Here is a 72,089-nt window from a genome sequence, read left to right on the forward strand (position 1 = left end):
AATCGCATCATCTTTGTTTCAATTGTGTCTTGTGTAGTTACATAAGATCTCATAGCAATTAAACAACTCTTAACTAGTTCATATTGAGCCAATTGAACTAGTTATGGTGAAGAAGAACATGATTAATATGAGATGCTCATATGGTTGACCTTTTGGGTTATCATGTTGAACCAACATACGTGTACTCGTTTGGGCATGGTTTTTCGGCATGGTTTTTCTCAAACCCAATAAACGTGTACCCAAGTGTGTGTGACAAGCTATGTCTTTCGATCTAACGGTTGAGAGATATTAGCTTGAATCTAAATCAGATTTTCATCTAACGGTAGATTACTTTATGCATAATCCATAATTGAGAGAGATGGAAATATCAAACATGTCTAGCGCAAAAATCTTTTAATTTTATGAATGTGAACTTTTGCAGAGGGATTAAAACAGAGGAAGTGCCCTATTATCTCTGGAAGCGCTATTTGTCCTCTCCAAAAAAGAGTACTCATCATAATTCAATAGCTGGCAGGTGTGAACACATAAAAACAATATGAAAACTCCCCAGAACTATAGATAATACCCAATATGAAGAAACCAAATTTACTCTCTTACTCACATACCCAAAATCAAAATTACAAATAATACCCAGGTCGGAGAATCCATACTGTAGCTTCTGCCAAAATCAAAATCACTTCATCTTTTTCTAACTTGAAACACGCATTTAGGAGACTGGATCGCACTCATGAATCTGTGCAGCAACCATTTGAAAGCCGCAACTCAACCTTCGGATTGGTACAAAAAAAAATTAGAATAGCATATACACAATTAACTAGTCTCATTTACACAATTAACTACAGTCTCATTTGTTCTTAAATAATTAATCAAACATATTGCCAATATAGGTGGAATACTGAAAGGACGGGTTTCTTCTGGCACTTTTCATAAATATTGAAATGTGTAATATCGTCAGTGATAGGTTGTTACCTTGGGAAGATGGGTTTGATCCTTGCTCTGCCAATACCAAAAAATCCAAAAAAAAAACAAAATTAGGAAAATGTTTGAGAATGAAAATAAAAAATCACTCTAAGAAACTAACATAAAACCTATAAAAATTCCAAAACAACCTTCAAGAGAAGACTCTGTATGAGAATCCAGTGCGTTCCCCTTTAGTAGCAACTGATCCATCTTGAACAGTAGCATCATAATGATTTCATCCTAAGCAACTCTTTGAATACCTAATTTTTCTTCAAACCCTCATTAAATTATATGTGAACTGCTATGCATTGCCAATTTGAATACCGAATGAAAGATACGGAAAAGACTATATGTTAAAACCCAAGGGAGGAAAACTTAGTTAACAAAAGGAATGTATAGCAGTAGCACGCACAACTACACTGATAAAACATAATATATAAATAAAATTTCTATAATTTTTAGGAAAGCTAAGCCACTCCTCATACAGTGGCATCAAGAGCAGTTGAAGTGGCTGATAATTTTCTACTATGCGATGCTCGGTCATCAAAAACTCACAATTTCATTTAGTATGCGTCTGAGAAGACTATACTGGTGCATTAGACAAATTCAAGGGGTGGGTGGTAATAGATTAATAAGAAAAGAGAAAGTGAATATAACCAAATAATCATGACAGAAACTCTATCTTATCCTCAAGGGCTGTCAAGAAGGCAAACTTGCAAAAAAAAATAAAAAAAAAGGGAATAAACCAAACTGCAATATTTTCTCATTCTATTTTGTTTGCTATAACCATTATACCACATTGATATATGCATCCAAAGTACAAAAGAAATGAGCAACACAACTTTATAAATGTAATCAATTTCAGAGGATGTAAGTTACGTTTTATCTAAACCCATAGCCTTCTGAATCCAGACATAACCGTCACTTTTGCGTTATCCTGTCAAGGGTAGTTAAAGGATGGTAAGCTTAGCATCATGTAGTTCAAGGATTCTACGCTTAGTTAAAGGAGTAAGCTTAGTAGTAGATGGATCATAAAACTACCAAAACGGAAAACATTGAGCTAGACAGTTATACCTCTGATCTGCCTATAAGCTCAGCTGCAGTTAGACAGACCAATTTTTGGACCTCGATATCCAGTGCCACGAAAACTGTGGTGCCAGTGTGATCTTCCACTTAAACCGGAGCATGTACCTGTAATCCACAAAGGACCCATCGACCGGCACATTGGTTTATGGAAGAAAAGGTATCGGATAATGAAAATTAAGTTTTTCGGTGATTACCTTGCGATGGGCATATCAACTTTGACCTCGCATTTAGTGCACCAAAGGTCACCATTATCATCAAGGACCTTTTTGCTACAACGAGGGCATGCAAGATAGTGCCAGCCACTTTCGATCATCACATTGGTGGCAGTGACGTTACAAATGATGACATTAGCTTCCTGCATACAAAGAGATAACATACATGGATTGTTCGATGGATGAGAAAGTGTTAACTGCATATCATTGAATTGGTAGGTATCTGAAATGCGTAGATATATATGCCTAAAAGTGATGCACAACCAACTAAAACCACTGAAATGTTGAATTGGGAGGCAAGATGGATCACATTTGGCTGTGAGGACAGGATCGAATATATGGATCGCTGGACGTCCTCACAGCCTATAGGCTATCTTTCACGCTTCTTGTTCTGGAAGACCAACAACTAAAGTTTAAAATTTGGCACCAATGTTATTCAGGGTTTAGAAAGTTGCAACAAAAGCTAATAAACCTTTATATGGAAGCAAATAAGATATGGTACTGCAAGGATCGCTTGCATTTAGTTAGGAAATGTACAGACATGTCTAATGAAGTCCATGACACTGATATCGTGATGGAGACGGTAGGTAGGTCACAGATGTATGAGGAGAGGCTTTCTCAAATTTAATGCATTAAAAATTTGAGTCAATTCTGCTGGTATTGGAGTTTACCGATCTTCTCCTAGGCTCCTAGCTACTTTGATTTCCCACAAAAAAAAAAAAAAAAAAAAAAAACACACAGTCCATGCAATATAAGCATGTAATTAGCTAGGCCCGTCTATAGTAAGTTGCATTTAATGATATATTAGAGAGTTCTATGCATAAGGAGATGGGAACAACAACTCTGTGATATAGTGAATGAAAATTGGCAGACTTAATTTCTTAGTGAAATATGGTTCCATTTTAAATACTTTATCAGCTACTTTCATATATAACCTAACTCTAACTCTTTTTTATTATTTTGAAATTCTATAGTGAAGCCTTTTTTTTTCCCACTGACAAAAGGATGAAAAAGATATGGTCTTACCAGTAGGAATCGTGTGTTTCCTTGAAATAAAAAAGTAAATGGTTGACACTATTTCCTTAGTAGAGGACTATATAAAACATGGAAGTTCAAGAAATCATGTCAGTGATTACTGTCCAAAAGAGTATTCATTTTGTAAACCAATTTCCAAATCTCTAAACTAAGTATCTCAGTAAATATCATCCCAATATTAACAATATAATGAACTGCACTGTATGTATCAGAACATACATGAGCAAAAATCAGTGAGCTGTAAGCTGTATGTTCGAAACATCCCAATATTAACGATATAATGAACTGCACTGTATTTATTCGCAACATATGCGGAAAGAAATACCTGTAAGCTGTATGTTCTGAAGATTCGATTCGAGTGCCTCAAACTCAGTGAAGCTGAAATTATGGGGAATCATCGACATGGAGTAAGCATCCAGTGCGGAGAGAGATTTGTTCCACCGAAAGTAACCTCTTTTTTCACTTTTTGCTGGCCAGAACTTGGGTTTTCCAGCAGTCAAGTGCAATTTCTCAGTAGTGTACAAACCACCCTCTCTAATCTTATTATCAAACTTCCAAATAAGATTTTTGGGAATGATGGCATGTAGCTCTTCACCCTGTATCAGCGACAATAATCATGTCGACGCTGCTAACGTCGTTGGTGGACATAAAATCCAAATCTTCCCATTTCCTTCAACTTGTCCTGGGTAGCTTAAGATGGTACCTGCTGTGATGTGATATTGACTTGAGATGCCATTACGTCTGTTTTTTAGGCCTAAACTGAAAAGTGGAGAAGAGATTCATCAGAAACATAATTCACACATAGCAAAGATCCATTCCAGTGCGAACATCAGAATGGGTTAGGATAATGAACAACATGTAAATCAATATTAAAAATAAATGTGTATAAGGAGGAAAAGAATATGTATATTGCTGAAAACCAAGTAGCGTTATACAAAACTCCACACATACACTAACTAAAAATTGACCACATTCCAATTTGCACAATCAGTGTACCAAATCATGGGAATAAGAACCAACTGATTATGTATGAAAATGAATCAATAAGAGAATCAAAACCGAGATTGGTACTAAACAATAATAACTATATATAGGAGTCCCGTTGAAAGGGATTTTCACGGCAAAGACCTAATGAACAATTTTAAAACAATTGGAAAATTAAAATTAGGAATGGCAAAGCAATAACCACAACACCAACTTCTAACAGGATTGGAGATTGATAATTCTAGCAATTTTGGATGAACAAAACAAAAAATAATCAGCGTAGCGAAAGTAGCTGTAAACCAAATTGAATCTAGGGAAAAAATACTCACATGTTCGACTGGAACTGATGCTGATTTTGATTAGCCATTTTATAGACCTGATCCAAGGATTAGCGTTTTTTTGTAGTAGAAAATTAGGGAAAGAGAAAAGGATTTCATTCAAGTATCATTTATATACATGTAAAGAAAAACCCTTAGGCTTCTAGTTAGGCCACACACTCATGGACCTTAGGCCCTACAACACTTCCCCTTGTGTGGTCCAATAGAATTATGTTTGTAGTGCTTCACGTATGATGCTTCGAATGTAGGTCTTCAAATGTCTCCCTCTTCTTGATGACTTGTGCCGAAATTAACTCATTAAAACTTTGACAAGAAAAAACCCAGTGGGATAAAACCTTGGTAAAACTCTTCACATATAGTACTTTACATGTTGTCTCGTACTTTACATGTAGTTCATCACATGCAATACGATCTTCAAAGATCGACGAGTCTAAGTTAATTGCCTAGCTAAAACTTCGTCAGCAAAACCCAGAGGGACAAAATATGAACTAAAGAAAAAGAGTACAATATTAAGCAAACTTAGAACATAGTTGAGCTCGAAAATGTTGAAACGTATTGTTTCTCCATCAAAGTCGATATTTAGTGTTCCCTTATCCACATCAATAATAGTATTCGTCGTTTTCATGAAGGGACGCCAAGTAGCAATGGAAGAGACGAGTCCGATGAACCTTCATTCATCTCTAACACACAAAAGTCAGCTGAAAATACAAGTTGATTAACCTGCACAAGAACATCCTCAACAATACCCATTGGGTAGACATTAGAACGATCGGCTAATTGCAATACAATTCCAGCCTTTTTAAGAGGACCAAGATCAAGTGAGTTATACATAGATGCAGGCATAACATTTACGGATGCACCTAAATCCAACATTGCTTTGTCAAAGGTAGTGTTACCATTTGTGACTGGAATGTCAAAGCTACCGGGATCCTTACATTTCAGTGGGAGTTTGTGTTGCAAGATTGCTGAAGCATTCTCCCCCACACTTAGCACTTCATTACCTTTGAGACTTTGCTTATTGGTACACAAGTCCTTCAACACCTTTGCATACTTGGGAACTTGCTTGATCGCATCAATGAGTGGTATGTTCACATGGATCTTTTTTAGAACGTCTAAAATCTTCTTTGCTAGTTCCGCCTTCTTGGAACTTGCAAATCTGCGAGGGAAAGGTAAAGGAGGAACATAAGTAGAAACCGGAGTTTTAGAGTTAGGAATAGGTACCTCAGAAGTTTGGGGAGAATCATCATTTTTCTCCTCTAGAACAGGTTCCTTTGGTGTTTCCACTTTGCCTGAATCAGTAACTTCGGGTTGCACAAGTTGTGTACCACTTCTCAACATAATAGCATTGACGTCCCCTTTTGGGTTGATAGGTTGAGAAGGGAGTTTCCCACCATTTTGTGCCTTAAATTGATTCAACTCAATAGCCATAAAACCAGCTTGAGTTTGTAAATCCTTAACCGTACTCTCCGTTCTTTGCATAAAAGATTTCAGCAACTCTTCCATATTGGACCCCATATTTTGAGGTTGTTGTTGTTGTTGTTTTGGAAATTGTTGTTGTTGTGGTTGAAATCCATTCGGACGGTTGAAGTTGGGTTGTTGAACCGCACCTTGCTTGTTGGCATAGCTGAAGTTGGGATTGAAAAAACGGGGGTCTAAAAGCACCACCCAATATTTCGTTTAACAATCTGTATGGACAAACTCGAATACACTTTGAAGAGAATCAACAAGACTCAATCAATTAAAAGTATATCGATGAGTTTATATCTCTATCCTTATTTGATTTCCTCAGACAACAACTGTAAGTACTAATTCATCATTGGGGATGACCCAAAAATAGGAATTCCCAACTCTCTCATGTAATGTGCATCAGTTTTAAAAGAAAAAATTCAGGCTTTGAGAGTGCTCCTCCAGCAGAAACTATGGCTTTCTCGAGAACACCCCACCATGGATTGGTATCATCGGTTGCAGTCATTAGAGGGCCCCCCATGTGGTCTTTGACGGTCCCATGCTTAGTCAACTGTGATAATAAAACAATATGTTCATTGTTCAAATATTTTATCAGGCTCAAGAAAGGCTGAAGCTTTGTACAAATCTTGGAAACCAGCTTTAGCTAGCATATGCTGTTAAAAGTGTCAGTTCTGCCCCAGAGTATGAGGAATCTCGCTCCTCTTTTATGTGTACGACATAAGGTGGTATCTCAGGCCATCAATATATATTATATTCCAACATATCGGTTTTTCACTACAACCATTTCACCCCCGACCAGTGACTCCTCTTAATCCACCCTTTTAAAGTATTCATATAAGCAGGCCGAGCCAAACAATAACTAAACGAAGGATTGGTGCACAGTAAATAGATCTTACTTGCCCAGTTGTGGCATAGAATGTCAAGTGGGTACAAGCATATCATTGCCAGATTAAGTTGCAATGGTCACTTCCCTTATCTTTGCCCTTGGCTTGCATTCGACAAAATTCTTTACTACATGGATAAAGTTTAAACATTAACCCATGGAAGTATATTTTGATGTGTGGAAACTAAAAGAAAATTCTTAAAAAACAAGGTTTTAGATGTGGAAAGTAAACCGACTCTCATTTTTAAAATATGGATTTATCTATTGATAATCACAGAAGTTAGCACCAACCAGTGAACTAATAAAAACTAGAAGTTAGTTTCAATGATTAGAGATGTTATGGGCATGTGTGATACACAAACTAATAGGCCATACCTTGTCGTACATATTCCTAGGACTGGAATTAACCGATTAAATTGTGGGCATGTAGTAGCAATTTTAGATGGCATTGATCAAAAAGAAATTCAAAAACTAAATAAAAGAAATTGCTATAAGTTTTTTCTCTACTACGAGCAAATTAAGGAGAAGAACGCACACGAACCTGTTACAAAAGGCTCCGCCTAATTGATCTTTAACAGATTCAATCTTGCATAATTAAACTATGACTGAGAAAATATAAGAGTTCCGAAAAGCTCACCTCATATGTCATGTTTTTATAATGTGGCGCCTATTTATTGACGGTTCTCTTTATCAACAATTCTGGGTCTACTGTAAGTGGAATCCCACTATCAGAAACCCGCTCCAGCCTCTAAAGGTCCCATATTCATTTGATAACCATGTACTTAAAATCACTCCTCATCAACCGAAATTCAAAAACAATCAATCATACAGTATAACATACTCCAAAACACACTATTTGGATATGACAAAACTCACTGTAGGCAAAGGAGTTCCAGCTTTCAAATGCACAAGATTCACCGACACAACTTCTGAATTCATGGACAATCTAGATTTAATCCAATCAAATTGTCCCTCTCTTCGTAAAATTCTCCATATCACTGTTATCGAACATCCTTTACCCATGTCCAGGAATACCCTAATGCCCTGCAACCAACTTCCAAGGTTATCTATAAGCATAAAAACATAATAAGACTAAGTAATGATGAAGGGATAACTTTCATGATTCAGAAAGCAACAAACATATCTGAATAGAGTGAGTTCTCTACCAGCTTGGAAGTAGAGAGTTCATATATGCAAATTTACAATCACTTCAAATAAATTTTGATGACAGTAGAAAGGACTATTCAAGGAAAACTAACTTCTGCTAATGTGATATGTTAAATGTCTAACCATGTTAATGTCTAGCATGTAACTTGTATTTGGCTTCGTCCTGTACCCTCTACCATAGAGTATACAAACGATCACATAAAGTACTCTAATACAAGAAAACTGACATATGAATAAGTGATGCTTTCCACAACATAACTAAATTCATGTAAAGTTCAATGCCTTACAAAACCCAAGTAAAATATCTCATTGCTAATCTATATCCATGATACTACACATGAAAAAAATTATGTGCAAAAAGCTAGAAATTCAACAAGTATACACAAGACCAAAATGAATTAATCCCTAATTTCCTACTAACATTTCGTGCAGGAGTCTGGGAGTTTACTTGTGAGAGTTTTTTCCTGCTTACATAGTTACATGTATCTAGTATGTTTTTAGCAGAATTTCAAGTTCGGTTACATCACCTCCATACTCAATTGCATAACTATTCTATGTTCCACAATCTCCCACAACCATTGCTTCCTAACCTCAACTACATTTCTGTCACCCCTGAAACACCCTAAACATACATCTTTACTTCAAACCATTCATGACTCGATAACATCATCAACTCCATCCCTGTCATGCAGCACATCCCTAGCTACAACTACAACTTCATTACATACCACCATATGGTCTTCAACTCTTCATTGACTCCTCCAATCGTCCCTTGTAATTCAACCCCTTCACCAAATTCAACTTGAACTCCCTCTAACTTCAATCGAAAGAAAACCCATCACTAACTCATCAATCTATAAATCAATTTCATACAAAAACAGACTTAATTAAAGAAACCCTAAATTCAACTTACCTTTCTTAAAACACTCCAGTAGGTCCTTAAAGCTCATCCTCTAGATCCTGCATAAAAAAAAAAATCCTTCTGCATAAAAAAGAAACAAGCAAAAAACCCTAGAAATTAAAAAAATGAAATCTTCTTTGAAGATTCGAGAAGAGATTAAAAGTAATATGGAGAACAGATTTATTAAAGGAACAACAGATCGAGAAGGGATGGACGAGATTATAACGAAAAATATATGGAGGAAATTGTATCTGAGAAGGCGAGAGAAGGTAACAGAGTAGAGAAGAGGCGAGAGCAAACCTAACTGTATCTGTTCTTCAGCATCGGAGAAAAAATGGAAAAGGATGAGAGAATAAACTGAATAAAGAGTAAAGACGAGATATTTTAGTAGATAAGCTCGGGAAAAAAAGAATAAAAAAGATTTTTTTTCTTTTTTTAATTTTGGTAAGAATCCGGTGAAAATAAGGGTGGGAGAGACCAAAAAAATGGAGCCAATTCTCAAACTATCTTTGACGGCTAAGAAACCGTGGCCATTAGACTGCTTGTACTTTTTTTACATTGTCGGAAACGTGAAATTGACAAAAAAAACTGATATTTTGACTAAACCTAGTATTTCCCACGGTTGGTCAAGAACCCTCACAAATAGTGACTATTTGTGACGCCCCTAAAAAAAAACCTCACTAATAGGACATGTTTTTATAGTGGTATCCATAACATCAATGGAGAAACAAGAGTGAACATCACTAGGATATCTCATCGTCTCGAAAATGTTGAAACGTATTGTTTCTCCATCAAACTCTATAGTTAGCGTTCCCTTGTCCACATCAATAATAGTTTTCGCCGTTTTCATGAAGGGACGCCCAAGTAACAATTGAAGAGACGAGTCCGGTGAACCTTCATTTATCTCTAACACACAAAAGTCAGCCGAAAATACAAGTTAATTAACCTGCACAAGAACATCCTCAACAATACCCATTGGATAGACATTAAAACGATCGGCTAATTGCAATACAATTCCATCCTTTTTAAGAGGACCAAGATCAAGTGAGTTATACATAGATGCAGGCATAACATTTACGGATGCACCTAAATCCAACATTGCTTTGTCAAAGGTAGTGTTACCATTTGTGACTGGAATGTCAAAGCTACCGGGATCCTTACATTTCAGTGGGAGTTTGTGTTGCAAGATTGCTGAAGCATTCTCCCCAACACTTAGCACTTCATTACCTTTGAGACTTAGCTTATTGGTACACAAGTCCTTCAAGACATTTGCATACTTGGGAACTTGCTTGATCGCATCAATGAGTGGTATGTTCACATGGATCTTTTTTAGAACGTCTAAAATCTCATTTGCTAGTTCCGCCTTCTTGGAACTTGCAAATCTGCGAGGGAAAGGTAAAGGAGGAACATAAGTAGAAACAGGAGTTTTAGAGTTAGGAATAGGTACCTCAGAAGTTTGGGGAGAATCATCATTTTTCTCCTCTAGAACAGGTTCCTTTGGTGTTTCCACTTTGCCTGAATCAGTAACTTCGGGTTGCACAAGTTGTGTACCACTTCTCAACATAATAGCATTGACGTCCCCTTTTGGGTTGATAGGTTGAGAAGGGAGTTTCCCACAATTTTGTGCCTGAAATTGATTCAACTCAATAGCCATAAAACCAGCTTGAGTTTGTAAATCCTTAACCGTACTCTCCGTTCTTTTCATAAAAGATTTCAGCAACTCTTCCATATTGGACCCCATATTTTGAGGTTGTTGTTGTTGTTTTGGAAATTGTTGTTGCTGAAATTGTTGTTGATGTGGTTGAAATCCATTCGGACGGTTGAAGTTGGGTTGTTGAACCGCACCTTGCTTGTTGGCATAGCTGAGGTTGGGATTGAAAAAACGGGGGTCTAACAGCACCACCCAATATTTCTCTTAGCAATTTGTATGGACAAACTCGAATACACTTTTAAGAGAATCAACAAGACTCAATCAATTAAAAGTATATCGATGAGTTTATATCTCTATCCTTATTTGATTTCCTCAGACATCAATTGTAAGTACTAATCAAATACAAGGAATAACTTGGACGGTACCAAAGACCAATGTCCAAGGATCAATCAATATCAATCAACAACCAAAGGTCGGATTTCCAATTGATTAGATCAAACGCACAACCTGTATTATTTCTATTATATAAACAAATATAATGCGGAAAAGAAATAACACAGACACCAGAAGTTTTGTTAACGAGGAAACCGCAAATGCAAAAAAACCCCGGGACCTAGTCCAGATTGAATACACACTGTATTAAGCCGCTACAGACACTAGCCTACCCCAAGCTAACTTCGGACTGGACTGTAGTTGAACCCCAATTAGTCTCCCATTGATCCAAGGTACAGTTGCACCCCTACGCCTCTGATCCCAGCAGGATACTACGCACTTGATTCCCTTATATGATCTCACCCACAACTAAGAGTTGCTACGACTCAAAATCGCAGGCTTTAACAATAAACAAATATGTCTCACAAAGACAAGTCTATCAAAGGATAAATCTGTCTCCCACAGAAAAACCCTAAAGTTTTTGTTTCGTCTTTTGATATGTAATCAAGGTGAACAGAAACCAATTGATAATCCGGTCTTATATTTCCGAAGAACATCCTAGATTAATCAATCACCTCACAACAATCTTAATCGTATGGTAGAGAAACAAGACGTCATGGAATCACAAACGATGAGACGAAGATGTTTGTGATTACTATTATATCTTTCCTATCGTAGAACTCTCACGATCTCAAGCCAATCAATATGATTGTACTCGTACGATAGAAGATGCAAGATCAGATCACACAACTACGATAAAAGTAGTATCGGTCTGGCTTCACAATCCTAATGAAGTCTTTAAGTCGGTAACCTAGTTTTAGAAGAAGAAAACCAAAGCTTAAAGGAGAATTGACTCTAGCTTACAAACTAGTATCACGCGGACGTGTGGGGATTATTTTGTAGAGTTGCTAGATGTCTCCTTATATAGTCTTTCAAATCAGGGTTTTGCCTTCCTCACAAAGAAAACACTATCCACCGTTAGATGAAAACCTGATTTAGATTCAAGCTAATATATCTCAACCGTTAGATCGAAATCTTAGCTTGTCATACACAAACGAAATGCACGCTTCTAGGTTTGACAACCGTAGCCAAACGTCTGCATAGTTGGTTCAATAATAGTCAACCAAAAGGTTAGCCATTTGAGCATTTCATACCAACCATTTTCTTCTTCACCATAACTAGTTCAAATGACTCACGTGAACTAGTTAAATAGTTGTTCAATTGCAAGGAAATCTCATGTACTATACAAGACATAATTGAAGCAAAGATGAGTCGATTCACATGAATCGGTTCATCAACTTTATAGCCACGGTTTGCAAAAGCATTCTTTAGTCTTTATGAGTTAAGTTCAGAAATCATATTTAGATATATAACCTATACAAGTTCGCAGACTAGGTTCACGGACTTGAAGTACTGGAAAGAGTTTTCAAACTCCAGCAGAAATTCTCGGGTCCGAGAGCTTCACTGGTTCACAGACTGGGTTCGCGGACTTGGATCACGCAACATAGTTTGATAACTCAGCAGAAATTCTCTGGTTTGAGAACTTCGACAGTTCGCGGACTGAGTTCATGGACTTGGCTACAAGCCGATTTCCAGCATGGGACTTATGCACATATGTGTTTTCACAACATACTTATGTCCACTATGGTTATGTAATCTAAACTCTCATTCCAATCATTGAAACATTCTTAGAGGACGTTATATAGTTGTTACACTATTTCTCATCAAACCAATTTTCAAGATGATCGAAACATACATGACTTGCGCCACTAGGTAAAGAAAAACATGGTCGAAGTGAAACGCTTACCAACACATATTTCGAGATATAGATAGGCGAGGTATACTCGGCTCTAAATACCAAATGTGTATAATCTAAGTCTATATATGTAACATACGAATTTTGTCTCAAGAAGTAGGAGATAAAATAGATAGACTTTTGAGTGATAGATAAGTTCAAGTCTTCACATACCTTTTTGTCGAGAAGTTCCACCGGTTCCTTGAGTAGTTCTTCCACTTGTATGATGAATCTCCATGAAGTCCTTGAGCTCAACTACACTTACTATCCTAGTCCGAGACTTAGCTATAATAGACTAGAAACCAAGAATTAAAGTTTTGATCACTAACATTGACAAACATGCTTGAGATAGCAACGCATGCGAGTTTGATCGAGCAATGCTCTAAACCCAACATTGCTTTGTCAAATGTAGTGTTACCAATTGTGACTGGAATGTCAAACCTACCGGGATCCTTACATTTCAGTGGGAGTTTGTGTTGTAAGATTGCTGAAGCATTCTCCCCCACACTTAGCACTTCATTACCTTTGAGCCTTTACTTATTGGTACACAAGTCCTTCAACACCTTTGCATACTTAAGAACTTGCTTGATCGCATCAATGAGTGGTATGTTCACATGGATCTTTTTTAGAACGTCTAAAATCTCATTTTCTAGTTCCGCCTTCTTGGAACTTGCGAATTTGCGAGGGAAAGGTAAAGGAGGAACATAAGTAGAAACCGGAGTTTTAGAGTTAGGAATAGGTACCTCAGAAATTTGGGAGAATCATCATTTTTCTCCTCTAGAACAGGTTCCTTTGGTGTTACCGCTTTGCCCGAATTAGTAACTTCGGGTTGCACAAGTTGTGTACCACTTCTCAACATAATAGCATTGACGTCCCCTTTTCGGTTGATAGGTTGAGAAGGGAGTTTCCCACCATTTTGTGCCTTCAATTGATTTAACTCAATAACCATAGAACCAACTTGAGTTTGCAAATCCTTAACCGTACTCTCGGTTCTTTGCATAAAATATTTCAACAACTCTTCCATATGGGACCCAATATTTTGAAGTTGTTGTTGTTGTGGAAATTGTTGTTGTTGTGGTTGAAATCCATTCGGACGGTTGAAGTTGGGTTGTTGAACCGCACCTTGCTTGTTGGCATAGCTGAAGTTGGGATGATCTCTCCATCCCGGATTGTAAGTGTTGGAGTAGGGATCATACCGTCTTTGCTGATTTGGAAAGACCGCACTAGCTTTCTCCAACTCTTCACCATGTGAAGGTAAAATAACTGTAGCTGCATATTTTCTGACTACTACATCCAAGTGAAATTAAAGACTAAAAACTACTTAAACATACAAGATTCAATATGAACAAGATGTCAATAGCATGAAATGTAAAGATTGACACAAGCATATAACGTGGTTCGGCCATGAAGACCTACGTCCACGGGGAAGAAGATGTTTTCTTATTGATTATAAGGTCTTACCCTTGAAAGTGTTACAGATCTCTTCTAGATTTCTCACTTTCTCTATATCTAAGTCACTCTCAGGAATTCTCTGTAGATAGACCATCTAGGATTACATTAGTTGTCCATCTCTTTGTACATGGACTGGTATTTATAGACGAAATAAACTCGTGGTGGCGCGGTCCTCTGAGTTGGGTAAGCTGTCTTCCATCGTCCTGGCTCTCTTGGACTAATTCTATACTGTCCCTCGTGATGGATTGTTTGGTTCCCCCTCCGATTTGTCTCGCTCTCCCTTGGATCGTGCTGCCCTTCTGTGGAGAACCTCGTGCTACATCGCCTCGGGGTCGTAGTATAGATCATCCGAGCCTTCCGTCACGATGCACAACTACCAGAGTCTTGTTTTTATCCTTCATTAAATGTGGTCTTGCTTTTTAGACTTGACCGTCTGAGCCGATTAGACCTTTACTTACACGCGTCATTCATGTGTCGCTTGTGTAGTTTCCTCGACTGAGACAAACTCTCCTTTATAAGGGTTGATTCGATGTCTCTATTACATCATTATATCATGTATTCATCTCTCGAGATGTTGACACGTGGCCGTCGGGTATTTTACCCACACATATTTCTCATTTTCTTTGTAACTTGTCGAGGGCATGACGGGAAGAAAACTATGTAACCGTCCCACCTTTTCCGCCACGTCCATGATTTCCACCATGTCTGCACTTTTAATGCGCTTTACTCGCTGGACTTAAGGCGCCGGTTGGTGGTCCTTTGGTTTCTTATAAAATCTTTTGGGAGGAGAGAATGTCGCCTTTAATATCTCTTTTCAGAGTTCAGAGCTTTTTCATCCTTTCTCTCCTTTATCTCTTACTGTTTCTTCTTAACTCCTTGTCTCCTATAAAGAGACTTACAATGTCTGGGAGGAACTCCCCATCTCACTTCTCAAGACGGTATGGTCCTTTTTTCTTTTTTCTTTTGTTTTCTCCGATGGTTTTCATCGTTCTTTTTGGGTTCTGTAATCATCTTGTCTGTTGGTGTCAATGATTCTTGTCATTGCTCCATTTATTTTTTTGGATTCTGTGATCATTATGGTCACTTTGACTGATGATCTTCCCAATTTTTTTCGGCCGTAAAGTTTTGCAGCCATTGTCGCCGGTGGTTCTTACCGGTGTATGTTTCTTTTAGCCTGGCCTTTATTTACTTTGTTAGCCACTGTGCTAACTTCCTTTCCTTTGTTTGCTTTTTTAGCAGACCTGGAAAAGCTCCGATGAGAAATCCCAGTTCTGAGCGTTCCTCCGGCCTGTCTGATGATCCGTTTTTATAATCGGCGAGGGTTAGGCATCGTCTTCAACGATTTCAAATTTCTTTTGCCACTCCTGAGGGGCAGTTTGGCGTTCTTTCAAAGGAACTTTTGGCACAAAACCCTTGTGGTCCTAATGAAAATATTGTCTCAGTGGGTCAACTTGACGCTGGTCTTCGTCTTCCTTTGTATTGCCCATTGAATCCTTTTCAGTACGAGGTGATGTGTAAGCTTCAACCCCAGCGATCCATATTTCAGCCCAATGGTAATTTCTATCGGATCGCCCGAGAGTGCAATCGCCGAAGTCAAGGTAAGGTTACCCAGCACGAGTTGAATAGGTTCGTCCCTGCTCATAGGGAGTTATACACTTCTGATACTTTTGTAGAGAACTATTGGTGTCATCAGTCCGACACCTATGATGGCTTTGGAGTTGGGATTTCTAGGTCTCGGAAGAGCGCCCGAGATTCTCAGTATATGTCTTATTTGGATCCTCATGTTGCTTGATCGCTGTCGTATGCGTCAAAAATAATATTACTTTCTCACAACTTAAAATATATAATATAGCAAGGGTAAGAAAGGATTGTTCTCACATAGAGGACTAGGTTGTCAATATGTTTTGGTTTCTTAAAAGTAACACGGGGGGTTTTCTAATTTTTATAATCTAAAATAAAATAAAAGCAAAACAATGAAAAGTAAACACACAAATCAAGGATGTGAAAGTATTGGTCAAGGATTTCGTTTTCATTCACTAACACGTTCTTGTCTTAATAACTAGAATTGATATTTAATCTCTCATTATCAAAAGCCCTAAGATACCTAGTCGAAAGAATATCCCGCAATTTCCTCTTATCATCACACATACATGTAAAACGCTGCAAGTATGAATTCTACCAAAAGAATAACCTAACGCCTTGCGCTAATCAAGTTCAATTCCCATGGAGCATTAAGATTTATGAAATTAGGCTAATCAATGCAATTTAAATACTTTGCGCAAACAATTCGAACAAAGTCCATGGTTCTCATATGATTACAAAGATATATCACTATAACCTACAATCATATTTTATGCTACTTGTGTTCAAGGATTATCGCTCGATGATTAATCCTAAACTAGCTATAGCTATGAATATGAGTTCTACCAATTTTCTACTTGACAAAACAAATACTCAAATCATGTTGTAATACGTCAATCATACAACTATATTTTCAGAGAATCATGAACGATAAATATGAGACAAAACTAATTCATTAAACCCAAAATCATGTTACGTGAAATCAACTTAATCCATAAACCAATAATAAGATTAAATACTCATGTTAATGGAGTTCATAACAAGAAGAAAAAGAAGAGTTTCCATGTCTAAACCCTAGAACAAAAGTAGTAGAAGAGATAAGATCTCTAGGTTTAGAGAAAGGCTTTTCTATTTATATGCTTCTCTCAATCCAAAAGGATACTCTTTCCAACTTTAGGTCTTCTCAAAACCCATCTCCAAGTGGTCCACCAAGCCCATGTGTGAGAAATATGTCTCTGGAATTTTGGGTCCAAAATTGGTCGCTGGATTGCTGACGTCATCGCCAGAATCTGACCGGAATAGGACCGCCGGTCACCTGAGAACTGCCGCCGGCTAGCTGAGTTCAGTCGACGTTGGCAGAATATTCAGTTAAATTCCGTTACAGTTAACCGCTGACCTAACGGTCTTCTGTTAGTCAACTGGGTCAAGAAAGATGGTGAGTTAGCCTCTAGTCAGCTTCTGAGGCAGGCTGATTCGGCTTACTCATTGAGTCATTTAGAAGGATCGGTCATCGACGGTTGACTCGTCGAAGTAGAAAAATGGACACAGTTTCCTCTGTTTCTGGCTGATTTCCGGCCATTTTTTAGGCTTATATTTGGTCTTCTCCTGTGTCAATCCTAACATACATCTATTGTAGCTTCATTACAGCATTTCATCTCAGCAACAGCAGCATACTTCAATTGTTTTTCGCTCACATCTGCAATTCTTCTTCAAGCAGTTACAACACTACCAATCCTGCTCTATCTCTGCTTCAATTCTCCGCAAGAATTCTTCTCAACTGAGTTTTGGTATTGAAATTCCATCTCAGACCCATACATTACACAACCACCAGCTATCCATCCTTAATCCATTAACAGGGTCATCACAAACCCGTTCTTAGATACGAGTTGTGACTCGTTTCAATTTCATCACCAGGAACTCAATTCTGCTCTGTGTCTAACACCGATAAACACCCATTCTCTGCATTTGAGATTCTTCTTGTCTCAATTTGACAGCAGCAACACAAAATCAATCTTCTCTGCAAAACCCTTAATATCTTCTCTCACAATCGACGACAACAGTCACTGTTTTCATCTCTTTCTCGCGGAATCAATTCAAACCCCATATGTATTTCATGTTCCGCCAACAGCACCATCAAACCCAACTCTAATTCAATCTACCACCATCTTCAGCGCTAATAACACAAATCCATCGTTACCAGATCCCCTTAAATCGAATCAGTCTTGAATCAGCTACAACCCTCTTCAATTTCATCTCTTAGTTTCTCAATTTGACGGAAAATCATCTTGAGCTTCCGTTAATGGATTCAGCCCATATCTCGGTGCGCAACTTTTCTTCTCTCAGATGTGTGATGAAATGAATGAGAAAGGAAATAAAACCCTCTTTTCTGAATTCTAGGGTTAAGTAATGATTGGGATGTATAAAGACACCCAACAATTTTAGATTAAAACCACCCAGATGGCAACCCCCTAACGTAAACTTTCCTGTCTTTAATACCTCTCCAAATCGAGTTGCCCCTTAACCTTGGGTTGGCTCCAGATAGTGTTTATTCTTTTATGACCATTGTGCCCTTTTGGCTTAAATTAGGATGCTTTCTTCTTCTTTTCTTCTGTGCAACTCCAGAGTAGCTATAAAACTCAAAACACTCGTAAAATACATAATTCACACGAAAAGTAACAAAGGAAGCATAAAACAATATATATATAATCAAGGTGTTTTAGACACCTATCATTGCTACCCAGCATACTCTTCGTAAGACTTACGATCCTAAGTGGCATGTTGCTCCTATCCGAGTTGTGGGGCCTTACATTTATGGTTGGGATGAGATTGGTAATACTCTTCCTTGTATTCCTGAGATGCATGCTCATCTGCCTGCCTATAGACCCTGGGAGCTTAGATGGGTTATCTCTCGTAGGCGTTTGTCTCAGTCTGCTCGGGCTACTGAGGATGCTAAGGTAAAAAATAATGTCTTAATGTTTTGACGTATATATATATATATATATATATATATATATATATATATATATATATATATATATATATATATATATATATATACACCTTGCTGCCCCTATTTTTTGCCTTAGAAACCAAAGTTTTGTGTTTTTGGCAGAGGAGGAGGTTGGCTGATGGTGTTGGGCCATCAAATGCTCCTGCTGGTGTGGTCGAACATACCATGGAAGTGGATGTTGATGCCTTATTTGTTGAGAATTAAGTGTTGGATGTCACTGATTCATTCTTTGAGGATCTTGATCAATCTCTGTTGGTTGATCCTACTGATCCTGGCGCTGCATTTGGATCGGAAATAACTCTGCCCCAGGCGAGGGATATCGCTGACAGGGGTGCAGGTGTTGGTGACGAGGAAGTAGGCGGTGATCTCGTTGCGACTCTGAGCGGCGGCGGTGGTGCTCCAAGTGTACCTAGTAACTTTGCTAGTGGGTTTCCTTCTGCTCCAGCGGGTCCGTCCGGTACTTCTTCCTCTATGCTCTGATTTAGTGGTGGATCTGAGTCAATGAAGATTATATGCTCGGATGGGTATGCTCGGCTGAGCGAGGACGAGCAAGCTCGTGTCTTGACTTCTCTGTATAGGTCTGCACAGCAACAGCTGGTGCTATCGATTAGTCCCTGTATTGGTAGTTATGGTCAAACTATTGGAGGATCAGTTAGATAATGCTGGTCATAGACATGCTAGAGAGTGCAGTGGTCTTAGACTCGATGTGAGTGCTCGTCAGTGCAAGATTGACTCCTTATAGCAAGAGAATGCAATGTTGCTGGAAGATGCTGAGGTACATCGTAAACGCATTGTGGAGATACATGATTTACTGGATAAGGCTAAGAAGGTATCTGTGGAGCGTTCGGATGAGATCAAGATGCTTCGAGCGCAGAAGGATGGGCTTATTATTTGGCAGTGCGATCATATGCCTATCTTAGCACAAGCCGAAGATGATAGGGAAGCACTGAGAAGACTCAAGCGGGATTATGTTGCCCTGGAGAGGGAGCGTGATTGGCATATGCTATCTTGTCCTCATGGTGATATGGCTGTAACTCCTGCAGAAGCAAGGCTTAGTACTCTAGATACCGAAAGGATTCGATTAGAACATAACTTAGCCGCTGTTTTACTTGAAAACGAAGGCTACTTATGCATCAGTTTGTGCATTGTTTCGCCGTGATATTTTTCGCAAGTTAATATTTTTTGCTTTGTTCTTGCAGAGGCTTGCAATCAAAAGGCTGAGTTGGAGCGGCAATTGGAGGAAGAGAGGGTGGCTAGGAGGGGCCTTGATCAGGAGCTTAATGAGTTGGTGAGCAGTCACGAGGAGGAATTAGTTTCTGCTCATGCAGAGAAGGATGATAAGTTAAATAACCTTCATGCGGAGTATAAGGTTTTGATGACAAAAGCTTGTAAAGATGTTGTCATTCAGGAGCGTCAACGAGTTGCTACCGCTGCTGCTGCGAACATCGTGGTCCCTCCAGCGATCGCCGAGACCGAGCCTGTGCAGAATGTTACTGACGTCGAGGATGAAATGGGTGACGATCAAGGGGCTCCTGATGGCGGAAAAACCTGAGCTGGCCCGTCTTTTTATGCAAGTGATATCTACTTATTTTGGCTTCATTCTCTTAGTTTCTCTTGTTGAACATAAGTCTGTAGGTTTATATGCTCCTTTGTCGAAACATTTTCGTCTTTGTTGGAAAGTCCTCAGTTGTGGGAGGCATGACTTTGCTGTTTATTTTGTAGTAAGTCCTCGTATGTGGGAGACGCTTTAACTTTGCTGCTGATTGCTTTTAACTGTGTCGTTTAGCGACTGCCTTCGTTTAATCCTATGATAGTTTATCATGATTTGGATGTGAAAGAGTTTCGACTGTACATTGTTGGTCCAACCTTGGATAACATATCCAAGGAGTGATCAGTTCCTTAATTGGACATGCTATCTCTTATGGTGTTAGACTTGGATTGTAGCAACTTTCGTTTAGCCTTTGTATATTTTGTTTAGTGCCAATTATAGGAGCACTTGTTCCTTGAGTTTTTTGCTGAAGCATGTAGTCAAGGGTGATACCTTGGTTGACCAATTCTTACTTTGGTGTAAGGTTGTCAAATCTGGGCATCTTCTGTTGTAGCAGGATATCGTCGTATATCATGATCGGGACGACGTTACCTTAGGTTTGTTTTCCAGGTAAGGTAACTTGGGGTGATTTACCCGCGTTGTTTTGTTGTAGAAATGGGCGGTGTGGCCAGCACCGTGCCATAGTTGTTGAACTTATTTGTGTATTTGTTAGAAGTGCAAGTATGATGCGACTAACCTAAATGCATATATAAAACGGAAAAGGAAAGTAAACACATGCGATGATAAGAGATTTAAATCTACGAAATAGAATCATAATATAAACAAGCAATACACAAAAGGAGTAGTTTTATTAATTTCAAAAGAGGGTGTGGACCCTTAGTACATTTCGAGGGAGATTTCATGTCCTGCTTACAAGTAGGGGATCGAAGCCCTAGCTTCTAGACATCAACCTTCTTGGGATGTGTATTACTCTTAGTAATAGATATGCTATAAGTGCGTTAATGCTTCTCACTAGTTTGGAGCAATGTTTTGGGCTTTGCTTCCGGCCCACTTTGTGAAGTAAGCTTGCTTAGTAGCCTGACTGGGCTTGGTAACATTTGTTGCCTTCTTGATGGATGGCCAAAGATTTAATGTATTGCTGGGGAATGTGGAGAGGGTGTGCTCTCGTCTGTGCATGTTGTGCCTGACTGAGGTGGGCATATTTGTCTGTTCAAGGTAGGTTTTAGACTGGAGATGGTTCTGCGTTCTAGGATTTCTAGTGCAGGGGTTATAACCCGAGTAACTATCCAACAAGGATAGTAAGACGCCTGTGGATGTGGCATCTATAATCCAATCAGCAACCAATTTTTGGGAACTGTTTCTGAAAGAGTTCCCCATGAGTTTTTGGGCGCCGATATAGGCTTGTTGATTCTTATGTCCTGTTGACGTCTTGTTTTCGTCAAATGCTGGTGGCTGTGGCATGATATGTCGCGAGCTTATTTGAGTGAGCCCCTTAGAAGTTGCCTGTTGGTTATATAGCAACATTGTCCATTCCAGGTTGATTCCTGTGTGGTATTCTCCATGACTTTCCTTAGGAGTGCCTTTGACCTTGTTATGAGAACGAGGTTCGATTTCTCCCTCATCGGGAAGGTTCTGTGATTGCTATGAGGACCGTGTGGTCGGTCCCGAGGTTATGGTGTTGCACGAGTCTGGAGCGTCAGGTAAGCGTGTTGGTGTGTCACTTATTTCCATGTAGTCATGGGCTTCGATCGAGTTATCGATACCTCTAGCCCTCCTTGCCTGCGTTTTTGAGGAATTTACTTTGTTTTCGCCATTTTGGACGTCCATCTTGTAGCAATATTTCTCTTCGCCAGAGTCTCCAATGATTTCTGCCACTCCATTAGGTGTGGGGAATCTTAGCCTTTGATGGTAATTCGAGACCACTCCTTTGATTCTGTGGACCCAGGATCGTCCTACAATGGCTGTGTAAGGAGATAGTACATCCACCACACAGAAAGTGGTCAGGGTAAGGATTCTTCCCACTCGGATTTCTAATGTTATCTCTCCTCTTGGACGGGTTGATGACCCGTTGAAGCCAAATATGTTGTAAGTAGAGGGTATGAGGCACTCGTTTTTGAGGCCCATTTGCTTGAACGTTTCATAGAATAAGATCTCGACAGAGCTGCCACCATCGATTAAGATTTTGGGCATCGCCCATGGTAGCGCTTTATTTTTTGCTTCCTCGCCCTCGTGCTCAGGGAGTGCGATGGCCATCGTGACCACTAGTCGTTATGGTTTTTTCCTTCTTCCGGTGCCTCCGAGGCTGAAAAGCTGATGGGTAATTTCATCCATTCCTCCGTTGGAGTCTCTCTGGTTACACTGAAAAGTTCATCGCCTTTGAAGTTTCGTTTGTGAATTCGTCCAGTAATATTTCTTTCTCGTATGGGGGTGGTAATCGCCGAGTGTGATATGGTATTGCAACCTAAGTACTGTGACTCGCTGGGGATCTCTACACGATGTATGGGTGCCCCGGTGGTGGGTGGGACTGTTGGTTGTGCAATGTATTCTTGGAGCTTTCCCTCGTTAATCATATCTTGCAGTACCTTCTCTAAATCCCTACACGAGTATGTCGTGTGGATGTGGAATTGGTGGAATTCACAGAAGTCAGTCCTATTTTTAGTTCGTTCTGGTTGCTGACCTCTGTTCCATGGGTAAGTGATTTTTATGTTGTCCGTCGATTTTCTTGAGGATATCGGATATGGGGGTGTTCAGATTTGTATAGAATGGGTCTATGAACTTGCCCTTCTTTTTTTGGGTCTAATCTCGTCCTTTCCATCCTCCAGTCTGATGTTTGTCAAACTGGGTTGACCCACTGTTGGACCGCCCTACTCCTTGGGCTTGGACTGGAGGGTTCTGTGGTTCTACCACATTTTCTCCTCTACTAGTTCCTTTTGCCATATTGTCATAAGTTCCATCCTGGAGTTCCTCCAAGGCTATGTAGTCCTCTTGGATTTCCCTTAGTTTGCCCAAACTTTTTGGCATGGCCTCAGACATGCGTACAAAGAGAGGGTTTGTCTTTCTAAGACTGTTCTTAAAACCTAAGATCGCATGGTCTTCAGGGAATTTTCCGATCTCAGTGCATAGTTTTCTCCATCGTGTCACCAGGGAACGAGGCGACTCATTTGGTCGTCTTGATTGGAACTACACATCAACTTATGGTCAGATTCGGTTGTTATGAATGTACGTTTCTAAGAACAGCTCGGATAGGTGAGCAAACGATTTGACTGAGCCCTTAGGAAGATTGTTGTACCATAATAGGGCTTCATCCTTTAGACTGGCGGGGAAAAATTTACACAACACCACATCATAATGATCCCATTGGGTCAGCGTCATACGATAAGTCCTAAGATGCTCAATTGCATCTCTTGTTCCTGTGAACGGGGGTGTGAACACCGGTAGGGAGCATTTCCTTGGAAATGGCAATCTCAGTAGATTTTCAGATAAGGGAGATTGTCCTGCTTCTTGCATGACTACTTCCAATTTATTGTTCTCCTGCTTTCCTGTAGCTTCTCTATACATTGCTTCGAGTCGGTTGACTCGGGCTTGCAGTTCGTTCTCATTTTGCCTTGTCTCGACCTTCTTTCTTCTTCCCAGAGCTCTCTCGAGTGAGAAAGATGGTTCATAGTGGCGATGCCTTGATCGCCCTGAGTCATCGTCTGATTGTTCAACGTATGAGACAATCTTGGAACGAGTTGATCTCGAGTTCTCGACTCGTTTTGGGTTTGTGGTTGCGAGGTTCTCGGCCTCGTAGTTAATTTTAACTTCATCAATTTGGTTCTTCTCTCGTCTATGTTTGGAATCAACATCTGATGACCCCTCGGATGGGCTATCCTCGTGATCGAGTACACCTTTGCTTCCCTTAGGAAATCGATTTGTTGTTTCCTCGTTTGAGGTGTCAGGGATGTTAATTCGTTCGTCATCTTGCAGATGTTCAAAGGGGTTTTCCTCCTATGGGATTTCTTCGATGGTAGTGAGTGGTACCTTCTTTTTTACTTTGCGTTTTAGCCTGCGGTTTCTCCGTTCCAGCCTTCTGTTTCGTCTTTCTAGTTTCGCCATTCTCTCACCCTGAGTTTCTTGGGCTTTCAGGATGGTTGCGATGACAACATTAGCATCGACGAAGTCTGAAGGGTTGTCCTTCTTGGCCTCACTGTTTACTGCTTGCCTTGGCAAGCGGTTCAACCCTCCTGGTTGAGTAAGATGAATATCATCATGCTTCTCGAAGGGGTTTCCCTCGCCTTTGGAGCTAGAATTATCAGTTAGTCCTTCCTGATACTGGTCATCGGGTTGTCCCTCGCCTGGGATCAGAGCTTCGCCTGGCTCTATATCGTCGAGTCCTTCTGTTTGGGCTCCACCATTTTCTCCTTGGGTCACACGAGCAGATCGTCGCATCACCATTATCTTCCCTGCAACATATGCAATAATACTTAATTTGTCTTTTCTTTTAGAAAAGTGGGACCCTAAATTTGCAGGTCGCGTGCAATTACTAAGTCATAGTTCAGACTAGACAGTTTAGTACATGAAGACTTTGCAGTAAATTTTGGAGACATGTGAAAATGTCAAAACATTCCCTCTTTGCATGAGATGTTGATGAGGAGGAAAAGGTGTTTTTCTAGTCCTCTCTTTTCGAGGAAATATCTCCTTCAACACGCCATACCTCTATAGGGAAGGAATCTAATTATGACGATCGAGTATGTTTTCCCATTCTAGGAAATATATCTCATCATCTTTTAACTTATGATTTCAAACAAACTTTGAGTTTGGTGACTGATTATATACTCATTAATTCCTCCCCTTGACTTAAATTTAGATTTTTAAGAAGGAGATTTTGAGATTGTGGTGAGTTTGATGATGAACATCGTGAAAAGTTCGTCTTTTCAACTCTCATAAGGTGATTTCTTTCTTATGTAGCTTACTGACTAGCATCTCTTCCTAGCTCTTTCATGGAGGAGATCGTTTAAGCACCGAAGTGTTTGAAACTTCATATTTACCCCGATCTACAACTCTCCTGGGCTACTTGAGAAAGGTTTAAAAATCTTGGAAATGACAAGAAATCTTAAAGAAAATTAGTGAAAAAACGTAGATCTGTTGATCTTGAGGTTCTTCTAGACTTCTCAGATCGTGAAGATAATTTTTGAGTCCGAGCTCTACTCATTCATCTCAACAGAAATCTACTTTGCAGTGTGAAAAACACTTCTCTTACAGAGATTATGAAAACAATATAAAGTTGTTGTTAGGGAGGTAGATTAGATCTTCATACCTCCCTGTTTCTAGCGCAAAATTGTAGCTGCATATTTTCTGACTACTACATCCAAGTGAAATTAAAGACTAAAAACTACTTAAACATACAAGATTCAATATGAACAAGGTGTAAACAACATAAAATGTAAAAATTGACACAAGCATATAACGTGGTTCGGCCATGAAGACCTACGTCCACGGGGAAGAAGATGTTTTCTTATTGATTATAAGGTCTTACCCTTGAAAGTGTTACAAATCTCTTCTAGATTTCTCACTTTCTCTCTATCTAAGTCTCTCTCAGGAATTCTCTGTAGAAAAACCATCTAGGATTACATTAGTTGTCCATCTCCTTGTACATGGACTGGTATTTATATACGAAATAAACTTGTGGTGGTACGGTCGTCCTAGTTGGGTGATCTGTCTTCCATCGTCCTGGCTCCCTTGGACTAGTTCTATACAGTCCCTCGTGATGGCTTGTTTGGTTCTCCCTTCGAGTTGTCTCGCTCTCCCTTGGATCGTGATTCCCTTCTGTAGAGAACCTCGTTCTCTATCGCCTCGGGGTCGTAGTATAGATCGTCCGAGCCTTCCGTCACGATGCACAACTACCCGAGTCTTGTTCTTATCCTTCATTAAATGCGGTCTTGATTTTTAGACTTGACCGTCTGAGCTGATTAGACCTTTACTTACACGTGTCATTCATGTGTCGTTTGTGCAGTTTCCTTGACTGAGACAAACTCTCCTTTATAAGGGTTGATTCGATGTCTCTATTACATCATTCTATCATGTATTCATCTCTCGGTATGTTGACACATGGCCGTCGGGTATTTTACCCACACAATAACCGCAGCCATCTTTTCCATCATTTGCTCCATATTATCCATCCTTTGATCTCGGTGTGATGATGAATCCGTAACTTCATGCACTCGCCTAACCATTGGTTCACTTCTTGTGTAGAATTGTTGCGAGTTTGCAGCCATGCTTTCAATCAACTCGGTAGCTTGGGCCACTGTCTTGTTCACTAGTGCACCACCACCCGCTGCATCAAGAAGATATCTATCACTTGATTTGAGACCTTCATAGAAGTATTGGATTATCATAGCGTTACTGAATTGGTGGTGTGGACAACTTACCACTAATCTCTTGTATCGCTCCCGACATTCATACAATGATTCTCCCATATTTTTCTTTATCCCACATATCTCTTTGCGAATTTGAGTAGCCTTTGACGCAGTAAAATACCTCTCTAGAAAGAGTTTCTTCAACCCGTTCCATGTAGTGACACTTCCAGATGGCAAACAATATAACCAATCCTTAGCGCTGTTCACCATAAAAATGGAAAAACTTTCAACATTGCACCATCGGCATCAGTTTCCGCTGGAAGCATGGCCTTGACAATGGTATGGAACTCCATAAGATGCTTGTTTGGGTCTTTATTCACCATGCCATGGAACTTTGGTAACTCTCTAAGCAACCCCGACTTGATCTCGAAAGTTGAGTTTGTTTGGATACGCCATTGTTGTGCATCAAGCCTATGAGAAGCCAAGTCCTTGAGTGTAAGATTTGCATCACCCATTGCTTCTTCTTCTTCTTGAACTAGTAGTTCTTCTACAAATGGAACCTTCTTCTTCTAGTTGTAACTCTTCTTCCACTTCTAATTCTTTTTTTTCTATTGTGTCTTGACTTGGTTGGAGTATTGTTCCTTTTCGAGTAGCTATCTCGCACCTTGGATAGTTCCAATCTTTAGAAGCTAGGGATTAGGTACCTGAAAACAATTTTCACAAACAAGTGAGAAACAAGACAAGAAAACAAAAGGCAAAGATAAAAGTAGAAATTATAAAAAGAAACTAAGAACTTAATAACAATTTGTATGCCTCCCCGGCAGCGGCGCCAAAATTTGATCGGTTTTCAGCCGAGCAAAAATAATTTCACTTTCTAACTCTACTAAATATAAATGAAGTACGTGGTAAGAAAGAGTTCGTTACCATAGAAAGGCTTTTGTTGTTATAAAATTTCAGTTTCTTGGTAACCAAGGGGGGATTTTTGTTTTAGCAAAGCAATAAAAATAATATAAAGCAATAAAATATTTCGAATAATCAATAAAGAGAAGATATTGGTCACGTGATAGTATCATTCACAAACTTGTATTTTCATCAATGTCTATAATTGGTATTTTAATCTCTTATTTACTAAAAGTCTTAGGATACCTTGATCGCAAGTATATCCCGCTAATTCCCTGATTTCATCACAACCACATTAAAAGATGCATATGTGAATTCTTCCTAGAAATCAACCTAAAGTGTAAAAGCACAATTAAGTTTAACTCCCTAAAAACACTAAGTTATATGAATTAAGACTAATCAAGGCAACCAAACGTGTAAAAGCACTATTCGATTTAACCAAGGTTATGATTCATTTGTGACTAGTAGGATATATCACTACAAGCACTACCCATAATTATGCTACTTAAAATCAGGAATTGACAACTATTTCGTATTGAAAATCCTAATCTAGCAATAGAGATGAATGCAAATCGTATTGATTCCGGACTCAACCTAACAAGTATTCAAATCATAAGACAATATAAACCATGAATCATAAACAATAAATTATTGAGACAAAACTAAAGAATTGAATCAAATATCATTTGTGAAATCCACTTTATCCCATAACCAATATTATTTTTTTAGCTACTCATATTAATGGAGTTCATCATAATCATTTTCATAAAATAAAGAAATGAAAAATATAAGAAAGCGAACCCTAGTGGAATCGCTGCTCTCCTCCAAAGCTCAAAGTAGTAAAAATACGTGATAGATAAAAAGTAGAAAACTTTCTCCTTTCGTAGATTTTTATCTTTCCAAAACTAGGTCTTCAAAGCCCAAAGTCCAAGTTGTCCGCCAAGCCCAGGTGTGTGAAAATACCCATATAGAAAATATACCCCAAAAGTGGTCGCTGGAAAACTGGTAAATATGCCGGAAGTTGGCATGAATAGTCGTCGGCAAGTAGCTCGGCCGGCAAAGTCCACCCGGTCGCCGGTCAAATGAAGTAAACGAGTCAACTCGGGAATTCAACTGAGTCGCACCGAGTCAATGAGTCAGTCAGGTCTGGCTCAGTCTGATTCACTTTGGCCTAGGCCATTTGCACTGGCCGGATTTTGTGTTGCACAATCATTGTGCTTCACAAGTGCCTATATAACCATGATGGCTATTCATCTTATATCTCTGGCCTGCAATCTCAGATCAAGCTACTACATACATCAAAACTACTTCAAACCACCAGCAACTACATCATTCTGTATTTAACCACAACTGCAACTGCATAAGGTATTACAACAAAAGTGCACACTATCTTCTAGGTGTTATCATCCTCCAACCATGTCATAAATCACAGCCACTAAAAACACCTGCAACTGATTAGCTCAAGCACGGATCACCTTCAGTTCCATTGCCACTACCACTGCAAAACCGACCCATTCCTTCACTGACTGTTGCAAACTCCATTTACAGCTTCACCATCTCCTTGTCTTCATTGCAGTATTACCTGCGACTCAAACAATCCATCTTCTAATTCTCTATGGAAACAACTGCAACTTAGCTCCGCATAGCAGCAGCTTCACTTCCAACCACCACCAGATCACGCCATAACTTCTCCTTTGTTGTTGCAACAATGCATTCACCACCAGAGCCAGTTCATCTCCATCCTTCATACCAGCCTCAGTAAACAACACAATCACCACCATTCCACTCCATGGCTACCATTCCATTTGAGCTCATAATGAACCCACACAACTCTTGTAATCTGACCATCTCCTTGTAACTCGGCTTCTATGCTTAAACCACCAAAACCAGTTGTGTGGACTGCAATAACTTCAGTCGAGCTACAAAACCCATGAATCAATTTCATCTCCTGTTGTACCAACGACAACTCAACCATTTTCTCCCTGCACTTAAGACCTCAATCTCCTATCCATTGCCACAACACAATTCTAACACCAAGTGCAACACCCATTTCAGCAACTTCAACATCCACAACTCTATCACCACTTGCAATTCCTCATCAGCTCAAACCCCATTCAAACTCAGTACAATCTTCTCTTCTTTCCACAGTTATTCTTCTCTCACTTCGACTCAGCTGCAATTCTCAATCTATTAGCCTCTGTAACTCATCAACACCTGCATCCTCATATAACATCTCAGGCTCACAGTGCATTCACCACCGGTTACAATCCCTTGTAAACTCAGCTATCATGCTTGCAGTCACGAACACTCGCTCTTCCTGCAACTTCTTGTCAACATCACAGTAAACCCCAATTTCCAGCTTCAGATCCTCTCCATTCTGTATTTCGAACTTGAGTATAAACCCAAGTTTCCATTTTCAGTTCAGGGAAGAACTCAACAATCAACATCTTCATCTTCTCAGCAACTCCACTTCATCTGAATCGTCATCAGAGCAACAAATTCATCTCCAATTAAGCTATCAGCAAAAACCCATCTCAGTTCCTTGTTCCATTTCTTCAAATCTAGCACAGAATCGATTCTCCACACAAACGCTAGCTTCTCTGATTTATTGTTCCTCTTCGTCTTTATCTCGGCCATTTCTAGCAATTAAATTACCACCTGCAACAACTGAATCTCCCCATGGATATCTTCTCTAATTTCTGAGTCTCTCGATTTAATCAGCAGCAGCCGCCATGGATCTCGGTTTCAGGTGGAGTTAGTGAAGAACGAATAATGAAAATTGATTTCTCTGAATTTTTGGGGCCAGTGTAAGAATAAGGCTACTCGATATAGCCACCCTGGTGAGGTATATAAGGGGCACTCAGATGACTATTTGGCCTGTCAGTCTCAGAAAACTGACAGTCCATACTTCGCTCCTTCTTGTGCAACGTTAGTCTGCTCTAATTTTCGCTTGCGAATAGATCTTTTTGCCATTTCCGCTCCAAATGGACGTTTTCTTCTTCTTTTGTTCCAAAGGTCTCCATTGCACCTAATAACTCAAAACTAAACATAAGAGATGCAATTCACAAGGATAATAGCAAAAAAAGCATAAATACTAGATATAAAATTAGGTGTTTTACAACACCTATTAAATTCTCCCACACTTAGACTTTGCTAGTCCTCGAGCAAATCAAACAAAACTTATTCTAAAGGATAGATATACCCACAAAACCTACTTTTCCAACTTACTAGTTCTCCGTAATGATAGCATCCAATGCGCTAAGAAGACATAGAGATTCTGCACACTAGTCATAAGAAGTTAGACACATAAATGAACACAATCTCATCCTTAAAAGTTGAGAGAGAAATAACCATCCCTTATCGAAAGAAATTTGGGTTCAGAGTGATCGAAAGTCTCGACTCTGCCTCACAAGAAAGGGTTTTATGATATCTCTCAATAGTAAACAACTTTTTATGGGTCACACATGTGTCCAGGTAGGAGTGAAGAGAGAATCCTGTGACATCTTGAATGGTAGGAAGGAAAAAACCTTCGGAATTGTTTTGAAAACCCAAATCTTTTATTCATTTTGAAAACCCATTTTTCTGACGATCTCTACGAAAGGAAATCAACCATTTAACGAAGGTGGGAATATGCTTACTTACCTCGTTATCCGTTTGGCGTGCAGTTAGCACCACTCTCACAGCATCCATAGAAGCGTCTTCGGTCTTCAACCCTTGTCTTCATCTTCATCTTCGGTCTTCAACTGTCGATGATGAAATCTTGAACTTCGTAGAAATTTGACAATTATGATTATTTCCTCTAATTCCTTGTTGCTTGAAACTTCATTATGAATATTCTTTCTTCCATTGGCTTTATTGAATGAATACAAAACCAAAAACGAACCAAAATATGATACAACAAATTTTTCTTGTCTCTTTTGAGATGCAAAATAAATAAAATAAATACAAAAAAAATTGAAAAAAAATAATTAAAACTAATGATGAACCTAATGAATTTTTCTCTTGTCTTGTCTTTTTTTTTTTTTTTTAGACAAGAGAAAATAATACGAATACAAAATAAAAATAAAATAAAAATGCAAATACAAAGGCCATGGTGTAAGTACTTTACCGCTTGATTATTCACAACTTGTATCGTCTTGATATCATAAACTTCTTGATAATCTTCGCTCTTGTACAATAGTCTTCAACTTGTAAAAATTCTGCTATTTGTCTTGTTGTTTTATTTGAATCTGAAATCTGCTCATTTCTGTATTGTTGCTTGTAAACCTTGAACGTCTTCAACTTTCCTTCGAATTTGTGATGCTCCTCTGGTTGATGATGATGGTATTTCTATGGACCTGTTGGTGTAGAGAGAGATAAAGTGGATGGTGCTAACTGCGAACAAGATTACAAGTGGTATGTAAGTTAGCAATTCGGTGTCACCATTCATGATTGATAAAATAGCACTCAAGAGATCAAAATAGTGCTTCTATTGGTGGGAGGTTGGGTAGCTCACCATTATAACCGTAGTTTACGTACGGTGACACACACTCTAAAAGCACAAATATAGACAGGTACAAAGAAGTGAAGGTCGGTACCTCTCATGATGTAAAATGGGTAGTCTCTACTATAGGGGACCACTACTCTAATTCTGAATTCAATATGCACCTTATTTTCCACTGGCATGGTTAAATCCAACTTTAACTCTCATACAAGTAAGAAACCCGATCATGTTCTCTATCATCTCTAAGTTCAGTTACTCTTATGAGAATCTCGATGTAATCTTAGCGACATGTATACTATGTGACTCTAAACTAACCACAAGTTGGAGTTTTTATTCACTATTTTAAAAAAAAAGTTGAAATTTTTACAATGCAAATGATTAACCACTCCCCCACGCTTAAACTTTACATTGTCCTCAATGTAAATTGAGTCATCCAAAGTAAGTCAAGGTGGGAAATCCTACATGATAATATGACAAGAAATCAGAAAAAAGTAAATGCAAGACAAGAAAAAAGCTAAAAAAAACAAGACAAGAGAATAAAATAAGACAAGAAATACTCATCCTATGGGTTGCCTCCCATTTAGCACTTGGTTTAAAGTCGTCAGCCCGACTATCTCCTTGCTTTCTATGACTCCTCCAGAGGGAGTGCATCCACAAATTTAACTTCTTCTACAACTTCGGAAGAGAGATTCTCATAATATGGTTTCAAACGGTGCCCATTCACTTTAAGTTCCTTGCCTGTAACTATGCTACGAATTTCTACTGCACCATGAGAAAAAAACATTAGTATCAATAAAAGGTCCAATCCAACGTGACTTTAATTTACCCGGAAATAATTGAAAGCGAGAATTAAACAAAAGCACTTTCTTCCCAACGCAAAATTGTTTTTTAGAAATCATAGTATCATGAAAGGCCTTCGTTTTCTCTTTGTAAATGCGTGAGCTTTCAAATGCATCATTGCGAAGCTCTTCTAGCTCTTGGAGTGGTAACTTCCTTTGATTTCCAACCCCTTCCATCTCCATATTGCATTGTTTAATAGCCCAAAACGCCTTATGCTCAATCTCGAGGGGTAAGTGACAAGGTTTACCATACACAAGCCTAAAGGGAGACATCCCGATAGGTGTCTTGTATGCGGTTTTATAAGCCCACAAAGCATCATTAAGTCGCATGCTCCAATCTTTCCTTGTTGGATTCACCGTCTTCTCTAGAATGGATTTCACCTCCCGGTTAGACATTTCGGTTTGTCCATTTGTTTGGGGATGATAAGATGTTGCAATCTTGTGCGACACATTGTGCTTCTTCAACAAGATTTTTAAGATCATGTTTTTGAAGTGAGAATCCCCATCGCTAATTATGGCTCTTGGAATTCCAAACCTTGCAAAGATATTAGCTTGCACAAAATATGAAACAACTTTAAAATCATTAGTTGAGGTGGCCTTAGCTTCCACCCATTTTGAGACATAATCAACAGTAAGTAAGATATAGAAATTCCCATGAGAGTTGACAAAATGACCCATAAAATCAATACCCCATACTTCGAAAACTTCAATAAATTGAATAAAAGTTTATGGCATTTGATTTCGGGCGCCTAGATTGTCTGTTCTTTGGCACCTATCACAAGTTGTACAAAATATATATGCATCCTTGAACAAGGTTTGCCAACAGAAACCGTTTTCAAGTACCTTTTAAGCGGTTCTATTACTCCCAAAATGTCATCCGCAATCATAAGAGTGACAAAAATACAAGATAGAATTGAATTCAGATTCGAGAACGCACCTTCGTAATACTTGGTCACTACCATATTTCCATAAGTATGGGTCATCCCATATGTATTGGTTACCTAACCTCTTAAGTTTGTCCCTCTCAGCACGAGACAAGTTCTTTGAGATTTGTTTAGACACCAAATAATTGACAATATCAGCATACCATGGTTCTCCAAAGGCAATTGAGAATAGTTGCCCATCCGGGAAACTTTCACGCAATGGGATAACTTCCTTTTCCACAGCAAGACGACTCAAGTGATCCGCAACGGTGTTCTCAATCCCTTTCTTGTCTTTGATTTCAATATCAAACTCTTGCAAGAGTAAAATCCATCGTATGAGCCTCGGTTTCGCTTCTTTCTTCATTAGCAAGTACCTAAGTGCTGCATGATCATAAAAGACAACAACTTTTGTACCAATTAGATAAGAGCGAAACTTTTCCAAAGCAAAAATAATGGCTAACAACTCTTTTTCAGTGGTTGTGTAGTTTTGTTGGGCCTCATTTAAGGTTGTAGAAGCATAATAAATAGCATGTGGTATCTTCCCCACACGTTGCCTAAGCACCGCACCAACCGCATAGTCACTTGCATCACACATGAGCTCAAAAGGATTGCTCAAATCCGGTGGTTTAATGATAGGGGATGAAATCAAAAGTTCTTTTAAACAATTGAATGCCGCCATACACTTTTCACCAAAGTTAAAAACCACATCTTTTTGCAATAAGTTGCAAAGTGGTGATGCTATCTTGGAAAAATCCTTGATAAATCTACGATAAAAACCTGCATGACCAAGAAAAGAGCGTATCTCCTTCACCGTAGTGGGAGGGGTTAAAGCACGAATAAGGTCTATCTTAGATTTATCGACTTCCAAGCCTTTAGAAGATATTATATGGCCCAAAACTATGCTATGAGTTACCATGAAATGGCACTTCTCCCAATTTAGCACAAGGTTTGTTTCAACACATCGTTCAAGGATTAGAGACAATTTGTTCAAGCATAGGTCAAATGAATTACCAAAAACACTAAAGTCATCCATAAACACTTCGATTATGTTTTCAACATATTCTGAAAAAAATACTTACCATACACCTTTGAAAGGTAGCTGGAGCATTGCACAAGCCAAATGGCATCCTTCTATAATCAAAAGTACCAAAAGGACAAGTGAAATTAGTTTTCTCTTGATCCTCCGGCTATCATAATCTGATGAAATAACCATCAAGGAAGCAATAGTAAGAGTGTACAGCTAAACGTTCAAGCATTTGGTCAATAAAAGGTAAAGGAAAGTGATCGTTCCTAGTGGTGGAATTCAATTTTCTATAATCAATACAAACCCTCCAACCGGTTTGCACACGAGTTGGGACAAGTTCGTTCTTATCATTCTCCACCACCGTCACACCTGATTTCTTCGGTACTACTTGTACCGGGCTCACCCACTTGCTATCGGATATGGGGTAGATAACACCCACTTCCAAAACCTTTAGTATCTCCTTTTTCACAACTTCCATCATGGGAGGGTTCAAATGACATTGCGCTTCCCTTGTAGGCTTTGCATCGTCCTCCAAACGGATTTTGTGCATACAAACGGCAGGGCTTCTACCCTTGATATCAGCAATTTTCCATCCTATGGCCGTCTTATACTTCCTTAGCACCCTTAGTATTTTCTGCTCCTGTAATTCACTAAGCTCGTTAGAAACAATCGCAGGTAAATCTTCCTTGTCACCCAAGTACAAGTACTTTAGGTGATCGAGAAGAGGTTTCAATTCTAACTTTGGAGATTTAACAATGGAAGGTACAAGCTTTTCATCACTGCATGATAAAGAAATAAAAGAGATATTATGAGTTTCCGGGCATCCTTGTAGTGAATTAAGATCACCAAGGGCTTCCTTGACTTCATTACCACACTCTACACCATTATCCATGGATGTGGTTAAAACAGTTTCCAAAGCATCACCACCATTCAATTCTAACACTTGTTGTGCCAATGTACACTACACAAAAAGGTCCCATTTGTGAGGGTCCATAAACCGTCAAAAATAGGAAAAAACCGTCACAAATAGTACAGTTTATTTGTGACGGGCGCCCGACCGTCATGACTACTAGCGTCCCAAATGTTATTTGTGGCGGTTTTTTCTCTTTTTGTGATGGTTGGTCATCCCTCACTAATAGATTCTCTATTTGTGACGGTTATTTGGACCTCACAAATTATACGACCACCGCCGGCTAAAAATTTTCCGGCAACGGCTCCCAAGTCCGGTTTCGCATTTGTGACGGTCGACAAACCCTCGGTAACATTTTCCGGCTGTCAACCGTTAACGTTTACCGGTTACCGGAGTTGGATTTTAGAGACAGAATTCTCATAACATAAGCATTCATATCTAACAAAGTTTTAGAAAGTTCTCTATTGAACTTACATTCATATACAAAAAAGTTGTATAGAGCTTTGAAACTTACATATATATGCAAGTATATTTTACTGTTTTAAAAACATCAAAATTTAGTACGCCTGTGTAATGTTTGAGAAAAACTGCGAGCACAACTGATGGCATGAAAACAAAAAAAGACATCATATCATTCCCTTACATTCAAAAAATCATCCACCCATATGGCATGAAAACAAAAAAATAATAATCCCATTCCCTTATAATCAAAAAAACGAGCACCTATATTAGTCACCCATCCATACACCAACATCTTCCATTCATGGAATGTTCCTGATCTCCGCATCAGTCATGTAACATGTAAACCATTTCAAGTATTATCATTTCAGAAAATTTCATGCCAGGTTCAAGGTTTTAAGGAGGAAATAACTTAATGAAGCATCTCAGTTACTCAATAGTGCCTCCAGCTCTCAATCCTATCCAAGGCTGCCTGATAAGCTGTGTAGGTAGTTCCCGGCTCATCATGCACAACAAGAAGTGCCTCTAATTCAAAAGAAAATATCGGAAGATAATAATTAGCAAGCACTACATGTTGAATAACAAAAAACTTGCATAAGTAATCATGATACCTCATTGTGCTCGTGAAGAAAGAATGGAGTATTCATCACTGGGGATGACCTAAAAATAGGAATTCCCAACTCTCTCATGTAATGTGCATCAGTTTTAAAAGAAAAAATTCAGGCTTTGAGAGTGCTCCTCCAGCAGAAACTATGGCTTACTCGAGAACACCCCACCATGGATTGGTATCATCGGTTGCAGTCATTAGAGGGCCCCCCATGTGGTCTTTGACGGTCCAATGCTTAGTCAACTGTGATAATAAAATAAAATGTTCATTGTTCAAATATTTTATCAGGCTCAAGAAAGGATAAAGCTTTGTACAAATCGTGGAAACCAGCTTTAGCTAGCATATGTTGTTAAAAGTGTCAGTTCTGCCCCAGAGTATGAGGAATCTCGCTCCTCTTTTATGTGTACGGCATAAGGTGGTATCTCAGGCCATCAGTATATATTATATTCCAACATATCGGTTTTTCACTACAACCATTTCACCCCCGACCAGTGCCTCTTAATCCACCCTTTTAAAGTAATTCATATAAGCAGGCCGAGCCAAACAATAACTAAACGAAGGATTGGTGCACAGTAAATAGATCTTACTTTCCCAGTTGTGGCATAGAATGTCAAGTGGGTACAAGCAGATCATTGCCAGATTAAGTTGCAACGGCCACTTCCCTTATCTTTGCCCTTGGCTTGCATTCGACAAAATTCTTTACTACATGGATAAAGTTCAAACATTAACCCATGGAAGTATATTTTGATGTGTGGAAACTAAAAGAAAATTCTTAAAAAACAAGGTTTTAGATGTGGAAAGTAAACCGACTCTCATTTTTAAAATATGGATTTATCTATTGATAATCACAGAAGTTAGCACCAACCAGTGAACTAATAAAAACTAGAAGTTAGTTTCAATGATTAGAGATGTTATGGGCATGTGTGATACACAAACTAATAGGCCATACCTTGTCGTACATATTCCTAGGACTGGAATTAACCGATTAAATTGTGGGAATGTAGTAGCAATTTTAGATGACATTGATCAAAAAGAAATTCAAAAACTAAATAAAAGAAATTGATATAAGTTTATTCTCTACTACGAGCAAATTAAGGAGAAGAACGCACACGAACCTGTTACAAAAGGCTCCGCCTAATTGATCTTTAACAGATTCAATCTTGCATAATTAAACTATGACTGAGAAAATATAAGAGTTCCGAAAAGCTCACCTCATATGTCATGTTTTTATAATGTGGCGCCTATTTATTGACGGTTCTCTTTATCAACAACTCTGGGTCTACTGTAAGTGGAATCCCACTATCAGAAACCCGCTCCAGCCTCTAAAGGTTCCATATTCATTTGATAACCCTGTACTTAAAATCACTCCTCATCAACCGAAATTCAAAAACAATCAATCATACAGTATAACATACTCCAAAACACACTATTTGGATATGACAAAACTCACCGTAGGCAAAGGAGTTCCAACTTTCAAATGCACAAGATTCACTGACACAACTTCTGAATTCATGGACAATCTAGATTTAATCCAATCAAATTGTCCCTCTCTTCGTAAAATTATCCATAGCACTGTTATCGAACATCCTTTACCCATGTCCAGGAATACCCTAATGCCCTGCAACCAACTTCCAAGGTTATCTATAAGCACAAAAACATAATAAGACTAAGTAATGATGAAGGGATAACTTTCATGATTCAGAAAGCAACAAACATATCTGAATAGAGTGAGTTCTCTACCAGCTTGGAAGTAGAGAGTTCATATATGCAACTTTACAATCACTTCAAATAAATTCTGATGACAGTAGAAAGGACTATTCAAGGAAAACTAACTTCTGCTAATGTGCCATGTTAAATGTCTAACCATGTTAATGGCTAGCATGTAACTATTATTTGGTTTCGTCCTGTACCCTCTACCATAGAGTATACAAACGATGACATAAAGTACTCTAATACAAGAAAACTGACATATGAGTAAGTGATGTTTTCCACAACATAGCTAAATTCATGTAAAGTTCAATGCCTTACAATACCCAAGTAAAATATCCCATTGCTAATCTATATCCATGATACTACACATGAAAAAAATTCTGTGCAAAGAGCTAGAAATTCAACAAGTATACACAAGACCAAAATGAATTAATCCCTAATTACCTACTAAGCACTTCATTACCTTTGAGACTTTGCTTATTGGTACACAAGTCCTTCAACACCTTTGCATACTTGGGAACTTGCTTGATCGCATCAATGAGTGGTATGTTCACATGGATCTTTTTTAGAACGTCTAAAATCTCCTTTGCTAGTTCCGCCTTCTTGGAACTTGCAAATCTGCGAGGGAAAGGTAAAGGAGGAACATAAGTAGAAACCGGAGTTTTAGAGTTAGGAATAGGTACCTCAGAAGTTTGGGGAAAATCATCATTTTTCTCCTCTAGAACAGGTTCCTTTGGTGTTTCCACTTTGCCTGAATCAGTAACTTCGGGTTGCACAAGTTGTGTACCACTTCTCAACATAATAGCATTGACGTCCCCTTTTGGGTTGATAGGTTAAGAAGAGAGTTTCCCACCATTTTGTGCCTTCAATTGATTCAACTCAATATCCATAAAACCAGCTTGAGTTTGCAAATCCTTAACCGTACTCTCCGTTCTTTGCATAAAATATTTCAGCAACTCTTCCATATTGGAACCCATATTTTGAGGTTGTTGTTGTTGTTGTTGTGGAAATTGTTGTTGTTGTGGTTGAAATCCATTCGGACGGTTGAAGTTGGGTTGTTGAACCGCACCTTGCTTGTTGGCATAGCTGAAGTTGGGATTGAAAAGAAGGGGGTCTAACAACACCACCCAATATTTCGCTTAGCAATCTGTATGGACAAACTCGAATACACTTTTAAGAGAATCAACAAGACTCAATCAATTAAAAGTATATCGATGAATTTATATCTCTATCCTTATTTGATTTCCTCAGACAACAACTGTAAGTACTAATCAAATACAAGGAATAACTTGGATGGTACCAAAGACCAATGTCCAAGGATCAATCAATATCAATCAACAACCAAAGGTCGGATTTCCAATTGATTAGATCAAACGCACAACCTGTATTATTTCTATTATATAAACAAATATAATGCGGAAAAGAAATAACACAGACACCAGAAGTTTTGTTAACGAGGAAACCGCAAATGCATAAAAACCCCGGGACCTAGTCCAGATTGAATACACAATGTATTAAGCCGCTACAGACACTAGCCTACTCCAAGCTAACTTCAGACTGGACTGTAGTTGAACCCCAATTAGTCTCCCACTGATCCAAGGTACAGTTGCACCCCTACGCCTCTGATCCCAGCAGGATACTACGCACTTGATTCCCTTAGATGATCTCACCCACAACTAAGAGTTGCTACGACCCAAAATCGCAGGCTTTAACGATAAAAAAATCTGTCTCACAAAGACAAGTCTATCAAAGGATAAAATCTGTCTCCCACAGAAAAACCCTAAAGTTTTTGTTTCATCTTTTGATATGTAATCAAGGTGAACAGAAACCAATTGATAATCCGGTCTTATATTCCCGAAGAACAGCCTAGATTAATAAATCACCTCACAACAATCTTAATCGTATGGTAGCGAAACAAGACGTCGTGGAATCACAAACGATGAGATGAAGATGTTTGTGAGTACTTTTATATCTTTCTTATCGTATAACTATCACGATCTCAATCCAATCAATATGATTGTACTCGTACGATAGAAGATGCAAGATCAGATCACAAAACTACGATAAAAGTAGTATCGGTCTGGCTTCACAATCCCAATGAAGTCTTTAAGTCGGTAACCTAGTTTTAGAAGAAGAAAACCAAAGGTTAAAGGAGAATCGACTCTAGCTTACAAACTAGTATCACGCGGACATGTGGGGATAGTTTGTAGAGTTGCTAGATGTCCCCTTACATAGTCTTTCAAATCAGTGTTTTGCCTTCCTCACAAAGCAAACACTATCCACCGTTAGATGAAAACCTGATTTAGATTCAAGCTAATATATCTCAACCGTTAGGTTTGACAACCGTACCCAAACGTGTACACAGTTGGTTCAATAATAGTCAACCAAAAGGTTAGCCATTTGAGAATTTCATACCAACCATTTTCTTCTTCACCATAACTAGCTCAAATGACTCACGTGAACTAGTTAGAGAGTTGTTCAATTGCAAGGAAATCTCATGTACTACACAATACATAATTAAAGCAAAGATGATTCGATTCACATGAATCGGTTCATCAACTTTATAGCCACGGTTTGCAAAAGCATTCCTTAGTCTTTATGAGTTAAGTTCAGAAATCATCTTTATATATATAACCTATACAAGTTCGCAGACTAGTTTCACGAACTTGAAGTACTGGAAAGAGTTTTCAAACTCCAGTAGAAATTCTCGGGTTCGAGAGCTTCGCTAGTTCACGGACTGGGTTCGCGGAATTGGATCACGCAACATAGTTTGATAACTCAGCAGAAATTCTCGGGTTTGAGAACTTCTACAGTTCGCGGAATTGGACACAAGCCGATTTCCAGCATGGGACTTATGCACATATGTGTTTTCACAACATACTTATGTCCACTATGGTTATGTAATCTAAACTCTCATTCCAATCATTAAAACATTCTTAGAGGACGTTATATAGTTGTAACACTATTTATCGTCAAAGAAATTTTCAAGATGATCGAAACATACATAACTTGTGCCACTAGGTAAAGAAAAACATGGTCGAAGTGAAACGCTTACCAACACATATTTCGAGATATAGATAGGCGAGGTATACTCGGCTCTGAATACCAAATGTGTATAATCTAAGTCTATATATATAGCATACGAATTTTGTCTCAAGAAGTAGGAGATAGAATAGATAGACTTTTGAGTAACAGATAAGTTCAAGTCTTCACATACCTTTTTGTCGAGAAGTTCCACCGGTTCCTTGAGTAATTCTTCCACTTGTATGATGAATCGCCATGAAGTCCTTGAGCTCAACTATACTTACTATCCTAGTCCGAGACTTAGACTAGAAATCAAGACTTAAAGTTTTGATCACTAACATTGACAAACATGCTTGAGATAGCAACGCATGCGAGTTTGACCGAGCAGTGCTCTAACAATCTCCCCCTTTGTCAATTTTAGTGACAAAACTATCAATACATATGGAATACAAAAAAGATAATGAAACTTTAATATCTCATATTCCATAAGTCTAATCTTCAACATTCCTTGAAATCTTCGTCCTTCCAAGTACTCCAATGATCCCAAAGGTTGTAAGTTTAGCATCACCGTTGTTGAAGATCCGTAGCTATAACAATAATAAAGCAAAGGTCTCGATCATTGTTATACAGTGTCATAGTATTATTACACAGTGTCAAAATCCAATTGTATCACAACTTCAACAATAATACTATGGTGATATGTATCACTCCCCCTTAGTCAATACTCCATCTCGATCATGGAACCCACTCCCCTTTACACAATGATACGAAAACCATATGTATTTGTAGTGTGAACTACATATTAATTCTCCCCCTTTTTGTCAATAAAATTGGCAAAGGTACAAGAATGTGATCATAATGAAATTTCCACAAGAGACATTTCATGACTAAAAGAAAGACACACATCATCTTAATTTAGATGCAATCATATAGCCGAAGCTAATAGCATTCATCAAGGAGTTTAAAGATACAAGATAACCCCTCTAAAATTCCACAGCCGCACACCCCTCAACATATGACCATTAAGCACAAGTTCAAAATAACTCTCCCCCATTAGATGTCATTCCCAAGGGAACAACAAGAGCGACCTTAATTTCGAGAGAAAATAAGGATTTTATTGGACACCAAAAACCATGACAAATGATTTTCTATATCCAAAAACTCAATTAAATTAATCACAAGTAAACTCATGATTAATTTAATCGAAATACACAATCAAATTAAACACAAAAAGTGCTCAACTTAATTGATTATGCTCAACATAAGTAAACTTATGGAACATATGACTAACATAACCATTAGAAAATTATTATGATAGCCGAATATACTCAACACAAGAATAATCTTGTGGAATATATGAATGCTCAACTAGACTAATTATAATAGAACCCATAATTAATCTAATTGGAATACAAACAACCAAACTAATCACGAAAGTAATCAATTTAATTGTCATTTGTTTTGCTCGACATAAGAGAACTTACGGAGCAAATAACTAAATAACCAAACGAGATGATTAATTTAGTTCACAAATGCTCAACATAACATACCTTACGGAACAACCAACCAAGCTAATAAAAAATAATCAACTTAGTCGTATCGTGCTCAACATAAGACATATTACGGAGCCTCACATTATTTCACATGATATGAATCAATGAAGATCAACACTGTGGAATACACAAGGATCTATTTTATTTTTAATCATTATATGCATAACAATAATAGACTTTATCCTTGTTCACAAAAGATTTTAACCTATCTTCCATCAAAGAAGTAACAATATAGGCTTAACTTTTGTGTTTGTCAAAAGTCTATTCATCTTTAAATCAATACATACATACCGATCATGAACGACTTTACTTTTGACAAAATATGGGAAAACAAAGTTCACGGACGTAAACACCAAATTCCATAACATATTGCAATATAACAAACCATAAGATTAAATATTGCAAACCGCCATCCTCCAAGTATTTTTAGAATTTAAAACCAACATTCATACAATGATTCTCCCATACGTCTATATATATAGCATATGACTTTTGTCTCAAGAAGTCGGAGATAGAATAAATAGACTTTTGAGTGACAGATAAGTTCAAGTCTTCACATACCTTTTTGTCGAGAAGTTCCACCGGTTCCTTGAGTAGTTCTTCCACTTGTATGATGAATCGCCATGAAGTCCTTGAGCTCAACTACACTTACTATCTTAGTCCGAGACTTAGCTATAATAGACTAGAAATCAAGACTTATAGTTTTGATCACTAACATTGACAAACATGCTTGAGATAGAAACGCATGCGAGTTTGACCGAGCAGTGCTCTAACAGTGATGATCTCTCCATCCTGGATTGTAAGTGTTGGAGTAGGGATCATACCGTCTTTGCTGATTTGGAAAGACCGCACTAGCTTGCTCCAACTCTTTACCATGTGAAGGTAGAATAACTGCAACCATCTTTTCTATCATTTGGTCCATATTATCCATCCTTTGATCACGGTGTGATGATGAATCCGTAACTTCATGCACTCTCCTAACCATCGGTTCACCTCTTGTGTAGAATTGTTGCGAGTTTGCATCCATGCTTTCAATCAACTCGGTAGCTTGGGCCACCGTCTTGTTCACTAGTGCACCACCACCCGCTGTATCAAGAAGATATCTATCACTTGATTGGAGACCTTCGTAGAAGTATTGGATTATCATAGCGTTACTGAATTGGTGGTGTGGACAACTTGCCACTAATCTCTTGTATCGCTCCCAACATTCATACAATGATTTTCCCAAATTTTGCTTTATCCCACATATCTCTTTGCGAATTTGAGTAGCCTTTGACGCAGGAAAATACCTCTCTAGAAAGAGTTTCTTCAACTCGTTCCATGTAGTGACACTTCCAGATGGCAAACAATACAACCAATCCTTAGCGCCGTCCACCATAAAAAATGGAAAAACTTTCAACATTGCACCATCGGCATCAGTCTCTGCTGGAAGGATGGCATTGACAATGGTATGGAACTCCATAAGATGATTGTTTGGGTCTTCATTCACCATGCCATGGAAATTTGGTAACTCTCTAAGCAACCCCGGATTAATCTCGAAAGTTGAGTTTGTTTGGATATACCATTGTTGTGCATCAAGCCTATGAGAAGCCAAGTCCTTGAGTGTACGATTTGCATCACCCATTGCTTCTTGTTCTTCAACTAGTAGTTCTTCTACGAATGAAACCTCTTGTTCTTCTTCTATTTGTAACTCTTCTTCCACTTCTAATTCTTGTTCTTCTGTTGTGTCTTGACTTGGTTGGAGTATTGTGCCTCTTCGAGTAGCTATCCCGCACCTTGGATAGTTCCAATCTTTAGAAGCCAGGGATTAGGTACCTGAAAACAATTCTCACAAACAAGAAAAAAAAGGCAAAGATAAAAGTAGAAATTATAAAAAGAAACTAAGAACTTAATAACAAGACGTATGCCTCCTCGGCAGCGGCGCCAAAATTTGATCGGTTGTCAGCCGAACAAAAATAATTTCACCTTCTAACTCTACTAAATATAAATGAAGTACGTGGTAAGAAAGATTTCGTTCCCACAGAGAGGCTTTTGTTGTTATAAAATTTCAGTTTCTTGGTAACCAAGGGGGATTTTTGTTTTAGCAAAGCAATAAAAATAATATAAAGCAATAAAATATTTTGAATAATCAATAACGAGAAGATATTGGTCACTGGATAGTATCATTCACAAACTTGTATTTTCATCAATGTCTAGAATCGGTATTTTAATCTCTCATTTACTAAAAGTCCTAGGATACCTTGATCGCAAGTATATCCCGCTAATTCCCCGATTTCTTCACACCCACATTAAAAGATGCATATGTGAATTCTTCCTAGAAAGAAACATAAAGTGTAAAAGCACAATTAAGTTTAACTCCCTAAAAACACTAAGTTTTATGGAATAATACTAATCAAGGCAACCAAACGTGTAAAAGCACTATTCGAGTTAACCAAGGTTATGATTCATTTGTGACTAGTAGGATATATCACTACAAGCACTACCCATAATTATGCTATTTAAAATCAGAAATTGACAACTATTTCGTATTGAAAATCCTAATCTAGCAATAGAGATGAATGCAAATCGGATTAATTCCGAACTCAACCTAACAAGTATTCAAATCATAAGACAATATGAACCATGAATCGTAAACAGTAAATTATTGAGACAAAACTAAAGCGTTTAATCAAATATCATTTGTGAAATCCACTTTATCCCATAACCAATATTATTTGTTTAGCTACTCATATTAATGGAGTTCATCATAATCATTTTCATAAAATAAATAAATGAAAAATATACGAAAACAAACCCTAGTGGAATCGCCGCTCTCCTCCAAAGCTCCGAGTAGTAAAAATACGTGATAGATAAAAAGTAGAAAACTTTCTCCTTTTGTAGCTTTTCATCTTCCCGAAACTAGGTATTCAAATCCCAAAGTCCAAGTGGTCCACCAAGCCCATGCGTGTGAAAATACCCATATAGAAAATATACCCCAAAAGTGGTCGCCGGAAAACTGGTAAATGTGTCGGAAGTTAGCCTGAATAGTCGCCGGCACGTAGCTCAGGTGACCGGAAAAGTCCACCCGGTTTCCCGTCAAATGACGTAAAAGAGTCAACTCGGGAAGTCAACTGAGTCGCACCGAGTCAATGAGTCAGATGGCTAATCAGATGAGTCAGGTCTGGCTCAGTCTGATTCACTTTGGCCTAGGCCGTTTGCACTGGCCAGATTTTGTGTTGCCTGTATAGCCATGATGGCTATTCATCTTATAACTCTGGCCTGCGATCTCAGCTCAAGCTCCTCCATACATCAAAAATACTTCAAACTACCAGCAACTGCATCATTCTGTATTTAACCACAACTGCAGCTGCGTAAGTCATTACAACAGAAGTGCACACTATCTTCTAGGTCTTCTCATCCTACAACCATGTCATAAATCACAGCCACTAACAACACCTGCAACTGATTTAGCTCAAGCACGGATCACCTTCAGTATCGTTCTGGCTTCACAATCCCAACGAAGTCTTTAAGTCGTTAACCCGATTTTAGAGAAGAAAATCAAGGGTTAATGGAGATCGACTCTAGCGAGCGCACTAGTATCACACGGACGTGTGGGGATTAAGTTTTTGCTCAAGCCAGATGTCTCCTATATATAGTCTTCAAATCAGGGTTTTGCCTTAGATACAAAGCAATCCCTATTCACCATTAGATGAAAACCTGATTTAGATTCAAGCTAATATTTCTCAACCGTTAGATCGAAATCATAGATTGTCACACACACTTCGTAAACGTCTATTGGGTTCGTGAGAACCATGCCCAAACGTGTACGCATATGTTGGTTCAACATGATAACCCAAAAGGTCAACCATATGAGCATCTCATATTACTCATGTTCGTCTTTACCATAACTAGTTCAATTGACTCAAATGAACTAGTTAGAGAGTGATCAATTACTATGACACAATTGAATCAAAGATGATACGATTCGATTGAATCGGCTCATGAACATTATATCCACGGTTTGCATAAAGCATTCCTTAGTAATTTAATGATTCATGTTCAGAGCTCATCTTTAGATCATAACCTATTAAGTTCACAAACAAGTTCGCGGACTTAATTCAATCGATTGAGTTTTCCAAACTCAGCAGAATTTCTCGGGAAGAGAAGTTCCGCCAGTTCGCGGACTGAGTTCGCGGACTTAACACGCAAACGAGTTATAGGAAAATCCAGCATAAATTCTTGGGATGAAAACTTCCGTCAGTTCGCGGACTTGGTAAGCCAATTCCACAATCCTACCGATTTCTCTTGCTCAACAAAGTTCGAAAACTTCGGTTCAAGGAACACATGGTTATGTTATCTAAACTCTAATTTCAACCATTGAAACATTCTCAGAGGACGTTATTCAGTCGTTATTCACAACCTTTCTCGTCAGAGAAATTTCCAAAGACAATTGAAATGTTTCATGACTTTCGTCACTAGGTAAAGATAAACTCGATCAAAGCGAAACGCTTTACCAACACACGATTTCGAGAAACAAGATAAGCATTGAATACTCAGCTCGAAATGTCAAGTGTGTATGATCTAGTCTATATATATATAGCATACAACTTATGTCTCAAGAAGTAGGAGAAGAATAGATAGACTTTCGAGTGATAGATAAGTTCAAGTCTCCACATACCTTTTTGTTGATGAAGTTCCACGGTTCCTTGGTGTAGATCTTCGTCGTTGTCGTTGAATCGCCATGAAGTCCTTGAGCTCAACTACACTTTCCTATCCTAGTCCGAGACTTAGCTAAATAGGCTAGAAATCAAGACTTATAGTTTTGATCACTAACATTGACAAACATGCTTGATATAGAAACGCATGCGAGGTTGACCGAGCGATGCTCTTACACCCTTCACCTCTTACAAGGATCGGTTCCCTTCACCCCTTACAAGGAACGGTTCCCTTTCCCATGGCAGACATAATTTTATCATACCAAGGTGATTACTTAAGATTGGTTTTACTAATAAAAGTTCTACCAATACAAAAGTCAGGCCTTTGTGAATAGTTCTACCAAGAACACAACAAGTTGTGAGCGGTTCTAATTTATCACACATATTGGTCGTTCATAAGATATGCAATGAATAACAAAACCAATAACACCTGACAATTTCCTTTTCGGTTCACAAAACAAGTTTATGAACTTACTTCCTTAGAACATATGTAAACATTGTTTCCTAGGATGAAATCCTCACCTTATACCCGTACATAATCACAATAGCATTCAAATGATTATGACGATGTTTTATCTACAAAGTTTAATGGTTAAGCAATAAACCTCGTATTGTATTCCTTAATACTATGTCTATCTAGAGTTCAAATATGCTTCGCAGTTATGTTTTCAATATGCACGACTTGAAAGATACGTTAGAGAATGAAGCAGTTCAAGTCAAATATCACTAACCTCAAGTGGAAGGATGATTGTTGTTGTTGTAGCTCCGTACTTCTTCACATCTTCAAGACTTCGCAATACTTGTGATGTCTCATATCATAATGCTTTCAAGCTAACATATACGAAGTTTAACTTTAGTACATAATCAAGCGACTCTTAACATGAGTTTGATTCACTAAAATATGACAACCAAACTTGACATACCAATGCTTGGTGGGTTCAACCGAGCAAAACTCTAACAATCTAGTTGACTCTCTAGCAAAGTATTTTGGAGTTAGTCCATACAGATTGCTAATCGAATTATTGGGTGGTGTTGTTAGACACCCGTATTTTCAAACAAGTAAAAAAAAATCTTTTGACCTACCAAAAATATTTGTAAAGAGTGAGACTAATACCAGAAACTAAAGAGAAAAGATCGAAAAAATGGGCGAATGAGTTGTTGTGCCAAACGTGTCATTACAGGAATAGAAATAAGAAAAAATGGAATTACGTGTCCTTTCTCATTTTTCACTCTCCACGAAGGAAAAAAACTTCTCACCGCCAATATTTCCGGCTCAGATTTTGTCCTTTTTGGGCCGGATCTGAGCGGACCTTCTTTACCTTTCCTTGTTTTAGGTTAGGTATTTGTTCTTAGCTAGTTTTATTATGGTCTCTTACCTTTTGGTAACTTTTGTACACCTTTATGGTGTTTTTTTCTCCTTTATTAGAGAAGTTTATCTCGGTTTTAATGACCGTTTTTGTGTTTTATGGGTTTTAAGATAACTTGAGATGATTTTCAACGACGAAAACTTCATCATTGTTAGCTCCGACGACATAACTTTATCATCTATTTATCCGGAGACAAAAACTTCCTAATTGATGTTTTTGACGACGAAATCTCCATCACAAACTTTAAGAAATTTGAGAAAATCGCTCCAACTTTTCGAGCACATCTTTATGAGGAAGAAAAACAAACAAAATGGTTGGAATACACTTCCGAGAAAAACCGTTATTCCTCCGACCTGATCGGTTCTTATTCATGCTTGTATTTTTTCTACACCGGCAATCCTTCTCGTTCTCTTGTCGAATTTCTCAGTGTACTTGTACGTCGTGTCTATTTGTATTTTCTTAATTTTGATTTTATACCCATTGTAACCTTGAATTTCCATCAATGAAAAGGTTCTTTGCTTCCAAAAAAAAACATTTTCTATTTGTTTAAAACGTTGGGTTAAGCCATATGTTATTAACATCTTTTATAGTATCAATTCTACTTTTTTGTACCTTTGCCTAGCATTATCGTGGAAATTTTTTGTATTTTTGCTGCTCAATACTATGTATTGTTCCTTACTTTTGATTTTCCAGAATTCTTGTTTTATGTTATACTAGTGGGTTAGCTTTTTAGTTATTTTAGTTAGTTCTCCGGATTTTGCTTGGGATTCGAGATTATTATTAGCTTCCTTAGTTTTTTTTTTGTGATGTGGATATTGGTGTTGATGTTCTCATAAATTTCTCTGTTCCATTTATATATTTAGATTGTACTCCACATTAGCAAGTTTTTAGAAAAGCGGTAACTTGCTGATCATGTTACTTCAATGTCCTAGGAGGTTTCAATTAGGGGTTTGCACTGTGGATGGTCCATCCAAGGACCAACATACGTGAATGCTTTAGCTAAGTCTGACTGGGACATGATACATTCTTTAATATGTAAAATTGAAGTAATCTCTTATGTTATTCCAAGTATAGGGGTGTCATGTGAACCCCAACCGTTGTAAACCTAAGTTGTCTAGCATGTTTATAAATGTATCTGCGTCTTTTTGGTTAAAGGTATCCGTGTAAGACTATATCGCAATCACCAATTATTATCCATGGTTCATTCATGTTAATGACCATGGCTATATTTTTGGTCATTTTCTCATCAAGCGAAGAGTACGAAATATATTAGATTTTTTTTCGATTAAAAATTCTATGTGAAATCTTTTTCCTGTTCCTCTATACAATGATTCGTGTTTTAAGTTGTTATCACATAAAAGAGAAAACGTAAAAATAATCCTAAAAGCTGTCATTATTGTCTATTTTAACATTATTATTATTTAAAGAAGAATAACGACAGTTTTTACGTTCCCGGACACACTATATTAACGGCCATTTTTTTCGAGGAATCAACAACTAACTAACGAACAAACAACGGCCCTTTTCCGTATCTTTGAAAATATTAAAGGAGGTTAAATTGAAAAATTTAAATACCCGTGATAAAATAATTTTGGGTACAGATAACATAGTCATATGGGTGATGTCATTCATGATGATGACAATGTCAAATACCTATTGTCTCGTGATATTTCCGACTCCAAGCATAAGCAAAGAAGATGGGGGAACATTATTTAAATATCCCTCAAAATTCTCCCCTTAAAATATACCCTTATTCAATTTTTAAAAGTACCATTTGTTTTGGGATAAAAACTGATTCTGATAGAAATGGTAAATTTGGGTTGCCGCCGACAAACGAATCTAAACCCTAAATAAATGCACTACGCGGGGGTACTTTCTCGAGAGATCAACCTTTACAATTCTGGACTAAACCAAGAAATGTTCGTTCCATCCTTGCTTCGGTCAGAAGGTGAAGGAGAAGGGTTGATCTTAGGGAGGGAAGGGAAGAAGGTGTTGAGATCAGAATGGTTAACAATGAAGGTGTTGTTGTCTTATGACTTGTATCAGAATGTGGCTTCTGGCTACTTGTGTTGATAACACTTTTATTTTTTTGAAATAGGTTGAAAACCTATTTATACAAGTCATGATTGATCACACCCTGATCTCGTCAGAAGTGGAGACAATTATGTAGTGAAGAAGTGGGGTTGTGTAAAAAGTGGTGACCATCACGTTTCCATCGTAAGGGAAAATTGGTCAGCCTTACACCCACTACTCTCTTACTGCTATTAACTGTCCACCCTTTCCTGACACTTTCTCGTAATGGGCGCGTTGCATGCTGCGCGCTGTAAACCACCAGACCAATATCCTGGTGAACATCCCCCAGTTTGTGACATGATGTCTCGAGTATTATTCGTGGAAAATGTAGCAAGTTACTAAGTGGGTCTTGCTTTCAAGACCTAGCTATTTTTACCAATCAAGCGCAATCTAGGCGGCGGGTGGTCACACGTTACAAGTCAAGTCATGGGACTTGCCGCAAGAAATAACATGTAATGTTTTAAGGTTAAATAATTAAATACTGCATGTATTCGATGCATGTAAAGCATCGGTTTAGCAGCTCAGAATAGTTGATGCATGTGAAGCATCGTTGTATTGAGCCTGTCTTGGTTGGTCACGAAACCTAGTGTCTTAAAAAGATCATGACCGACCATCTTCAGGAAGCTGCCAGGAGCTATCCATGCACGCCAAACGTGAGCCACTTGGTCCTTATAATAGAGTGATGGTTGGTAGCCATTTTAACATCCTATTGGCTGGCTCAAGTTAGATCTAGACCGGTTAAATTGGTTAGTCAAGTTGGATGACTGAGATGATTTGCGGCAGTTATGGGTTGCCGTTAATTTATTTAAGACTCCTATAAGAAGCGCGGCCAACCATCTTTGGGAGATCTTTTGAGAGCCATATGGGAAGCCCGTGGCTTGTATGGTTGTTCCTTATGGAAGAGGAGTGGTCGTTGATCATGGCCACATCTTGTTGGCTTCCTAAAATTAAATCTAGGTCGGTCGATTCGGCTAGCGATGTTGGACGGCCGAGATCATTTTGCGACACTAGTGTGACGCCGCTGGTTGTAATGGGGTTTTATGGTCGTGTGGCCAACCTATTTTGTGCTAACGGTTTTAGGTGTTAGCCGCGGGTAGGGAATAATTCGATTGACCAGGATTATAGCCTGGCCGCTGGTAAGCATGTCCGCTCCTTGCCTGTTGATTGAAATTAAACCTAAGTCGGCAAATGAGGCTGGCGAAGTTAGACGGCCATGATTGATTTGTGTCCGCCATATGTGGTCTTAAATCCTTTGATCCCTATTTCATTCGCGCGACCGCACTAATTTTGGCTTGAGGTTAGGGTCATTTCTGGTGTGCAATGAGAATTCCGATTGGTTGGAATAAAAGTGGGAACGCCAGTGAGTACCATGAAGTTTGTTTGGCTGCGCTGGGAAAAGACCAAGCTCGCAAAATTGATTACTTAAAATGTATGGTCGTGATTGTTTTGAGAGTGACATGGCCAGCCTATATTAGATTACTTAAGGAATTAGGTGTATTGACCAACCAACTTCCAACTTTATTTAAAAGTGTTCATGGCGCATTTAAAGTGATCTGATTGGTCGATGAGAAAGGTGGCCGGAAAGCTGCAACATGGAGTGTGGTTGATCGGCCACTAGTGGTGCCTTCTGGAGCAGATCGGTCGGTCAAGTGGTGTGGACACGCCTTCCTTTGATGTTGCTTTTACTTGCTGCAGTTCCTCTTTTTTTATGATTTGTAGTAGGATCTTGCTTCTACTAGCTCCATAATGGATCAATTTCCTAATTTCCTAGGTTCAGTTTCGACCAACAGGGTTCGAAATATTGCAGAGGCCGCAAAAAACCTAATTTTTCAGTCGAACCTCGATAAACGAATGTTCGATAAATGAAAAACCTCGCCAAATGAATAATTTCCTTTGGTCCTGACTTGGGCCAAGGTGATAAATGAATAACCTAGCTTAATGCATTAATGAATAAAAAAATTGTATCCTTAAAGTCCCTATAGAAATATGAACGAATAATCACTAAATTATATAAAATATATATATATAAAAATAAACCACAATACATAATCAGAAAAATTTACATAAAAATATATGTAGGAATGAACTCAAAAAAAATTCATCTATGGTTGACTGTCTTTTTCTTCCACCCAAACCAAAATGCACCATATCCTTAATTTTATACAATGCTTGTACAATTTCTAAATATTTTGCTCGTGTTGTAGCAAGTAATTTTTTAAAGTGACCATCGCTTGAAAAGCATCTTTAGATGACATATTTGGTACGACGCTACTATCATCTGGTTCAGGATCATTCTCATTATTCTTTACCGACTTAATAATTTCTTCGTCTGTTGGACACTCTATAACTACATTATTCTTGCTAAGAAAGCTCAAAAGATGTTCGACGTCCATCACATTTCTATAACGTAAATTAGAAATGACACCGGTTAATTCAAAAGAAAATAAATGTTAATTGAATTATTGGATATTTCCTAGGTATACTTGTGTTGATGGTGGTTTTTAGCTTAGGGTTAAAATTGTAAAACCTTGCATCTGATGTGACGCCACTCTGTAAGGAAACGGATCCATGAGTGTTAACCTCTCCACTGGCATATTTATTGAGCCATTCAATATATTTAAATGAAATTTATCCAGACTGGCGCATGTAGCAACCATCTCAGATGTTCTGTAAATTTCGGCGCCTTCCCTATATTCACCTAATATAAGTTTCTTTGAATACTTTCTATGCTATGTTCCCTGGCTGAACCCTTAATTTTGATATGGCATGACAAATTTGTGTTCACTCGCAGCAGAGTATCATGAATTTCCAAATATCAAGGATAAGGTCTTTGCATAAGGTATATAATCAGAAAGCATGTTGCTCTCTGACAATGAACTTAAAGAACTCTGTGTTAACACATAAAATTCAATCAACTACTTTTGCGCCTTGTGCAGTATACCAGACCTTGCCTGTCGAAAGTAAGCCTAGGAAAACTAGGTAATTGATCTGCCATGGATTAGTAGGTGCAAAACCTTGCCCAGAATCAGAAAAAAGGGAGCCACAACAGCAAAGGGAGGCGTGGCCATGCCTTAGGAAAGCTGGCGCCACTTTCCATTTGCCACGCCCCGTCCTAAACCGACCCTATTTCCCTCGACCAATCAGGTCGCCTTAAACCCGCCACAAGCACATAAGTTGTGACTGGGCCCATACTAGCTGGCCCCATTTCCCATCGACCAATCAGGTTTCACTAAAGCTGCCACACTCACACCAGAAGTGTAGACACACCCATGCTTGGACGGCCCCTCTCCATCCTACCGACCAATCAAGTCACTTTAAAATGCGCCACAAGTACTAGAGGTGTGGCCGCGCCATATGTTTTGTTGTCCCCTTTTCTTGACCAATCAAGTTGCTCTAAACTTGCCACCATACATTAAAGGCCAAACGCACCCTGCCGCGCCACTATACTAATTGGCAATCCAAACGCGTCGTGCCACAACAACATATTAATAGGCATGCCAACATTCCACCCTGCCGCAGTAACATGCCAAATGACGCCACTACGTGCTAATCCGTTTTATGTTCGTAGCCAATGTGATAACAGACTCCAATTAGGATTTCATGATCGAAACAAGACTTTTGCTTCAGTAGCATTGGCCGAAACCCTAATTTTTGGTCATAGTCCACAACATGCCACGAGCCACTTTAGCCTTGGCCACGCTGCCAAGCCCTAACTTTGGCCACGACGCCAAATCCTAGCCTCGGACGCGCCGCCAATCCTAACTTTGGCCATGACACCAAATCCTAGCCTTGGCCACGCCGCCAAGCCTTAATTTTGGCCACAACGCCAAATTCTAACCTTGGCAGCGCCGCCAAGCCCTAACTTTGGCCACAACGTCAAATCCTAGCCTTGGCCACGCTGGCAAGCCCTAACTTTGGCCACGACGCAAAATCCTAACCTTGGCCACGCCCCCAAGCCCTAACTTTTGCCACAACGCCAAATCCTAGCCTTGGCCACGCCGCCAAGCCCTAACTTTGGCCACGAAACCAAATTCTATCCTTGGCCATGCCGCCAATCCCTAACTTTGGCCACGCCGCCAAATCCTAGCCTTGGCCACGCCGCCAAGACCTAACTTTGGCCACGACACCAAGCCCTAACTTTGGCCACGACGCCAAATCCCAGCCTTGGTCATGCCGTCAAACCCTAACTTTGGCCACGGAGCCAAATCCTAACTTTGGCCATGCTACAACGCCACAGGCGTGGCCATGCCACAACGCCACAGGCGTGGCCATGCCACAACGCCACAGGCGCGCCTATGCCATTATTCCATTAACAGGTGCTAAAAGAATGTGGCCTTAATCAACTGCCACCCTCTCTCCTAAACTACAATCTCAGCCATTCAAGTTCGCCACCGAGCTGACAGATTTGTGGAAAGTTTTAGGCGACCAGCCGCCTAAATCTAGTGGCCTTGGCTACGCCAGGAGCCACTTGCACCACCGTGCCATTGGCATGCACGAGCCATGCCGGCCATACCACATCTCTACTGGCGTACATCAAAACACCACTGCGTCATTATCAGACGCCAATAGAAGGTAGCCTGATGTAGTTTTTACAATGATAAGAAAGGGTTTGATTCTCGGACTTGTAAAGTTGATTTTAGACTTAAATTATAAAAATAGCTAGCAAATAAACGAAAATTGATAACAATATTATGATAGACTAGGATTCAGGATTCCACCATTAATCATAATCAATTGGTTGAAATAATGATTCATAACAAATTTTAGCTCTTCAAGCGGTCATTAAACAAAGCTCGAGGTGAGTTCTTTGATATCTTGTTAGATCCGCTATCTACATCCAAGACGGTGCAGTTGGTAATCTGAGATTGATACTTTTATTTTATTGGTTTATTTTCGGTGATTGCGGAGTATATGCATTATGCTACATCATGTGTTTGATAAAGGGAGTTTCTCTGGACCGTTTCATAGACGAAGATATTATTAAGTCAGCAACGCGTCAAAATGGGCGTCGAATCCAATTACCGATGTTTACTGTTGCAGAAAAATCCCCTACTCCAGGGGACAACCTTGTAGGAAAATGCGCCCACTGACACGAAGTGGAGGAGTTTCCTATTGGTTGCTGCCTTTGAATTTTTCATCCGGCTTGAGAAATCAAGATTGAGATAACAATCAAGGTAACATTAATTGATTTCTAGGTTATCCTTTCGTAACAGGCCCAGATAAATTTGATAGACCCAAACTTTAAACTCAAAAGGTAAATACAGTCACCCCTAAAATAAATAAGTGCATTAAATCAAGGGTAGAGATCGTTATGTTATGGGCATGAAATCGGACTCGTTGAAATTCTAGTTTTAGGTTATATAGGTTATTAGGGTCTGACCCGTGCCGTTAGTAGTGTTTTTCATACTTGGATTCAGTATATGCATCTCACATGTATATAAATTTTGTAATAAAATCAATATAAATTTTTTGGATACATTTTAATCTTGACATTTTTAGGAGCGACCCCGAAAAAATAAGGGGCGACTAATTAAACAAAATAGGATCTTGATAAGAAACGATTTGTTTCTTATTCAACGGCCAGCAGCTCAAGCTCAAAAGGTCATGATTCTAGGAACCAATAAACCAAAGGGGTAACAATTTGCTTACTAATTCTCTTGTTATGATTAATCAATTGATAAGGCCTATTTATAGGCTACATTACTTGGAAAACAAGAAAACAATACTACTCCTAAAATACTATTCCAAACCAATATAAACTCTAAATAAAATAATTAAATACTTAAAATACAATAAAATACCTAAATAAATATATTATCTCTAATAATAAATAATTTATGCTTATCCAATGCCTTGCGCCTCCATTGGACTTATGTGCTCGTTGCGCCCTTTATTTGCTAGCCAGGGTGGCTTCCACAATCTTGAGAGACTTGACCCGTATAAAGTATCATATATGCCAAATATGCTTGAGTGACACATCGGGTCAACACCGTTGACATGTTCCATAAAACGCGATCTTATCATTCCACCCTCCTTAAATTGGACTTTGCCCACAAAGTCATCTACGCATACCAATACTGGCTCCACATATGATATTACTATTCCACCCTCCTTAAATAAGACCTTACCCCCAAGGTCTGATTTTGAGGCGCCTATAATTTGGTTTTCATCATCGACAACTTCCGAAGGAACATTGACGATATCAGGAAAATTAATCTCACTGGATTTCAAAATTTCAATATTAGAACAATCAGATGTAGTTGCAACAAGTTGTGGATTCACGACTTTAGCTCCTTGATGCTCACCGAACTCTTCGAATGCAGATCCCAATAAGCACGACTTTTGTCCAAATCTTGTTGCAAATTTTCTAACACAAGAGTGGGATCCTAGCTTCCAAAATGCTTCACTAAACCAAAGCAAAAATTCTCCCAAGATCCAGAAATATAATCTTGCACCCACTTATACCATTTTAGCGGGCTACCGGTAAGATGATCACTAGCTACTTTTAAAAAGTGTTCCGGCGAAATTTACGGAACTCAAAAATAAATTGTGCTTGAAATAACCAACCTTCGGGATCTCTACCATCGAATTGCTGACATAACAACTTTTTCCTGGATTGTTCATACATACCGGAGAAGATATTGGATCGAACTAGGTTATTATTGGGCTCCACTTTGGGTTAAAACAAATAATGGAATAATACGTAACAGTGGGGTTCGGAAAAGGTTGAGCTCTGGTTATCTATTATCTAGGGTTTATGGTTCTCTAAATTATGGTGATGATATGATGGCATGCAAGTGATGGTATTTACGCGGTAATGCAGTTGATTAATTAATGCATGATGGGAACAAAACTCATACGAGCCAAACAGAGAAATATGCAAACTAACTAACTTAACAGACTCGATTTTTTCTTTTATGCAAGCATGCAATGGATCAGGTGGCCGAAGTTCTAGGGTTACTGTAGGACTTTGAGAAGAAAGATGCAATTAAATTAATGATCAATTACTAAACCAACCAAACAATTCACCTAACCTGAATAAAGACGAAGCCTTCTAATTGTCCTGATATGTCGCCCTTGATGGAGAACAAGCTGACGACGATTTTTTTTTTTTTTTAACAACGATGATATTGTTGATGAGTAATGAACGTGGATTGAAGTGACAGTGGAGGTGGTAACAGTGATGATTGGTAGTCGCGGAAGTGGGATAGGAGCGAACTTGCTCTGATACCAATTGATAAAAAACGATTTGTTTCTTATTTAACGGCCAGCAACTCAAGATCAAAAGGTCATGATTCTAGGAACCAATAAACCAAAGGGGTAGCAATTTGCTTAATAATTCTCTTGTTATGATTAATCAATTGATAAGGCCTATTTATAGGCTACATTACTTGGAAAATGAGAAAACAATACTACTCCAAAATACTATTCCAAACCAATATAAACTCTAAATAAAATAATTAAATACTTAAAATATAATAAAATACCTAAATAAATATATTACCTCTAATAATAAATAATTTATGCTTATCCAATGCCTTGTGCCTCCATTGAACTTGTGTGCTCGTTGCGCCCTTTATTTACTAGCCAGGGTGGCTTCCACAATCTTGAGAGACTTGACCCGTATAAAGGATCATATATGCCAAATATGCTTGAGTGACACATCGGGTCAACACCGTTGACATGTTCCATAAAACGTGATCTTATCAGATCTCCCCTTATATCCCGTTTTTCATAGTCACAATTTTATTCTTAACAATCGGTAGTTAAGTTTACGATCTGGGGAAATTTGTTATATAGAGGATTTTTCATTTTCGCGTGACTGAGAACTACCCAGAATCAGTAATAATAAATTACCATATTTACGATTGTAAACTACTGAGCCAAAATATATCTATAATCGGTACAAAATGATATTTAATTGGCTTCCGATTACAATATAGTCTCGAAATTGGATTGTGCCAAAATTCTTAAATTTTCGAATTCTTTACACAAACATAATGGGGAGTAAATTTTCGAATTGTCGTGATTTTCATTATCTACCGATTGTGGTAGTATCCCCAAATTCAAAATTTTCAAAAACCAATGGAATTTTGGATTTTGAATATCTCTATTTTTAAAAACCAATGAAATTTTGAATATCTTTATTTTCACAATCGGTAGTTTCGTGATATTCATTATCTACCGATTGTGATAGTAGTCCCGAATTTAATTTTTCAAAACAAAACAAAGAAGAGAAAAACATTGTCACAATCGATAGATAAAACCAATACTGCACTATCGATTATAAAATGGCATATATGTATTTTCTAACATTACGACATCTCATAACCACAACTATTGGATGAGAATAAAAAAGTCGCCCCTCATTCCTTCGGAGTCGCCCTTAAAAGTGCGAGGACTTTAAGAAGTTCCCCAAAGTTAATATTTGAATACAATTCTCAAAAGAAAAAATCAACTTTTTATAAAGAAAATTGCTTTTATTTTTTGATCAACTAAAAATTTCTTTTATTTCAGACTTATTTGATTGACTGTCGGAATTTATGGCTTTCAGTGATGTGGATATGGAATTCCCTAGCTACTATCCAAGGACTCTCTAAGAGGGTTATCAAGAGAAGGCAAGTTATGGCCTTCAGTGATGTGGATATGGGCTCATAAAATTTTCATCTTTTCCCGTAAATGGTCATAAGAAATTTTCATGGGTCTATTTCGTTCCAAACTGACGAAGAGAATAAAATTGTGTTCCAAAATGATGAATAGAGTAGAATTAGTTTTTTATTGTATTTGTGGAACTAAAGCGCCATCCATGAAGTTGAAAGATATACTAAAAGTACTGCTTAATATGAGGAGTCATCCAATCATGGGAAGCATAGGAAGGTTATGTTGTTTGCTTTGGGTAACCCAGAAAAGTTGTCTAACTTATTTACTCTGAAAATACCAACGATCAACAAAGCCAGAGGTTTTACAGTACCACATAAGTCACCTCGAACAGCACTGGGTGTACCGAAAACACAGTGTGGAGCAGTACTTCAGTCTCCTAGCTAATTAGTCTCCCATCAAGCTACTTCTAATTATTCCTCTAATATCTTTAAGTTGTTGCATCAAGAAAGTATTAAATTACAATCCCTGCATAGCGGGAATTTATAGGATTTTCTTTCCGTTAGCGACTGTCAAGTGTCAAGCAATGCTTCACTTTATGGTTAGGAGATTTACTAAGAGAAAATCAAATCCGTAGCCTTAATGTCACTCCAAAAGAACCCTGACCACAATAATTTTGAGTAAGTTCTGTAGAAGATCACAATGACGGCTGCTTGTATTATCCTTGGAGTTAATGACATCCAGCCTTAGACATTGAGCACACCTTAGTGGTAAACATCTTTTATACTTTTTGTAAAAGAGAATCATGCGGTTAATGAAGGGATTCTTTAACCGCATTGTTGGGAAAATCCAGCAAAATTAACAATTATGAAAGACAATCAAAGGACTTATTTTCAACAGAAAAAAGTTAATCACCGGTGTTATGATTCTACCAAGTTCTCTTGTTGGAAACGAGGATTTGTAATGAAATTCACATCACACTGTATCTCCACTACTAATTAAATGTCTCAGAACCACTAACTTTGATGGCTTGAGTGTTTGACCACGACTACAATCAACATTTAGCAAAATAATAACAGTTCAAAGATGGGTGTAAACTTCACATAGTGACCAAGGAGAAACCAAACACACTTTTAGAAATAAAACAGTTGACCAAAATTGGGATTACCACTGATGTCACAGAGCTGTAGATCTAAAATGCACTATCAGTGATGGATAAGCTGATACAAATGCACTATCACGAACGTTAAAGCTTTGTCATGAACTAAAAAACGTTCGATATTTTTGAATCTGGGTGAAGTTAAATTACAAATGCATGAATGAGTCATCATCTCCTGGAAGAAACTATGGATGCACATGGGTTGAATTGGGTCGGGTTTGGCCTCACCCACCACCCAACTCACTGATGGTGGGTAGCAGAAGTTGTCACCCGCAACCAACCCAACATTACAATGGGTCGGTTTTCACCCGACTCACATTACGGTGGGTTGGATAGGGTGGGTGGTGGGTTACCCACCATCAAATACAATTAACACTACATTACAGTTACAGACTTATTCTCTTTGCAGTTTCTACTTCATATACTGCGGCTTCAGTTGATGGTAATATATTATTGCACCTTGTTGCGAAGAAGAAACAAAATTGAAATAAGAATTAAGAACCCAATCGAAATAAGCCAACCCAAAATCAATCTCAGGAAACAAAACCCTAATTAGTAATTATAATGATTCCTAGTCTCACCTTCGGTTGTTGGTTTGCTACTGTACTGGTGATGATGTAATTAGGGTTAGGGATTATATATCATTACTTCAACGGTTATGGTTCATCTAGGATAGGTAATCTAAGGGTTAGAATTAACTTAGAAATATTTAGGCGTGTGGGTGGGTCGGGTCGGGTGAGGGAAGCTGTCACCCACAATCAATCCACCATACGATGGGTTTTCATGTTGTGACCCATAGTCGACCCGCTCCTAAGTGGGTTGGGTTGGGTATGGGTAATTTCAGGAGGGTGTGGGTTGGGTTGGTGGGTTGAGTCGGTTCTGTGCAGCCCTAGAAGAAACTGTGTTGAACAAACAGACGTTGATGGCTGCGCAAAATTCTGAAGGGTGAGATGGATATTGTTGACGAAGAAACTTGAGTAACATTTGGAGATGCGCTAAAGGAATGCCTAACAATCTGATAATCAACTTCACATTTATAATCTTCCCTAATGGCACAATAACCGGGGCCTCTCCCATTGTCTGTTCCATAACAACAGATGCAATAAACTAACAAACTACATATTTACCAACCTGAGTACACATCAACTTAGTGATAAACTGAAATGAAAGCAACACATATGGGTGCTAAGGGGAGCATGTCTAATCAGATCAACAAAAATCCAACTATAAGTGAATATCCATATATTTCGACAAAAATCCATTATTTGAAATGTCTAATCAGATATGAAACTACCCAAGCCCAAAAAATTCCTACTCGAAATAAAACGAATAAACATATTGGGATTTCACTGACCTTTGATAGATCAGGCAAAAGATTTATCTAAGACCTGGAGCTGGAGTTCGGGACTGCAAAATGTTTGCTTAAATTTCAATCCAGATCTCCGCAAACTGTTGATTGTATTTCAGCCCTAGAAACGTTTTACCCAAAAGAAACGGCTTGCTAAAATGGAGAAGTAAAACGGAGTAAGAAAATAATAACCATAACGTGCGCGCTACGCGCATTGGCTGTGGGAATCAATGATTAAACGGTTGAATCGTAACCGTCCTTTATATTCTCAAAATGTAAATATGTAGATGGTTGAATCTAGACCGTTTTTTATATGTCTAAACTATATAGAACCGTCGATGTAGGAAATCACCATTGTCCCGTCTTTTATTATAGAATAGATATAAATGAAAAGAGTCGCCGCCTTCGATTTCCATCCTATGGTGTTCTCTAACTCTCGGACTAGGATAGGAAAGTGTAGTTGAGCTCAAGGACTTCATGGCGATTCAACGACAACGACGAAGATCTACACCAAAGAACCGTGGAACTTCATCAACAAAAAGGTATGTGGAGACTTGAACTTATCTATCACTCGAAAGTCTATCTATTCTTCTCCTACTTGTTGAAACATAAGTCGTATGCTATATATATAGACTAGATCATACACACTTGACATTTCGAGTTGAGTATTAAATGCTTATCTTGTTTCTCTAAATCGTGTGTTGGTAAAGGGTTTCGCTTTGATCGAGTTTATCTTTACCTAGTGACGAAAGTCATGAAACATTTCATTTGTCTTTGGAAATTGCTCTGACGAGAAAGGTTGTGAATAACGACTGAATAACGTCCTCTGAGAATGTTTCAATGGTTGGAATGAGAGTTTAGATAACATAACCATGTATTCCTTGAACCGAAGTTTTCGAACTTTGTTGAACAAGAGAAATCGGTAGGATTGTGGAATTGGCTTGCCAAGTCCGCGAACCCAGTCCGCCAACTGACGGAGGTTCTCATCCCGAGAATTTCTGCTGGGGTTTCCAATATAACTCTTTTGCTGTTAATTTCGCGAACTCAGTCCGCGAACCCAGTCCGCGAACTGGCGGAACTTCTCTTCCCGAGAAATTCTGTTGAGTTTGGAAAACTCAACCCGATTGATTAAGTCCGCAAACTTGTTTGTGTACTTAATATGTTATGATCTAAAGATGAGATCTGAACATGTATCATTAAATTACTAAGGAATGCTTTATGCAAACCGTGGCTATAATGTTCATTGAGCCGATTCAATCGAATCGTATCATCTTTGATTCAATTGTGTCATAGCAATTGATCACTCTCTAACTAGTTTATTTGAGTCAATTTAACTAGTTATGGTAAAGACGAACATGATTAATATGAGATGCTCATATGGTTGACCTTTTGGGTTATCATGTTGAACCAACATCCACGTACACGTTTGGGCATGGTTCTCACGAACCCAGTAGACGTTTACAAAGTGTGTGTGACAAGCTATGTCTTTCGATCTAACGGTTGAGAGATATTGTCTTGAATCTAAATCAGGTTTCATCTAACGGTGAATAAGGATTGCTTTGTACCTAAGGCAAAACCCTGATTTGAAGACTATATATAAGAGACATCTAGCTTGAGAAAAAACTTAATCCCCACACGTCTGTGTGATACTAGTGCGCTCGCTAGAGTCGATATCCATTAACCCTTGAGTTTCTTCTCTAAATTCGGGTTAACGACTTAAAAATTTCATTGGGATTGTGAAGCCAAACCAATACTACTTTTATCGTAGTTTTGTGATCTGATCTTGCATCTTCTATCGTATGAGTAAAATCTTTTATTGGATTGAGATCGTGAGAGTTCTCCGATAGGAAAGATAAATAAGTCACAAACATCTTCGTCTCACTGTTTGTGATTCCTCGACAAACCGCCTGTGTAGTCAGGAAGGATTATTGTGAGGTGATTTATTAATCTAGGCTGTTCTTCGGGAATATAAGTCCGGATTATCAATTGGTTCCTGTTACCTTGATTCGGGAATATAAGTCCAGATTATCAATTGGTTCCTGTTACCTTGATTTTACATCAAAAGACGGAACAAAACTTAGGGTTTATCTGTGGGAGACAGATTTATTCCTCTATAGACTTTTATGTGTGAGACAGATCTGTTTATTATCAAGTCTGTGATTTTGGGTTGCAGCAACTCTTTGTTGTGGGTGAGATCAGCAAAGGGAATCAAGTGCACAGTGTCCTGCTGGGATCAAAGGCGTAGGAGTAAAATTGTACCTTTATCAATGGGAGATTGGTAGGGGTTCAACTATAGATCAGTCCGAAGTTAGATTGGAGTAGGCTAGTATCTGTAGCGGCTTAATACAGTGTGTATTCAATCTGGACTAGGTCCCGGGGTTTTTCTTCATTTGCGGTTTTCTCGTTAACAAAATTCCTGGTGTCTGTGTTATTTCTTTTCCGCATTATATTTATATAATTGAAATAATACAGGTTGTGCGTTAGATCATCAACTTCTCTAATCCGACCTCTAGTTATTGATTGTAGTTGATTGATCCTTGGACATTAGTTTTTGGTACCGTCCAAGTTATCTCTCTTTGATAAAGACTCGCAGATTTCTATTTTCTTGATTAAAGATCAAATCGAGAGATTGAGATAATAACTCCTTAAGATATCTTTTATCTAGATTGAGTCTGACTGTCTAGTTGATTCTCTAGTAAAGTATTTTGGAGTTAGTCCATACAGATTGCTTACCGAAATATTGGGTGGTGTTGTTAGACCCCCGCTTTTTCAATTGGTATCAGAGCAGGCAAACACGTTTAAGACCTCATCAGTCTGTGTTTGTGGCGATCTGACTCTATGGACAGAGATGTTATCTCTATTAACGTACCACCAGTCTTCGATGGCTCAAATTATTTATGGTGGAAAGTTGCTATGCGAGCTTTCTTCAATCGCGTGATTTTCAATCATGGGTATATGTTGTCAATGGCTATGATGCACTCGTTGTTGCAGCTGGAGGTGGAACTGTTCCCAAAGATATTGGTGCTTACAATGCTGCCGAGATTCTTATTGCAAAGTAGAATTCTGAAGAGTTAAATGCTATCATACATGCCATTACCCCAAGTCTTCAACACCATGTGTCTACGTGCACTAGGTCTAAAGATGCTTGGGATATCTTATAAATCGTATTTGAAGGTAACTCCAGTGAAAAGGAAGCTAGGCTTCAAAACCTTAATTCCGATTGGGAAAACCTTCGTATGGCAGATGAAGAAACATTTGATGAGTTTAATCAAAAAGTGTCTGAAATTGTTAATACATCTTTTGCGTTGGGTAAGACTATTCCTGAAAAGGACATTGTGATGAAAATTCTCAGATTGCTGCCATCTAGATACGAGTCTAAGAAGCATGCTATCGTTGAGGGGAATAACCTTGATAATCTTTCCAGAAACACATTGGTTGGGAAGCTTAAGATCTTTGACCATGAGCATACATCCAAAGTCTGAAAGGATGTTGCCTTTAAAGCATAGAAGAACACTAAATTGCTGGCCAAAAGTAAAAGTGTTCATGTCTCTGAGAATGAACAGTCTGAGAATGATTTTTCAGATGAAGACCTTGATAAATCGGTCTCCTTGATCACAAGACAGTTTAGGGATCTTCTGTTGAAGAGAAGTAAACGGTTTTCAAGAGACAAACCTAAGTCATCGGACAAACCTCGCGGTCGCGTACCTCCTAAAAACAGGGATGCTGACGAGGCTGATGACGAGGACATGCCTCAGTGCTTTAAGTGTAAGGGTTTTTTCCATTTTGCTAACGAATGCCCTAATCGTAGAAAATACACTGGGAACAAAGGTCTAGCTGTAACACTTGATGAAATGTCTGATGTTTGTAATTCCGATGAAGATAGGAAATCAAGTGTAGGGCTTCTTGGTGAAAACATTGATTTTGATACTTGTAGTAATACATATATCAACCTCAATGGGTTCGGAGAAGAGAGAAAACCAATCGAGTTGGAATATGTGATGAATCCAATTACTGGAAACCCTGTCAATAATGTTTCAGGATCTACTATATGTTTAGCTGCTTGCACATCTCAGATGCCTGAAGACTATTCAAGATTAACATGCTCGTTTTGTTCGATGAGGGGACACGAACTATCAAGGTGTTACAAATACAAGCACCAAATAAGACACACGAGCAAATTTCAACGAAGAACAGATCGATTGGCAAGGAAGCTGAAACTTGCTCAGAAGACTGCTGAGGTATGTAGGATCTTGTCTTCATCTAAGAAGTTGGTTTACAGGGATATAATAAGACCAGTTAAAAAGAAAGTATGGTCTCGTTTTGATAGACAGAAATCAGAGGATTCCTCCCATGAGGAAAAAGATGGACAAATAATTGTTCATCGCATCACAACTTGATTGTGTTGTTGGATCAATCTTGTCTCATGTACCTGGTTGAAAAGAGACAAGATTGAAGTGCTGATCCAGGTTTTAGAAAAGTTTCTTCTTTTCGTAGTTTTGTTATTTTCTGTCTATTAGATAAAAGAAAGGATTATTGTCGACAATTCTACTCTTTATAGGCTTTTAGAGTTGGGCGTTTACGAACCTGCGTTTAGGTTTCGAACCCTACATTCCTTTTTCCTGTTTGACATCCTATATATTGCTTGTTGAGTTAAGTGATTCCATCACACAAATCCAGTTGTTTATAACTGTTCTCAAAGCATCATGTCGCAAGATGGAAAGGATGTCAACATGATTGTTAAGCCTTCAATCAAGGAAAGAGATAAATCTCCAGTGTCCAAGTCCTTCAAAAGAAAAAGGAGAAGCACAAGAAAACCCAGGGATGTTCCTTCTAATTCTCAGAAGTTTTCTAATGTTCTTGATGAGTTGAAGGAAATAAGGAGGGATATTTGTGAAATAAAGACCTTTGTGTCTAAAACTTTGGAAATTCAGAGGGCTCTAATTCGACCATTTCAGCCAAGACAGTTCGTGGGTATTGACACTTATCTCCGTGAACCATATGTCCCTATGGTTGTTGATGACAAGGAGTTCGGAAATGATAATGAATTTCTCAAAGGAATTAATGCTTAGGATGTCTTCTTTTTGGTTTAGTTGGAAGAATAACTAGTGCTTTGAATAGCGATGATTGTGACTATACATAACTATTGTTTGTTTCATTCTCTTATGTTGTTTTTAGGTTTATTGTTATTAAGTTCTAAAAATATTTGGAGGATGATGTTATTGCAGTATTTTCTTGGTTTGTTATATTACAATATTTTATGGGATATGTATTGTTTGCATCCGTGAACTTGAAGGTCCCATATGATTGTCAAGAGTAAAGTCGTCCATGAATTGGTATTCATATTTATGAAAGGACGAATGGACTTTTGACATATACAAAAGTTAAGCCTATGTAATCATGTATTTGATGGAAAATAGGTTAAAATCTTTTGTGTTACAAGGATAAAGTCTATTATGTTTTTATGCATATAATGATGCAAAGATAGAATAGATCCTTGTATGGTTATCCACGGTATAGATCTTTATTGATCCATTTTATTATGTATTACCGTGAAGGCTCCATTGTGTATCTTATGTTGAGCACAATACAACTAAGTCGATTGCTATTGGCATGGTTGGTTGTTCCGTGAGATACTATATGTTGAGCATTGGGAACTAAATTAATCATCCTTGATTATTTAGTTTGTACTCCATAAGCCTTATTTCTTATGTTGAGTACACTAATGATTGAGGTTGTCATGTCTTATGATAATCTTAGTCGGGGTTCCGTAATCTCTTTTACGTTAAGCCCAAAATAATTAAACTGATTACCTCGGTGATTAGTTTGGTTATTTGTTTGTATTCCGATTAGATTAATTATAGGTTCTCTTGTAGTTAATCTAATTGAGTTTTCATATATTCCACAAGTTCTTGTGTTGAGTATATGAACGGCTACACTATCATGTTCTATTGGTTAATTTCATCATATATTCCATAAGGTTTTCCTTATGTCGAGTATCCTCATATTCCGTAAGGTTTTCCTTATGTTGAGTATCCTCCGTAAGGTTCTCCTTATGTTGAGTATTTGAACGGTTAAGTTGGTCACCTCCATATGATTAACTTGGTCGTAGCTTCGTAGGTTTATTTATGTTGAGCACTTTTCAATTAAATTGATCACTTTTGTGGTTTTGATTTAATTGCTTGTTCAATAAAAATATTCATGGGTACACTTGTGAGTATTTTGGTTGAGTATTGGATATAGAAAATCATTCGCCTGATTTTTGGTGTCCAATTTCAAAATCCTTCTTTTCTTTCGAAATTAAGGTTGCTCATGTTGTTCTTTCGGGAATGACATCAAATGGGGGAGAGTTCTTTTGAACTTGTGCTTAATGGTAATATCTTGCGGGGAGTGCGGATGTGGAATTTTATAGGGGTTATCTTGTATCTTTAAACTCCTTGATGAATGCTGTTAGCTTCGGCAATAAGATTGCATCTAAATTAAGTTGATATGTTTTTCTCTTTTAGTTTATGAAAAGACTCTTGTGGAAATTTCATTATGAACCCGTTCTTGTACCTTTGCTAATTTTATTGACAAAATGGGGGAGAGATATTGTAGTTCACACTACATATACATATGGTTTTCGGATCATTGTGTAAGGGGGAGTGATTTCCATGATCGAGATGAAGTATTAACTAAGGGGGAGTGATACATATCACCGTAGTATTATTGTTAAAGTCGTGATGTAATTGGACTTTGATGTTCATAATAATACTATGACACTGCATAATGATGATTGAGAATCTCGAGTTCTCTCATTGTTGTAGCTACGGGTCTTCAACAACGACGGTGCTAAACTTACAACCTTTGGGATCATTGGAGTACTTGGAAGGACGAAGATTTCAAAGAACGTTGAAGATTGGACTATGGAATAGGAGCCACTAAAGTTTATCTTTTTTGTATTCCATATGTATAATAGTTTTGTCACTAAAATTGACAAAGGGGGAGATTGTTAGAGCATAGCTCGGTCAACCTCGCATGCGTTGCTATATCAAGCATGTTTGTCAATGTTTTTCTGCTGGTATTTCCAATATAACTCGTTTGCTGTTAAGTCCGCGAACTGGCAGAACTTCTCTTCCCGAGAAATTCTGCTGAGTTTGGAAATATTGGGTGGTGCTAACAACACCACCCAATATTTCACTTAGCAATATGTATGGACAAACTCCGAAACACTTTGCTAGAGAATCAATTAGACAGTCAGACTCAATCTAGATAAAAAGTATCTCAAGGAGTTTTTATCTCAATCTCTCGATTTGATCTTTACTCAAGAAAATAGAAATCTGCAAGTCTTTATCAAAGAGAGATAACTTGGACGGTACAAAGACCAATGTCCAAGGATCAATCAATATCAATCAACAACCAAAGGTTGGATTTCCAATTGATGATCTTAACGCACAACCTGTATTATTTCAATTATATAAAAATATAATGTGGAAAAGAAATAACACAGACACCAGAAGTTTTGTTAACGAGGAAACCGCAAATGCAGAAAAACCCCCGGGACCTAGTCCAGATTGAATACACACTGTATTAAGCCGCTACAGATACTAGCCTACTCCAAGCTATCTTCGGACTAATCTATAGTTGAACCCCTACCAATCTCCCACTGATACAAGGTACAATTGTACTCCTACGCCTCTGATCCCAGCAGGACACTGCGCACTTTATTCCCTTTGCTGATCTCACCCACAACAAAGAGTTGTTGCAACCCAAAATCACAGACTTGATAATAAACAGATCTGTCTCACACAGAAAAGTCTATAGAGGAAGAAATATGTCTCCCACAGATAAATCCTAAGTTTTGTTCATTCTTTTGATGTAAAATCAAGGTAACAGAAACCAATTGATAGTCCGTACTTATATTCCCGAAGAACAACCTAGATTAATCAATCACCTCACAACAATCCTTCCTGACTACACAGACGGTTTGTCGAGGAATCACAAACAGTGAGACGAAGATGTTTGTGACTTCTTTATCTCGCCTATCGGAGAACTCACACGATCTCAAGACAATCAAAAATTGTACTCGTACGATAAAAGATTCAAGATCAGATCACACAACTACGATAAAAGTAGTACCGGTATGGCTTCACAATCCCATTGAAGTCTTTAAGTCGTTAACCCGAATTTAGAGAAGAAACTCAAGGGTTAATGGATATTGACTCTAGCGAGCGCACTAGTATCACACAGACGTGTGGGGATTAAGTTTTTGCTCAAGCTAGGTGTCTCCTATATATAGTCTTCAAATCAGGGTTTTGCCTTAGGTACAAAGCAATTCATATTCACCGTTAGATGAAAAACTGATTTAGATTCAAGCTAATATTTCTCAACCGTTAGATCGAAATCATAGCTTGTCATACACACTTCGTAAACGTCTACTGGGTTCGTGAGAACCATGCCCAAACGTGTACGCATATGTTGGTTCAACATGATAACCCAAAAGGTCAACCATATGAGCATCTCATATTAATCATGTTCGTCTTTACCATAACTAGTTCAATTGACTCAAATGAACTAGTTAGAGAGTGATCAATTGCTATAACATAATTGAATCAAAGATGATACGATTCGATTGAATCAGCTCATGAACATTATAGCCACGGTTTGCATAAAGAATTCCTTAGTAATTTAATGATTCATATTCAGAGCTCATATTTAGATCATAACCTATTAAGTTCACAAACAAGTTCGCGGACTGAGTTTGCGGACTTAACACGCAAACGAGTTATAGGAAAATCCAGCAGAAATTCTCGGGATGAAAACTTCCGTCAGTTCGCGGACTGGGTTCGCGGACTTGGCAAGCCAATTCCACAATCCTACCGATTTCTCTTGCTCAACAAAGTTCGAAAACTTCGGTTCAAGGAATACATGGTTATGTTATCTAAACTCTCATTTCAACCATTGAAACATTCTCAAAGGACGTTATTCAGTCGTTATTCACAACCTTTCTCGTCAGAGAAATTTCCAAAGACAATTGAAATGTTTCATGACTTTCTTCACTAGGTAAAGAGAAACTCGATCAAAGCGAAACGCTTTACCAACACACGATTTAGAGAAACAAGATAAGCATTGAATACTCAGCTCGAAATGTCAAGTGTGTATTATCTAGTCTATATATATATAGCATACGAATTATGTCTCAAGAAGTAGGAGAAGAATAGATAGACTTTCGAGTGATAGATAAGTTCAAGTCTCCACATACCTTTTTGTTGATGAAGTTCCACAGTTCCTTGGTGTAGATCTTCGTCGTTGTCGTTGAATCGCCAAGAAGTCCTTGAGCTCAACTACACTTTCCTATCCTCGTCCGAGACTTAGGTAAATAGGCTAGAAATAAAGACTTATAGTTTTGATCACTAACATTGACAAACATGCTTGATATAGCAACGCATGCGAGGTTGACCGATCTATTGTATAACATGCACAGGCTATGCCAGCCATTCCACCATGCATCTGGCATGCACGAACTATGCCATCCATGCAGCAGTGCCACTGACATGCGCTAAAGGCGCCAATATACCATTGGCATATGCCAATAGCGCCACTG

At 38.4% G+C, this 72,089-nt stretch overlaps 1 long non-coding RNA gene across 2 annotated transcripts; it reads right to left on the minus strand.

The window, feature by feature from the left end:
- Window positions 1-466: 466 nt before the first annotated feature.
- LOC113356390 lies at window positions 467-5,095 on the minus strand. Of its 2 annotated transcripts, XR_003362959.1 has the most exons (8): window positions 4,607-5,095; window positions 3,619-4,052; window positions 2,241-2,401; window positions 2,035-2,151; window positions 1,840-1,897; window positions 1,110-1,258; window positions 970-996; window positions 467-767 (listed from the first exon to the last, which is right to left on the minus strand). It is a non-coding gene; the product is annotated as an uncharacterized LOC113356390 (long non-coding RNA). The 2 variants fall into 2 exon arrangements; XR_003362958.1 differs by having other exon boundaries at window positions 1,110-1,897.
- Window positions 5,096-72,089: the final 66,994 nt, after the last annotated feature.

The sequence above is a fragment of the Papaver somniferum genome, chromosome 3 (assembly GCF_003573695.1).
Source record: "Papaver somniferum cultivar HN1 chromosome 3, ASM357369v1, whole genome shotgun sequence".
NCBI classification, from domain to species: domain Eukaryota; kingdom Viridiplantae; phylum Streptophyta; class Magnoliopsida; order Ranunculales; family Papaveraceae; genus Papaver; species Papaver somniferum.